At 38.0% G+C, this 68,000-nt stretch overlaps 2 protein-coding genes across 2 annotated transcripts; one reads left to right on the top strand and one right to left on the bottom strand.

Annotated features, from left to right (window-relative positions):
* Window positions 1-7,946: 7,946 nt before the first annotated feature.
* Window positions 7,947-19,307, bottom strand: LOC139729156 (centromere protein K-like). The gene is made up of 8 exons (XM_071640086.1): window positions 19,189-19,307; window positions 18,323-18,382; window positions 15,936-16,011; window positions 14,578-14,707; window positions 11,143-11,247; window positions 10,269-10,398; window positions 9,455-9,496; window positions 7,947-8,105 (listed from the first exon to the last, which is right to left on the bottom strand). Exons 1-8 carry the CDS (start codon window positions 19,267-19,269, stop codon window positions 7,947-7,949), a joined length of 783 nt encoding a protein of 260 aa, XP_071496187.1. The 5' UTR covers window positions 19,270-19,307.
* Window positions 19,308-26,049: 6,742 nt separating this feature from the next.
* Window positions 26,050-42,586, top strand: LOC139729162 (proton myo-inositol cotransporter-like). Its single transcript, XM_071640093.1, has 9 exons — window positions 26,050-26,563; window positions 27,089-27,245; window positions 27,955-28,169; window positions 32,035-32,146; window positions 32,739-32,902; window positions 37,241-37,343; window positions 40,408-40,652; window positions 41,286-41,438; window positions 42,393-42,586. Exons 1-9 carry the CDS (start codon window positions 26,050-26,052, stop codon window positions 42,584-42,586), a joined length of 1,857 nt encoding a protein of 618 aa, XP_071496194.1.
* Window positions 42,587-68,000: the final 25,414 nt, after the last annotated feature.

Raw genomic sequence — 68,000 nt, 5'->3', positions numbered from 1 at the left:
AAATAGCCACATTCAGATCAATCAGAGCGCTTGTTGCTGTAAATGTGCTTTGTATACCGTGCTGCGCTGTCTGCTGCTCATGAGCAACACAGTTATCACAGAGCAAACTAGCTATGATCGACATATTCCAACAAGTGTAAAAGTTTCAAAACAGTAAAAATTCCTTTTCTACTGTCCTTGAATCTCACTCAGATGCAAATATTCGAGGCTGTTTGATACTTAAGAGAGAGTTTGTGCGTTTTTGGAGATCATTTGACAAACAGATCTGTGCGAAAGTACACTAGCACCATATGTGTATAATATATCTATACCACGTGTCCCGAAAAAAGCGGAACAGTGGATTTTCAGTACCTTGTGTTCTTAAAGTGATATATTTTTTGACATCATTAGAAAGAGCATCTTCCGCAGAGGACAATGATACTAAAATCATTAAATTTGGTTCAAAACTTCTTTATCCTACACCCAATTCTGAAATTGCAGTCATTTTCAAATTTTGCTGGATTTTTGTGACGTATGAGAGAAGAATTTGGGTGCGAAACGCGTTCCATACGGTGTATTATGTAAGCCCGTTGATCCATGTCAACAAACAATGCAGCTTTCACATTAGGTGCGGGCCAGGAAAAAAACAGTGTGTGTATGTGTGAGTGCGTGTGTGTGTGTGTGTGTGTGTGTGTGTGTGTGTAGTAGTAGTTGTACATTGAAGAGATCATGTGCAGCTGAAGTTTCATGTTGGGGCCTATTATCATTAATATTGTTATCATGAACTATGAAATTCAAAGGAAGAGTTCCTTACACACGTATGTTTGCCACCACCCCCCCCCCCCCCCCCAAAAAAAAAAAAAAAAAAATTGTGTTTGGTTTAGTCTTGTTTTGTTTTTGTCTTTTGTTTTTGCTCTTTTCCAACATTCTACAAGAGTGTGACATTTTTAATGAAGGTTGAGTCAAAATAGGGTATGGTATTGTAGGGGGCAGCATTAATAAAGAAATATTAGATACAAATGCTTTAACCCAAACCCAACCCTAACACCCAGATCTTGGGATCCACATTTATTTGGCATACCCTAGCATGTATAAAGCTCCATAATCCAGCATAGAACCCATTTGTTCCAAGTTTCTCACTCTATTAGGGCCTGAGCATTGTACGCTGTTGGGATACTATTTCCAACTATGGTGTACTCTTATACTTTATTTTCATGTACAGATATTTTCGCGAATGAGGAGGTCGTGGACGTTTTCGTGAATTGATGCCGACACTAACATAAATGCACTGCATGCATTACTCTAGCCCATGGAGATGTTTTTACGTGTTGTTGAATTCACAATCCAACTGTGATTCATGAAATTCACAGAAATTAAACCCTCACGAAAATAACAGCTTACAGTATGTAAGATATTTGTAAGGGAATCAGTATGAAGACAAAGAGGATCACACTTAGAGTATTATAATTTCTTAAACCAATATAATTTCTTGGGATTTTAACCCCCCCCCCCCCCCATTTAAAAGATAAATATCTTTTAGATTACCAGTTTGATTTAATCATTCTTTCTGTAATGCAGATGACGTGTACAGAAGAAAGGAATCTGAGCGCCAGTATGCAAAGAAACTAGAGCAAGAGCTGGCAAACGAAAGTTAGCAACAAAACATCATCAAGTCTGTTGGACTAAAAGCAACTGAAGGCGTAGACTCTGATAGCCCGCCTTCTCTGCTGAGGAAGAGGAGCCGAGCATCTGTGAAGCACCGTGCAGAGACATCCATCTGATCATGCCTGCAGGAGTGGATTGGCTACCATACCTCAAGTTTATGACAGCCAGTATGCTGTCCATGTTCCTTGGAGCACAGCTGGTTCATTCCTACTACAAACCAGAGCTGGTGAGTCGTTTGTGTATTCTGTCAACATGCCTACTTTAGCAACTCTCACCTTTCTTCAAAAGTCTTTTCTTCTTCTCCCTCTATTCTTCCAGGTATGCTCTGAAATTCAAAGGCTAACCTAGATTTACTTTCAGTACGCCGTTAAGATGATAATGACTGTGATGATGGCACTGACAATGGTAATGATGATGACGTTAAAGATCAACAAGTCAACATTGCATGAAATGAAAACCAGTGGCGGATCCAGAGGGGGGCGCAACCGGCGCACGCCCCCCCTTTATTTTTTCGTATAAAACAAAAGAAATAAAAAGAACAAAATGAAATGAAACCCAGAAGTGGCACCAGAAATATTAGTTGTGCCCCCCCCCCCCCCCTTTACAGAATTCCTGGATCCACCCCTGAAAACTTTGTTAGCACCAAAGTTAAGTAGGATTCCCAGTAGTGCATTTTATTCAATATAGTGGACTCCCCCTAAAACAAAGCCCTCAGGACTGGTAGTTTTCTTTCGTTATCAAAATTTTGTTATAACCAAACAAATAAACAATGAAAATACATGTACATGTACCAGATAATGTTACAGCCTGAATTTTTGCTATGTTGTAACCAGAATTTCGTTATAACTATGTTTGTTATAACGGGAGTGCACTGTAGCAGGCATATGGGTATTTAGTGAGGGTGTCACACAACATGAAACTTTTTTTTCAAGTTCAACATGGCTCAACATGTGTAAGTGCTCTGGCTTTCATTGTTCTTCTAATCAGGATAACTTGCAATATTACTACACATGTACTCCTTCAACAGGGGATTCCGGAGGTACCACCAAAACTGGGCGAGCTTGGAAGGATGCGGGACGAGGCCAAGAGGAGAAGACGGGAGCAAGCAAAGAAAGAGTCTGAAAACTCATGACCAACACAGGGCATGAGTCATGTGCCTGTATTTCTTCTATTTAAGTTAGATTCAGTCCTGGAAGAGAGACACCAAGTGCTTGTTGCATCTAACATATATATCATATTTGGCCGTTATTAGAGATTAACTGTCAGGTTGGTATGTGTCGCGGTGACCACCTTCTGTAATGTTTAAGATGGAGTTCAACTCTATGCCAAGATTGCTAGACAGTATTATGAAGCTGTGCTCACTGCTTCTCACAATTGCAGCCTTGGTGTGTTGATCATTGTCACAATTTGCAGTTGTGAACTTTGTTCAAGGTACTGCTGTATTTCACTAAGTTTTGCTCTCTAACTTGTGGAGTGATGTGCAGGTAGAGAGAGGAACGAAGTGTACTGTGTATTCACTAAAGTACTTTGTTTTTTAATAATGATCACACGCCAATCGCAAACCAACATTAGACGCTCTTTTAACTCTACTACATGTACTTGTACACTAGTAAGAGTAAATCATTTCTTTAAAGAAAAAAACAAAACAAAACAAAACAAAGCACACACACACACACACACACACACGCACAAGTTCTTCAGTCTTTAAAACCATTGTTATTGACAAGGAATGTAGTGTTGTGTGTACATCCAAATGGGCACGTTTACACGATGTTTAAATTACAATGGGCAAGTTTTGTAATTTATTTCTAATCTTTTCTGTGTCAAAAAATCATTTGTTGCCTTTAAACATTGATAGAAGTCTCACATTTACCCTGGAAACCTCCAACGAATTATCATTGCCAGAGGAAAAAAGAAGTTTATACTGTATACAGGTTGTACCGGCATATGTATTTGTTAGTCTACAGTGCCAGGTACAGTATACGTATACAGTATACAGATGTCTTAAGTTTTACTTTAGTGCTGGATGGCTTTGAGCCCTTATGCTTTGAAAGACTACAAAGTAATAATATGTTCTATTAAAGGGATGGTACAGTATTGGCCGAGATGAGATTTGGGCTTCTAACTTTTTGCGAGATAACAAGAAACCACTTATGAAATAGTACAGACCATACCATTCTAAGAGGAATTCAAAGTTTATTTGATGACAATCGGTTTTGGAATGGCTGAGACATTCAAAAACAAAGTAAAAGAAAGCAATCATAATAAAAGGTGGGTCCCATCTTTTATTTGGATCGCTCTGTTCGGATATCTCAGCCATTTCAAAACCAGTTTTCATCAAATAAACGGATTCCTCTTGGAATTACATGCTCTTTCATATTTCTCAAGAAGTTTCTCATTATCTCACCAAAAAATGTTAGAAACCTGAAGTTAGGTATGAACCAAAACTATACTGTAGTAGTCACAATGAAGTCATCAAAAATTCATAAACCTTAGTACACTTCTGATTTAATAATTTTTAGTGTAACTTTAAATGCACACAGAAGGCTTTTGTTGTGTAGCGTAGTGGATGTGCTCTCTTAGCTTTATGCAGAGCATATTCCTATACAGATGCAATACATGTATGTGCTTTATTTTTTGCTTATAAGTTAGTGCAAGTATTTAATTATTATTGCCTGAAAGCAGTCTTGTAAGGATGGAGTGCGACAGAAGTTATATGTGTCTGCAACAGTTTGTGAAATATGTCATCTGCAAGAAATGTGCTTGTATGAATACATGCATCACATACTTGTATTATATCATGGCTTGTATTCCCGTGACACTACTTTAAAAAAAAAAAAAAAAGGTTGTGATAATCTTCCTCTGGAATTGCAGAGCATGAATTAAAATACTGAAAATTGCAAATTGATCACTGTATGTGCCAGTTTTGTGTGGATTTGCTTGTACATGTATAATTTCACCTATTAGAAGTCACACACATGCAGACATACTATTATGCAACTGTGTATCCATCTATCTATTTATACACATGTACATAGTCATATATGTATGTAAGTTAGAAGTTAACTAACAACTAAGAATTCAACTACAAGTGTATACACTTTTGTATATACAGGGTGGCCCAAAAAGAACGGAACACCTGAGATCTTTAATTTCAGCAATATTGTTGCAAATATGTCATTATTTTGCATACTACATCGTATTAAAAAGGTCATTCTTTTTCCAATACAATGACACCAAGTTCTTTAATTTTGGTTAATGTTTTATGATTTTAGGACAATTTTTGTCAACCCTTGCATTTTCCAAAATGTGATCATTTTGCACTCTCAGAGATACCGAAACCAGCGACAATTCGGCTTGCCATAGAACCAGTAGCGTTCGCAATGTGTGGAATGTGGGGCAGACGATGTGATTGTCATTGTCTACCCCACATTCCACACATTGCGAACGCTACTGGTTCTATGGGAAGCCGAATTGTCGCTGGTTTCGGTATCTCTGATAGTGCAAAATGATCACTTTTTGAAAATTGCAAGGGTTGACAAAAATGGTCCTAAAATCATAACGCATTAACTGAAATTAAAGAACTTGGTGTCAATCTATCGGACAAAGAATGGCCTTTCCAATAGTATGCAAAATAATGATATATTTGCAACAATATTGCTGAAATTAAAGATCTTAGGTGTTCCGTTCTTTTTGGGCCACCCTGTATAGTTAGCCTTCTAACTATGTGTATATATATATATATATATATATATATATATATACATACATATATGTCTGCATGTATATTCTAAATATCCATTACTCAACATGAAAATCAACAACTACGAAATCTAAGAAATCGTTAACTCCAAATTAGAATCTTTTATTTACACACCGGTACAGTATACTGCAATACACTGTACATACACCACATATGACATCTATATAACTACAATGTATTGAACTGTACGTACATACATTGTGTACAGGTCATTAACAGTTAAAGACAATTTCAGAAAAAAATTGAGACAATTTTCTAATCTTTTAAAGCCTTTTAATGCCAGATATGACCATGACTGCAAAACTCCACAATGCGACTTCAATTTATCACTCGCAGCAGAAATCTATAATGAATGCAGCCCTTTCAGAAAGCATTTACATCCTTGACCCTTCTTTTCTTTATGCCTGTATTGGTCTGACTAGCCTTCTAACTTTGCTCTTGTATACAATATTTTCTGTAACCCATATCTTCTTCCAGCTTTTTCACTTTGCTTTCTTCCAATGGAAAATCATGAAGACTGGAGATTCCTTCTGCTTTAATAGTGCAGACGCATGAAAGTGTGCTAATAGCAGGCATACTGTACACTGTACACGTATGATAATGCTCCAAATGCTGCAATTTTGTTGAAGGTCATTAGGTGTCAACTTGGTTTAGATCTACAGATCAGTGGGTGGGGCCATGTGAAGCAGAAATGCATTCCAAGTGATTTCATATCATAATACTAGAGTAATGCTTATGTCTTTTTCCATCTGAAGTACAATGCCTCAGACTAGCAGACAAGGCATTTTGAGGCAATTTCAGATTAAATACTGAGGCTTTGAATTGAGTCTGTCTACTTTTGGAAGTTTCTGCTCCCAGAAATCTAGTGAAACACCAAAGTGACAAAAGAAAATGTGTAGATGAAATATTTCAAACTTGTACTAGAAAAGTGTCTGTGATATTTACAACATACTTGGAATACTCACAAAATAAAAAGACATGCAGTACCTTCTGGAATCACATTCAGCTCTTTTCTGCATTATCCTTGCGTCCTTCTTAAAATTCTGACTCGCATTTTCACACATTGAATGTTTCAGTGCCACTAAAAGACCTTGAGTCCATGGTAATGTCTACAAATTCCTGAAAATGTTTGCCTATGCCCAGCATGTAGACAGACACCAAGTACTTTTAACTAGCATCGCTTCACTGTCTTGTGTTCATAAACTGACTGGAATTATTCCCCCGCCCCCCATGATAAATGAATCTGATCTCGTTTGCACAGAGTTGATGTCATTGAAAACTTGAGTTGACCTCAGCTGACTTTGCCAAAGTCAAAAAGCTGTTGACAATGACGTTTGATCCTAGTTCCCCTTGTCCACTTGGAAGTGCTGAAAATATGAAAACTTCACATAACCAGCTTACTCTGTTATTTCCAAACGGATCTGACTGACTGATTTCAGTATGGTGGACAGTTTTACTTCTCCTTTTTTTCCAGAAGTGGAGTGGGAACAGGGTAATCAAGTTTGCCTCATGACAAAGTTGACTGCAACCTATCCTTACACCGAATTCAGCACGCGACCAAAACCAGTCCACGTCCTTGCTTCGATCACAGAAGTCCCAAGCGCTTCTTTGCCCCAGAAGATGACAGAGAAAAAAAATTACGCGGTGCGTAATATATGTCCCCGCCGGAAGTGGCATTTTGTAGCAAAATGTGCAATACAGGTCAACAATCAAGGTCAAAGGTCAAAGAAGTCAAAGGTCAAAATTCTGTGTAGAAGTTTTGAAGCCCTCACCTAGTGCCATCACATGAAGCAAACAGAATCAAAATCGGGTTAGAAATGGCAAAGGAGTAGCATTTTGTAGCCAATGTACAATATAGGTAAAAATCAAGGTCAAAGGTCAAAGAAGTCAAAGGTCAAAATTCTGTGTAGAAGTTTTGAAGCCCTCACCTAGTGCCATCACATAAAGCAAACGGAATCGAAATCGGGTTAGAAATGGCGAAGGAGTAGCATTTTGTAGCAAAATGTACGCTATAGGTAAAAAATCAAGGTCAAAGGTCAAAGAAGTCAAAGGTCAAAACTCTGTGTAGAAGTTTTGAGGCCCTCACCTAGTGCCATCACATAAAACAAACAGAATCGAAATCGGGTTAGAAATGGCAAAGGAGTAGCATTTTGTAGCAAAATGTAAAATATAGGTTAAAGGTCAAGGTCAAAGGTCACAACTGAAATTCTGTGTAGAAGTTTCAAAGCTCCCATGTAGTGCTATCATATAAAGCAAACAGAATCAAAATTGGCTCATAAATGACAGAGAAGAAGCAAATTGAAGATTTTGATCACACACGGACGCACACACGGACGCACGGACGGACGGACGGACGGACGGACACACAGACACACACACGTACGGAGCCCGTTTCATAGTCCCCTGCTCGAACTCGTTCGGCGGGGACAATAATGTACCAGTAGACTACTGCAGCCCAAAATGTTGGTTCAACCTTGCACCAAGTTGACTGTTGTTGATCCATACAGTCATAACATTCCTCCCTTTTTTTTTTTGGCCATCAAAGATGGAGAGGAACCAATCGAATGCGGTTTGCATCTTGCGGATGTCGTGACGCAATTCCACACCGCAGTAAGAGTTCAACATATGGGGGCCAAAAGACCTCACTGACTGGTATATAGGGGTCCAAGTCTCCACCCATCCCTGTGTTCATCAGGAGCTGGAGAGAGAGAGAAAAAAAAAATTGAACCAAAGCATGATTCAGCAGGATGATAATAAATACATATACTGATAAATAATCAAATGCATTGAGAAATGATATGTTAAAGGACAAGTCCACCTTCATATACATAAGGATTGAGAGAATGCAGCAATATTAGTAAAACACATCAGTGAAAGTTTGAGGAAAATTGGACAATCCCTTCAAAAGTTATGAATTTTTAAAGTATCTGCGCAGTCACTGCTGGATGAGAAGACTACTACAGTATGATGTCACATGTGTACAACGATATAACGAAAATAAAAAGAGAATTTCACAAAACTTTACTTTTTGAATACAGTGCACATTTCTTCGACTTGTTACTGACGTATTATAAGGGTAATATTATTCCCCCTGCCTTCTGAAAGAGAGAGGTCGAGTGTTCTTTTGTCATGGGAGAAAAATGGAAATATGTTGAATTTTCTTTATTCTTTCTTTATATTGTTGTACACATGTGACATCACAAGCTGTAGTAGTCTTCTCATCCAGTCGTGACTGAGCACAAACTTTAAAAATTCATAACTTTTGAACGGATTGTCCGATTTTCCTCAAACTTTTACTGATGTGTTCTGCTGATATAGCTGCATACACTCAACCCAAATGTCTATGAAGGTGAACTTGTCCTTTAAAAGCAACGGTTGACATTTCTATTGTTCCTTTTGTTTTAGAAGGAAAATTTCATTCAGTTGAATTGAAAGGTTATGCATTTATTTATTCATTTATTTATTCATTTTTGTGAGAAACTGGCAAAAATCTAGTCTGAAGGGTGTCATATGAAAATCCCAGCAAGTTTTTTGTTTGTTTGTTTGAGACAATCATTAAAACAAATTTACATAAACTCAGTGATTATCATGCATTTATATCTATTAGTATTTATTGTTCCTCAGTAACAACAACAGGGAAGGGGTGCTTTTACAATATTTTGTCTAGTAGCTTCTCTTCCCACTACTGTACTGTGGCTCCATTCAAACCTTGTCAAACCGTGCTCACTGAGTTCTTTGGTGATGTTCATAGGCATGCAAAAACACTCCATCATACAAAGTCTTGAATATTATGCTGTTGAAACAAGAGATCTATGAAACAAAAATCACCTTGCTAATAAAATGTTTAGTGAGTGGTTTATTAAGACACAGTTATTGAACATTGCTAAAAATTCAATTTTACAATAGATTGTAGGCGTTTTGCTGCAGGTGACTGGAGATGGTCACAATATGTATTCAAACTGTGTGAGTTATCACGCACAATCTTCACGCATGCCATGTTGAATTTAGACTGGACAATTGAGAAGTAAATGCATGCACCTTACTTACCTCTATCATATCTAGGAGCGGTGTAAACTTGCAAAGTTCTCCCTGAAATATGGTAGAAAAAAATGGGAAGCTCGAACAGAAAGTGCGTACTTTTACATGCGTACATATATGACGACAGTGTGTGACAAACAGTAATTTCTTGCCTTTAAGCTGTAACATTTCAGCACAGAATTTATACATAATACAAACTGATCTTAGAGCCAACAGGGTAACAGTAAAAGGGCCAATGAATCTTGAGTTAGAAGAAACTGTCAACTACATGTCCAGAATGAATTACAGTAGTACGCTCAAATTGTACATTTCTACAGGGCATCACCTCAAATAGTTGTTCTACTCTAGAAGTACTGTAGTACAATTTTCTGGAATCTTGGTCAACATTATCCTTTCACATCACTTTTTCTGATGTGACATCTACTCACAGTTGTAGGCACTTTAAGGGAAAAAACTGCCCCACATCACCACACCTAATGTATGCAACATTCATTTCAAGTATTCAAACACAAATACTGTAAACGCACAAATTTTTGCGTATTTCACGCTATTTTTGGCTAGTGCGAATTCTAAAACCCGCAAAAATATCTTCACAGTTTTCTCTGCACATTTTGAATGGGTGCACAATTGCGAAGCACAAATTCAAGAACCTGCAAATATATTTTTGAGCCGCTCAGCACACACACAAAAAATTAATCGTGAGAAAATATTGATGTTTACAATAGTACATACAAGAGAAGAGAATGACTTGTAACTACATCCTCAGAGGAGAAATATCCATAGATTTGAATACATTATTGAGCCTGCCTAATTCAGAACTGACCTTTGAATTTCGTGTGGTATCCTGACTGGGAAGAGGGAAATGTTTGCCAATGAAATCAGCGATCTGCTTCAGCAGTCTGTTCTGGATCTCTCTGGCTTTTTTCTGCTTCCTCTGCAGCAACTTGACTTGACTGAAAAGTCCAAGATAAAAGACAGAACCTATTCAAACTTCCTCTGCAATGTCATCTCCTTCTGAATACACTTGCAGGGATGCCAGCCTTCAGAAAGGCATTGCAGTATTCTGAGGCCTGAAAGGACATATTTTTGGTGGAAAACAGTATTTTTACCTTTTTCCCGCACGAGACATTGTGTAGTCAAACACTCTGGCAAAAACAGTATTTTTCCATGAAGTCTGCAGTATTTTTGGCAAAAAGGAGTACTAAATACTGCAATCTCTGGCATACTGGCCTCTCTGCACTTGTCAACGGCAGACAATATTAGAAGACCCATACTCTCTGTAGCCTAGATAAAACCGTTCCAGGAAATGATTACAGTAGTTGGAGGTATACTTGGTTTCCTTAAGCAAGAAAGCACATTGCTCACCAGTACCCTCATACAGTGGACTCCCATTATGACAAAGTCCTCAGGACCGGCAGTTTTCTTTCGTTATATCAAAATTTTGTGATAACCGAACAAATAAACAATTAAAAACATACAGCCGAAAATGTGGCGGCCTGAACTTTTACTTCGTTGTAATCAGAATTTCGTTATAACCGTGTGCGTTATTCATAATGAGAGTGCACTGTATCACAATAAACCTGTTAGTTTACTCTCCCTGGAGGGTACAAAGAGAAACGATAAGACCCTTTACCCACAGTCAACAATATTGCTGGAGTACCTGGTGTTATAGGCATTTGTTCCAAGCTTAACCCTACCTGTCCTCGGTGGGTCTGCTTTTCTGGCCTCCTTGTTGTGCCTCCCCCAGTCTAATTTCCAGAGCTGAAGCCATCTCTCGATGCTGGGTGAGCAATTCTTCTTGCCTACAAGATACCAAGATAATGAAAAATACGAAAGAATTAGGCCTATCTTGCATACGGTAAAAGTGGATATTTTCACGCAACTAATTTTCGCGCTTTGCCGGGTAAGAAGTGTTTAGCATGTTTTGAATTCTGCGGAATGAAAACATCAACTGCTGGAACATATGGCAAGCAAAAATACTCCCATGCTTTTATTTTCACGCTAGTTTCTGGTTGCACAAAATTCATGAGAATTTCCATTTCTGCAGTAGATGTATGAAATAACTGATGAAAACCAAGTGCGTATCCCTGACATGCATAACAGGATGTTGGGTCCTTTCATAATTCAGTCCGCAAAAGTCATGTTGGCATAATTAATTTCCGGAAATTATCTGGCTTTGCAATTATTGTCATCTCTCTACCATTTTCATTGATGTTTCAAATTTGTTATTTTCATTGTCACTGCCTCTATTCAGTCTTGACTTCCTCACCAGTACAAAACCATCAGTACCATTAATAACTCCATTTAAGATACACATCTCGCTAGGTTTTGGAATAAGAATTCAGCCTACTGTTGTGTCTGGTTCCCCACGTAGCAGTTGAATGAAATAATATTCACTTATAAGAACAAGGAAAAGTAGAAATTACGCGGTGCGTAATATATGTCCCCGCCGGAAGTAGCATTTTGTAGCAAAATGTGCAATATAAGTCAAAAATCAAGGTCAAAGGTCAAAGAAGTCAAAGGTCAAAATTCTGTGTAGAAGTTTTGAAGCCCTCACCTAGTGCCATCACATAAAGCAAACGGAATCGAAATCGGGTTAGAAATGGCGAAGGAGTAGCATTTTGTAGCCAATGTACAATATAGGTCAAAAATCAAGGTCAAAGGTCAAAGAAAGCAAAGGTCAAAATTCTGTGTAGAAGTTTTGAAGCCCTCACCTAGTGCCATCACATAAAGCAAACGGAATCGAAATCGGGTTAGAAATGGCGAAGGAGTAGCATTTTGTAGCAAAATGTACAATAAAAGTCAAAAATCAAGGTCAAAGGTCAAAGAAGTCAAAGGTCAAAATTCTGTGTAAAAGTTTTGAAGCCCTCACCTAGTGCCATCACATAAAGCAAACGGAATCAAAATCGGGTAAGAAATGGCGAAGGAGTAGCATTTTGTAGCAAAATGTACAATATAGGTCAAAAATCAAGGTCAAAGGTCAAATTTCTGTGAAGAAGTTTTGAAGCCCTCACCTAGTGCAATCACATAAAGCAAACGGAATCGAAATCGGCTTAGAAATGGCAAAGGAGTAGCATTTTGTAGCAAAATGTACAATATAGGTCAAAGGTCACGACTGAAATTCTGTGTAGAAGTTTCAAAGCTCCCATGTAGTGCTATCATATAAAGCAAACAGAATCAGAATTGGCTCATAAATGAGAGAGAAGTAGCAAATTGAACATTTTGATGACGCACGGACGCACGGACGCACAGACACACACACGTACGGAGCCCGTTTCATAGTCCCCTGCTCGAACTCGTTCGGCGGGGACAAAAATGATGATAATGGTACTGATGTAATGCATTTGTTTTGTGCTATCAATTTCATAAGATTGTTTTAGAGGCACACAAAAATTCATACTTCAAATACTTAGCCTAACAGACAATATATATTACAAAATTCAATTTAATATGCTGGCTCTAAGAAGCACATATTAATAGTAGTAAATATGTACAATGTTTTGAAGGTTCAAGCCTTCTCTCTACTCAAAATAAACATAAAACAAGGAAAAGTAGAAATTACGCGGGGTGTAATATATGTCCCCGCCGGAAGTAGCATTTAGTAGCAAAATGTACAATATAGGTAAAAAGATCAAGGTCAAAGGTCAAAGAAGACAAAGGTCAAAATTCTGTGTAGAAGTTTTGAAGCCCTCACCTAGTGCCATCACATAAAGCAAACGGAATCGAAATCGGGTTAGAAATGGCGAAGGAGTAGCATTTTGTAGCCAATGTACAATATAGGTAAAAAATCAAGGTCAAAGGTCAAAGAAGTCAAAGGTCAAAATTCTGTGTCGAAGTTTTGAAGCCCTCACCTAGTGCCATCACATAAAGCAAACGGAATCGAAATCGGGTTAGAAATGGCGGAGTAGCATTTTGTAGGCAATGTACAATATAGGTAAAAAATCAAGGTCAAAGGTCAAAGAAGTCAAAGGTCAAAATTCTGTGTAGAAGTTTTGAAGCCCTCACCTAGTGCCCTCACATACAGCAAACGGAATCGAAATCGGGTTAGAAATGGCGCAGGAGTAGCATTTGGTAGCAAAATGTACAAAACAGGTCAAAAATCAAGGTCAGAGGTCAAAGAAGGCAAAGGTCAAAATTCTGTGTAGAAGTTTTGAAGCCCTTACCTAGTGCCATCACTTAAAGCAAACGGAATTGAAATCGGGTTACAAATGGCGAAGGAGTAGCATTTTGTAGCAAAATGTACAATATAGGTAAAAAATCAAGGTCAAAGGTCAAAGAAGTCAAAGGTCAAAATTCTGTGTAAAAGTTTTGAAGCCCTCACCTAGTGCCATCACATAAAGCAAACGGAATCGAAATCGGGTTAGAAATGGCAAAGGAGTAGCATATGTACAATATAGGTAAAAAATCAAGGTCAAAGGTCAAAGAAGTCAAAGGTCAAAATTCTGTGTAGAAGTTTTGAAGCCCTCACCTAGTGCCATCACATAAAGCAAACGGAATCGAAATCGGGTTAGAAATGGCGAAGGAGTAGCATTTTGAAGCAAAATGTACAATATAGGTCAAAGGTCAAGGTCAAAGGTCACAACTGAAATTCTGTGTAGAAGTTTCAAAGCTCCCATGTAGTGCTATCATATAAAGCAAACAGAATCAAAATCGGGTTAGAAATGGCAAAGGAGTAGCAAATTGAACATTTTGATCACACACGGACGGACAGACGGACAGACGGACACACAGACAAACACACGTACGGAGCTCGTTTCATAGTCCCCTGCTCGAACTCGTTCGGCGGGGACAATTACTGGAACATGACAAGTCATCCCTCCTTTTGTATACGTTTTGCTTTGGCCGCCTTCTGAATGGGTCTTACTGGTCTCTAAAAAACAAACTAAAGCAATCTCCCCACAAAAAACCCTAACGAATGAATGTATACAAACTTAAGAAGCAGGAATCTGATGATTGCAGTGGATAAACAGGAAAAATGATTTTGCCATAGCTGTAATTATCTCATTTGGCACCACCTCCATGGAAATTTTATTGAAAGTTTCAACAAGTATTGTCAGATTCCAAAAATGAAGGTTATTTGACATGCTTCCCTATCAGAACAGAGCGATGGTCCTTTGGACACTTTGCCTCACCTTTCTAGGTCATCCTCCAGCTCCTTACGTCTGCCCTCTACCACAGCCAGGCACTCCTCTAGCTGGGACACTGCCCTCTCTAGCTGACTCCTCAGCAGGGTTTCGAGGATTACCGGGTGGTTGGGAAGAGCTGGAATGTGAGGACAGCACTCTCAAATGATTCGGCACGCCGAAACTCAAGGTACCCTCATACGCCGGGTTAAGGCGTTATGCACTGCCATCTTGTACTTGTAAGATGCACAGTACCCTTACACACTGCCATTATAGCGGCCAGATTTTAGCGCACGGTGATAACGATCCCACTTCAAATCAGCATGCTTATGAGATGTTCACCATAATTAATTACAATAATGATTTTTTTAATAATCATTGAAGGAATAATAGGAAAAAAGTTAGGCCAGCTCATTTAATCTACTTTTCATAATGAACAGAATTTAATTTCCAGTTTAAATTTGGAGACCCAATATACATAATTTAAAAGAAATTCATACTGGTAGTTGTTGGTTTTTTTTTTTTAAGATTAGTGCCAAAAAATCTTACATAAAGTAGAAAATCTTGACAAAATGACAGATTTCTATTTGGTATCCTAAGATGCCAAATACTGCATCAAGTATATGAATTTATATTGAATTTTTATGCACACCTGTTTCACAAGGGTTCTTTAAACAACCAGAAAGCCTGCTCAGGGCTTGTTGTACACAGCAAGATCTCAAGCAAGCAAAGTAGTTTTAAGGAACTAAAATGTATTTGATAGCAACAGGTGAGTTGAAAAGTTCCTTCTTAGCTTGTCAGGGGAAAATATGTTTGTGTCAACATATCTGAATGAACTATTATGAAGACATAATAGCAGGGTAGCTTGTAATCAAGGCTAACCTTGATTAATCAAAAGCTGATTACAGGTAAACTAAAAACCAACCTTGTAGCCTCAGCTCACTAACTGCTATTAGTAAAGTAGGAGAGTTGCCAAACATTGTACATGGTTTAATGATATTAGTCACATAAAAGACAAGGACCCAAAGAAGGAGCAAGGCAGAGCCTATTGACAGCTTCTCTTCATCCGAGCAAAACATATATAACAGAAACTATTTCTTAATGCTTTCCTTTTCTGCTCTTTGTTTGTTTTGCAGTGATTCTGTCAATTTTGGTGGGGGTTGTACAGGCACACACAGCCAATTCATGATTCATACCACCTTATACAAGTTACTTCTCAAAGAGATTTTAAGATATCCTAAATGTACTATTTTACAGAAGGTGACCTGTATACGTATTTTTAGAATGTGCTTTACATCATCGATACAGAATAGATTAAGAAGAATATAACAAAGTAGGCTTTCTGGCAGGCCATGAGATAATCATACCTTGGATTTGTTTTTCTTTTACTGCATCTATTTCTCCTTGCAGGCACTTGACTCTGACTTCTGATATTGCTGCCATCTAAGAAAGAAAAAAAAAAAGGAAGGAAGTGTATCAATGATAATTAAACGTGAATATTTCCATTATGCAGCAAAAAAATAAAACAATAAAATTAATTACTAACCTAATATTCTGGCAATATTTAGAAGACGTGAATTATCGAACAAATAAATGCCTGAGAAGTTATCTTTTACACAGCTCATTGATATTGACTGCATTTGCGATGTAACTGTGATGATCATAGCATGTTATTATTCTTGGCTCCTAACCCGAATCAAAAGGCATTACAATCAAAATGCATTATTTCATCAATGAAGCTCCTCCTTCAAATCTTCTCAATATGAACGTAATGATTCTTGTTTTCACATGCCTCAATGTTACACCAATTGCATTGAGTGATATACAGTTAAAGAGCATCAACCAGGCAGAAAATTGCTCGATTGTTGTCCAACTGTGTAGTTGATAAGAATTTTTTTGATGAAGATAGTTGTGATAATAGCATATGTTTGAGTGGTATAACTGTCACATAGAAAAAAAAAATAAAGTCCTTGCCCCATGGTACTATTTAAAAACATTATTTGAAAGACTACCAGGTCAAAACCATCACCAGCACATGTCAACTCAATTTGCACGTTATAATTTGGATGTGCTATAATTCATCCTAAATTTTGCTCGCATAACAGTTTCAATTCGAAAGCACCCTCTAATACTCATCTTCTCATCTCCTAAAGGCCATACGTATATACCTGTATTCATAGTAACAAGTGTCTGTTAAAATGGCAGGAGTGTCATAGATGTAGGAAATACAAAATGTGCTCTTTAAAAAAAAAAAAAAGAAGTGTAATCAAATATAGCAAAATGACTGAATCAAATTAACCTTTTCCTCCACTCCAATTAAGAAAAATCTAGAAATGTCGCTATGGCGACTGGTATGCCTCCGCCATAATGCATGACTCTCCTAATAGGTCTATAGTACATGTAGACAATGTGTGATTACATTTTCACAAAATTGGCAAAATATTAAAATGACAAGTTTGTCACAAATGTGTTGAATGTTCACCTTCCTTGACCTAGGTTTAATTGGATGAATAGGAGAGCATGTATTTGGGGATTTAAGGACTTTAACTTGACTTTGACCCATTCATAAGTTTATGCATTGAGAAATTTTCAAGGTATGGAGAAAAAGTGCAATTTCTGTATTGAAAAGTTCATTGTTATCATTTTCATCTGGCCTTTGACCCTAAAATACATAGGATAATCACTGTCAGGCACAACATGCATAAATATGTAGTAAGTTTCAAGATAACTTGAGCCACTTCTGAGATATGGAGGAAAAAGTCAGTTCAGCACTTTCCCTTGATCTTTGACCTTTTGACCTTTGAGGCAAACAAAAAAAAAGAAGAAAAAAGAAAGCTTCCAGAGAATCTCTATTAGGTTATACACGCATACACCAAGTGTAAAAAAAAAAAAAAATAATCCTGCTGGCATTGCATAAATATGAGGGAAATAGTAAAATTTTGAAGTGTTGCCCTTGACCTTTGACCCCTGACCTTTGACTCATGAACCCTAAATTCTCTGGATAATCCCTGCCAGTCTGTACATGTATATATACTATGTTCCATGAAGATACCTTGAACAATTTCCAAGATACTGAGAAAAAAGTGAAGTTTTAATATTTGACCTTTTGACCTTTGACCTCATGACCCCAAACTTTCACCAGAGAATCTTAATTGGGTAATACATGTATACACTAAGTTTCAAGAAAATATCTTCAGGCATTGCATTGATATGGTGGAAAATGTGAAATTTTACGTATTTGACCTTGACCTTTTGACCTTTGACCTTGAGCATACGCACAAAAAGTTGATAGGCACAACTTCACCCCCTAATACACATACATGCCAAGTTTCATTAGGATACCTCAAAAGGTTTTTTAGTTACGCTGTCTACAAAATTCATTGTGGACGGAAGGACGGACGGACGGAAGGACGGAAGGACGGACGGACGGACAACCCGAAAACATAATGCCTCCGGCACCACTTCATGGCGGAGGCATAACAAGTGAAAAGTAAGTAAACATGTTTTCTTCATGGCTATGTCAAATTCATGAGTGTGTGAAAACATCTATTGTATTTTGTTCATTTATAGTAATATGCTTTGATTTGAAGAAAAAGACAAATTTCATCTGCCCAAACGGGTCACAAAGGACCAAAGTGATAAGATTTTGTTAGACTTCATTGTTCATGTCATTCTTGCATGGTAATGGACCTGTAAAATGGCAGCACCCTGTTGTAGTGCTACTGTAGAAGTGGAGCAAACTCCAGCAACTTACCACATTTTCAGTGTCTTCTCTCAAATCAGACACAGAATGTGACTTCAAGACAGCTTGATTCTGGAAGAAACAAAGACATTTATGAACTATGACAGTACCACATGTGGACTACTGGTAAAATTTATGCCATGGGAGAGTAAGATAGAATGAGTTGTCAGATACTGTATGCAGCAGTCACATACTCTGTGTTTTTAGAATTTATGAGGTTTGCTTTCTTTTCAAATCACTTCAAGATAAGCAGAAGTAAGTGGAGTTTCTATCTAAGAGGATCTGATTTCCAAATATTGTTGGGAATCTTAAAATGGAAATTGGTTTTGGCATCACCTAAAATGATTTCCTGGCAAGATTATATTCATTACAAATGTTGAATGACAGATTAAGTGCTGATAATGATGCAGGTTCTGAAACACAAACATAGCTAGGCATTCTTTTCGCTTATTTCAGCTCAAATCTTAATACCTTGGTACTGCAAAGTCGACAAACTTTGTAAAAGATCAGATTATCAGTTCTCACATCAGATCAAAAAGAGTTCAGACACCTTCCTAAGGTGAAAAATGACAAGCTGACCACATTGAGTTACAATCAGAAAATTGGCTGAGCACTGACTTCAGTCTACCCATTTGCATCTAGGAAAATGATGTTTTGTGATGAGATATTCAATTATCAATCATTAATTCAAAATTTCAACCATCCTGCCAGATATCTTCCTTGATACGTAAGACTGACATTCAAGAAGATCTGGCTTTCTCCATAATTTTCTACATCCACATTACAAATTTCCTGTCATTCTCTTTACAAAGAATTGTACCATACTGCTTTCAATTCATTAAACACTGGCCAGAAAATCACATATCTCCTGCCCCTACCTTGTTGACATCTTTCCACAGACTTTCACACTTTTCCTTCATCATTGCTTCCACATCCTGGCGGGCTCCTTGGGATGCCATGTTGGCAGCACCAAGTGCAGGGGGGAGAGAGAGAGAGGGAGGTGTTTTGTAGTTGCTACAGCTTTGCAGATCTAGGCCAGTAAACTGGGGATATTGATACAAAGAATAAAGTTGGTAAAGACACATTGTCAGTCTATGAATTACTTGTTTATCAAAATCAAATGGTGCAAGCTTGAGTGCAAGACAAAATTGTGACATTTCTATTGATGTACATAAATCTTGTTCTGAAAGCATAGGCCAACTAATGGTAAAAAAATATATACACTGTAAGCACAAACAAGAAACAGACACACATGTATGTTTTCACATCTAAGATTCTAATCTAGTTTCTATATGCAGTACATGTATGTAAATGAGAATAAATGCAGTAACTTGAAATGTTTACAATTGGAGAAAGTAGAAATAACATAATCTTAACTGAAGACCAAGCAGGCTGAAAACTACTGCAAAGATAGAGGCATGTGGGGTGGAACTATATAGTACGGTACCATGGTTGCTTGCAATTTCATTTTGGGTAGCATTTTCAGGAAGGCAAACAGTCTGGAAAAAGAATATCCATCATCAAAAAAAAAAAATCATAGTGAAACCATTTCTCTTCAATGTGATGACATTAAGACCAAAAAAAAAAAAAAAAAAAAAAAAAAAAAGCTCAGTTTTACTTTGGTGTTGTATCTAAGTGGGATTAGATTAACTGCGACCAGCCCCAACGCTACAAGGAGCGCCCCAGGGTTAGGATTAGATCTACTGTACATGTATACACATTATAATGCTCTGTACATAACGGTTTATAGTGACCTCGTTTACAGCCACTCTATTTTCCAATTGGTCTACTGGCAAATCGTCAATTACCGATTCTTCTAATACCCATTTGGTCTACATTTTGTTTTGTCTAGTACACATATTGTCTAATACTAGTAGTCACTTTGCCCACTACCCACTGTCTAATAACCAACTCGTCTAAGGAGCATCTCGTCTACTGAGCAATTGATCTAGTAATAGCCAAGTCGTCTATACACTGTACTCACAATGTCTACTTGCCATGTCGTCTAATATCCATTTCGCCTACTGCCACTTTGTCTACTCCCACCTCGTCTACAAGTCATCTCGTCTACATTCTTTGTCTACTTATCATATCGTCCAACCCTTAGTTCGTCTATACCCAACATGGTCTATACCCATCTGGTCTACACCCAACTGGTCTACTCCCATCTGGTCTACTCCCAACTCGTCTACTCCCAACTCGTCTATACCTAATATTGGTCTACTCCCAACTGGTATATATACTCTCAACAATTTACCAAAACTGATCATTCCCATCTGGTCATGCTAATAATGAATATACCACTTTGTCTAGTGTCCAAGTAATAAAATTGTCATAATTAGAACAAAAATTTAAACCACATGGGGTACCAAGAGTGTTCAACCTTTTTCAATGGGAAAGGAAACTGGATGAAGTAGACTTAAGTAACAAGTTTGGAGTAGACAAAAAAAAACAAAAAAAAACTATATAACAAGTAGACCAGTTGGGAGTAGATCAGTTGGGAGTAAACCAGTTGGGAGTAGACCAGTTGGGAGTAGACCAGTTGGGAGTAGACCAGTTGGGAGTAGACCAGTTGGGAGTAGACCAGTTGGGAGTAGACCAGTTGGGTGTAGACCAGTTGGGAGTAGACTAACTGGTATTTGACTAATTGAGTATAATAGACAAGGTGGATGTAGACCAATTGGCTTTTAGACAAAATGAGCTGTAGACTAAGTTCATAGACCTAATGATTAATAGACGAAACGGTCAATAGACATAATGGGTATTAGACGAAATGTGACTTAGACAAATTAGAGATTAGATTAAATGGTAAGTTAAGTAGACGAAATGGCAATTAAACTAATTGGCATTTAGACAAAATGGTTAGTAGACGAGTTGGTAGTAGACGAAGTGAGGTTAGACGAGATGGCAATAGACTAAGTGAACAATGGACAGTGTGGTTGTAGACGAGGTGCCAGTTACAGTTTACCTACATAACATACACACACACACACACACAAACACACACAAAATGTGTTTTTATTTTTGCGCTAGTTTAAAAATCATTTGCAAAAATGAGCAAAAATTTCCAATTTAACAACACTGTCGACAGTCTGGTAAGATTTCTAGTGGTATTTCATCGCGAGTAACAAGTACAAAAACACAATTCCAAGGGCTGCACGCACAGCTGCGCGTTCCCTCCCTTTTTTGACTCTTAAAAAACAGCAACAATAAATACTGTAATTACAAACTGAAAATGGCAACACCCATGCATGACTTCCAAAGTCCCAAGCCAAGGGTTCCGAGGGTTAGAAAATTGAGCCTTGCAATTTAATGACCCCCCCCCCCCCCCCGGGCTAACGTTAGGCGTTAAGAATTAACTGTTAGATAGATAGATTCAAAACCACTGACTCACTGTCTGTAACAACAGGTCCTGAATCTGCCTTCTTTAAATGTACCTGGTACGCGTGCGTGCCCATTGCATTTTTAGTAGTATTTGCTCACCTTGCAAGACCGTGAAGACGATACGGATTAGTTTTACTAAATATTGGGGCAAGCTCCCTGCCCAATCTAAAGAGAAAGCTGCCAAGAAAGCACACAGGTATATGAAATAAAATACGTACCAGGATATCACGGATACATCAGTTCGGTATCAGTTTGGTATATTACTACAGTAATGTCAGTATTGAATATTACCAACGTTCAAATAAGGCGCCACAACGTGCACGTATACGAGTGGGACTACCTTATACGCAGCTAGCTGAATGCTCCAGCCAAAAAGAGCCTAAACGTTGCGCAATCTCTCCCTTCCATGGACTCGCCCGTAAACATTGATCGAACTCGACCTGCCGCTAAATAACTCTTGCGGGATTTTGTGCCATCATAGAGAAAAACGTCACGGATAAATTCAATTTTACTAGGGCTTATTTCAATCTATTTTCAGTAAAATAATATCTTTTTCTTTAAAGAATACAATGCTCAAATGAATATGTACCACAATAGCTCAGAAATTCTAGTAAAATAAGATTTTCAAAGGCAGTATCGTTGCATTTTAAATGTTACAGGGCCGTCGACTAATTAACAAAAAAAAAAAAACAAAAAAAAAAAACCGTATGAGATGACAGCCCTCCCCTCTTGACAGAAAGACTAGATAACTATTCTCAAGGATTTTCTCACAAGGGGGGGGGGGGGGGCGAAAGGGAATCACGAATGGCCTGGTTTGATTTTACTTAAAAAATAGAAAAAGAAATATACTGTATATATAGGCCCTTTTTTTGTGATTATATCTAACGGTAACCTTCACTGAAATGGAAAGATTATACTCAGTTCTGCGTCTGTGTTGTAGTTGTCACAATGATTTCAATATATTCTTATAAATAATCATTCATTTAAAGAACACATCTATCATCATCAACTTTAATTTTCTTTTAAGTTTTAAGAAGGATGGGAATCAGTGCCTCAGCTGATGATTATAGGGATAGCATTTCGTATCAGATCCGATAGCGGATTTGTATGTGTCAGTATAGCAGTGGCCCATCCAGAGGGGCGCACGCCACCTCTTAATTTTTTTTTTTCAACGAAATAAATATTGAGGGAAAAAAAATAAATGAAAGCCGCCTTAAAGGGATGGTACAGTATTCGTGGAGATGCCGAGAATTGGGATTTTACCTTTTTGCAAGATACCAAGAAAACACTTATAATATAGTACAGAGCATATACCATATACCATATACCATATACCAGCCACCGGGCCACCGTTAGTGTCGAGCCTTGATATATATATATATATATATATATATATATATATATATATATAATTATATATATATATATATATATATATAATTATATATATATATATATATATATATAATTATATATATATATATATATATATATATATATATAATTATATATATATATATATATATATATAATTATATATATATATATATATATATATATGTGTGTGTGTGTGTGTGTGTGTGTGTGTATGTATATTATGTATAAATATTTAGTAGGCCCTATAACTCACTTTTCTTTATAGATTCCATGTTAGTGAGTGATAACTGTCCATTATACCACTGAGTCCACTCATCCATTTAGTTTTATAAAGGCGTTTGTCCCATCACCTCCAAAAAACAAGTTATTTTCTGCAACAATAACTTTGAAGTTATAGCTCAATCAAAATGTAATTTCAAGGCATCAGATTAGGATAATGCTTGGTAAGATTTTAACATTCCTATAACATACAAAGAGCAATCTTATTACTATAAAGAAATTATGAAGATATAGAATAATTATTTTATTATACAGAGGCCGCGGAACGTTTTTCCTTGTAGGGACCACCCCCCCCCCCCCTCATGAAATTATTCCCGGGTGTTGTGATTTTTTCCCCGATTTTTTTATTTTCATTTTTACCTTCTTATTCATGGACGAGCCAAAAGTGTCGGGGGAGGGGGTTGCAGACGGGAGACCTCCCGCCAAACGGAAAGCCCGTTTTCGCAAAATCTCCCGTTCTCTTGCTTGAGATTTGATTTCTCCCGCCCTGTGGATGGCTCTGTGTCTCCCGCTTAACCCGTTCTATACTGAATTCTGAAATCCCCATAGACTTAGGCCTAATACCTTATGGGTGGTCTTGTGAAAGTTTAAAAGTAAGGTCAGTTTGAGATGCTCTATGTTTGTGCCAAATTATGGCATGATGTTACATCAAATAAAAACCTTGATTCTAGCATATTTTCCTATGTATATTTATTCTTCATATTTTGCGGCGAATAGCACCTTCACCGAGTGATCTTGAGAAAGTGCAAGTGTAGGGTCACTGTCATGTCGAGTTTGAGTTGCTCTATACCTGAACAAATATGACGTTGACACTTTAATACTAGAAGTCTTATAAAAGAAAACCTTTATCTGCTAATACATTGTATACATTTAGTGTCAATAAAAATATCTTCAGGCATTGCATTAAAGATCTGGGGGAAATTGTGAACATTTGAAAACTAGTCCCTGACATTTGACCTTTGACCTTGAGCATGTGTGCATATATTCCAAGTTTTAGGATACCTCAATAGTTTCTTACACTGTTCACAAAATTGATAACGGATGGACAGACGGACGAAAGGAAGGACGGAAGGACAAGCCGAAAACACAATCCCTCATGTGACGCTTTTAGTAAGGCATAAAAAAGGCGTAACTACTCAGCGACATAATCACACATATAAGGAAGTGGCAATATTAAAAAGTAAATAAAAAAACCCACACACACTAAAACTGAAGAGTTTATATAGTGGATGATTAGATGGTTACAGTTCGTTATTCCGAAGGTTCTATAGTCCGAAGGTTCGTTATTCCGAAGATTCCTTATTCCGGAGGTTCGTTAATCCGAAAATGTGATAAGGTTTGTTATTCCAAAGGTTCATTAATCCAAAAATGAAATAAGGTTCGTTATTCCGAAGGTTCGATACGGACCCTATTTCATTTTGGATCAACGAACCTTCAGAATAGCAAACCCTTATTCGGATTAACGAACCCTCGGAATTAACGAACCCTAAACGAGCCTTCGGAATAGCGAACCCTATTTCATTTTCCGATTAATATAACGATCCTTCGGAATAACGCCACAAATGTTCGGATTAACGATTCCTTTTTCATTTTCGGATTAACGAACCTCTAGGTATAGGGAATTTGTGTGTTTCGGATTAATGAACCTTCGTAAAAACGAACCTTCGGAACAACGAACAGCACCCGATAAAATATATGTTGCCAGGGCTATTGTAAAGTATATATTTTCATGTGTAGGCATCGTGATACAAGCACAAGATGCTTTGAAGGCTGCCTGGCTCTCATTATAAACGTCACTATATTATGATTTTTGTTTTTTATTTTGCCGAATAAATGGCCTAAATTGGCGTCAATTAATCAATCAAAATAAAAACTTTGATCTTATGTCTCAGTCGAGAATGAAGGAATCCTCATAACTTATTAATGAATATTTTCATTTCTGAATTTTTTCGCAGAATGTATAAACATATTTGTATGAAAAATGCCTCACTTAATTTGTAATGACTACTGACAAATGTTATTCTTTGCTATCTATGATTCCCTCAAATGCATGTCGAATTTATACTTTTTGTACATTCTGTTGAAAGAAGTGAAAATAAAACCTTTGAATTGAATTTTGAATTGAATTAATCAAAAATTGGAAATGACGCACTGCTTCGTAGAATACACCTCCCTGGGCCCTGTTTCATAAAGCTGCTCTTAAAGTTACGAACAACTTACGAGCGACTGGTGATCAGTTCTGATGTGCTATACTTATCAGAATTTCCATAATTCAGCACAAGAACTGATCGCCAGTCGCTCGTAAGTCGTTCGTAACTTTACGAAGAGCTTTATGAAACACCCCCCTGGTACAACATGTTGCTTGATATCGCGCACATTATTGCGCCACGCCTCACTGGGGAAGCACCCCGCCCCCCTATTGATCATCTGAGCATAGGCTAGGCATGCATGCATGCAATAACCAAAGTGCATAGTGCGGTGTCATTTGCCGCCACATATATGCACAGTAATCAGTATAGTAGTGGGGTTATGGGATCAAAAGGTTTATGATCGCAACTCGCAACTGCCCACTTGTGCTACCGGAAGCCGACCCTCGGAAAGTTGTCGCTATCAGTATTTTGATCGATTACATGTTCTGTTTAGAGGTGAGCGCGTGATCAGAGCTGGTAATGTCATGGGAGCAAGCAATCGAATTAGAAATGGTTGAGGGTTCACAGCGGCCACTGATCAACGATAGCTTGAATCAGCCGACTCCACTCGGCAGCTACAACTCGGGCGACGTGGACGCCATGGCCTCCGGCTACAGTGGGGACAGTGGCGGCTGTTCTTCAAACACGGAGCCGCGCGATCTGGGCGATGTCATCACAACAACAAGCACTCAACCACTCTCCCCATTCGTGAAGGTCCTGGCCGGCTTCGCGGCCATCAGTGGCTTTCTGTTTGGCTACGACACCGGAGTAGTGTCTGGAGCCATGATTCTGCTGAAAGAAGAGTTCAACCTGAGCACTATATGGCAAGAAATGATCGTCAGTGTAACTATTGCAGCCGCCGCTCTGTCGGCGCTCTGCGGAGGATTCTTGAACGACATACTGGGAAGGCGCGGCGTGATTCTTGTTGCCAGTACAGTGTTCACAGCTGGTGCTCTCTGCATGGCTCTGGCAACTGGAAAAGAAATTTTACTTGTTGGCAGACTGATTGTAGGCATTGGAGTAGGTAATTAGCCACTCAAATGTTTGTTATATGAATAATGTAATTTGGATGCAGTGACCAAGTTTTGCTGGCCTTTGTAAGCATCATTGCCAAGTTCATAAAGAATGTTATTACAACTGTGTACTAGGTCTATCTCAGTATCTGTAGTGTAAATTAAATGTATATTCTAAGAACAAAAACTAATTCATTCTTCAGTCAACACTGGGTGATTTCAGGGAGGTGGGACAAGTTCAGTGCTAGCTAGCTCCCAAATAACTGCCTTAAATCGAGCTCCAACACTGGCGGTCAGATTAACGCACTAACGCCTACGGAGCGATAACGATCAAAATTATTGATCACAACACTAGGTGCTAGCGACACTATGGACATGACATTAAATGTACAATATTTTCTGGCCCAGGTGAGATAGCTACAGTCTATGTACATACTACATTGTCTACGATATGATTAGTGGGATGTTGATAAGAGAAGATATGATCCACCTCCCCGATACGATGTTTTGTATTTTTTCCAACATTGTTTTAACAGGCTTAGCATCAATGACAGTGCCCATGTACATAGCAGAGATAGCTCCAGCAAACATTAGGGGTCGCCTGGTTACAATCAACAACCTATTCATCACAGGAGGGCAGTTTACAGCTTCTGTTGTAGATGGTGCATTCTCCTATTGGCCCTGGGGATGGAGGTGATGTATCTCAGATTTGTGAGAAAATAAGTTCAAGAATCTAGATAATGCAAAGGCATGTTGACTTGTGTGCTGCCCTCAACATCACTTACAATGTATGTGGCCAAATGAATATCAGAATATGCGCTATAATTTTGTGATGATATTTCTATTATTTTTCTACAGATTACGGGATACACCCACACACACACACACACACACACATGCACACAAAATCTTTCAAACCAAGATTCTGCCAGTGACATCATCTGTCAATCATTGCTAGAGTATAATGTATGATTAACAAAAGACACTGGAATGCATCTTCCCTTAGACTGAGCTTAACTTGCATAGATTCCATGTTACTAATCTGATTAAAAAAAAAAAAAAAAGACAATGTAGGAAAATCACAAGTTGAAGAGGTAATTGGTCCGCATTACATTCTACAGGACTAGCAAATGTGAAAAAAAAAACTACAGATAAGGGAAAAAAACAAAACAATAGGCAAACAATTTGAGTTTTTATTTTTGCACTACACTGTAGTTTCATGTTGCAAGAAATATGCAGAAATTTCCACACAGTCAAAAATTTCAACTTTTCCAGTCCTGGATAATTGAGACTTTTTGTGAAAAACAAAAGTGAGCCCCTTCCCCCACCTCAACTCTCACATCCCGCACCCTATTGTCCAATGACTTGTCATGATAAATGTGTATCATTTTTTTCCTACCAGGCCGATGCTGGGGTTGGCTGGTGTGCCTTCCCTCATCCAGCTGATAGGCTTTCTCTTCCTCCCCGAGTCGCCGCGGTGGCTGATAGATCACAACCGCTTGGACAAGGCCAAGCAGGTTCTGCAGAGGACCTGCCAGGGGGAAAATTATGAGGAGCAGTTCAGAATCATTCACCAGGATGTCTTGAATTCAAAGAGACAGCAAGAGGAACAAGCTGGTGAGTTTTTCAGTAATACCCGCTTTCCAATTTCCAGTTAAAATAAAATGTGACCCCGCATCACAAAACCACCAAGAAGTCGCCAGGCATGGATTTTTAGTAAGGGCAGCTTGTGAAAGAGCAGACTCTAAGCTTTAAATTGTATATAACTCAATACAAATTGACTTTCAAAGCAGTGGCATTATCTTTTAAAAGTTATTAGAGTTGAAAGTGAAGAGTGTGTAAAAGGTTTTTAAGAAATGCAGAGGGGCCTCTCGAACATAGGCCTACCTACACTTGTAATCTTACTATTCTACAAGAGTGTTTTCTAAAAAACTGCCCCCCCCCCCCCCCCCCAAAAAAAAAAAAAAAATCCCTTTTGCTTTATGTTCCCAAACCATAGAGATACACTAAATAGAGCGCATTCTGCATATGTCACGCATGTACTTGTGCTGTGTGAAATTGAAGAGACCACACACCATCTTAATCTGGGCAAAAAGTCACGCTTTGCCAGGATTCACCACATGCAGTACACGTACCAGAGCACATCAAAAAGCTCATATAGGGTCTCTTCTGTATCAGTGTAGGCTATTTTTATATATCTCAAAGATGCACAATACATTTCAAGTGATAAAACAAAATACACCTCACACAAAAAAGAGAAAATGTTTAAATCTCACAAAAAGAAATATTAAGTAAATGTATCATCTTAACCTGTTGAGGATGGGCTGATTTGGCTACAACACGCATTTCCCGTAGACACTTTCCTGAGTATACTAGGGACTCGTCCTCAACGGGTTAATTGGCGGCAAACAGGTAAAAAGGCATCTTGGTGGTGTAGCAGAGTTGTCGAGAACATGCCATTGAACAATTTGGCAAGTTGGGTGCCTTCACCATCTCCTTGAGATAGTTCTTGCACTGTGAAGTATCGTCATTCAAGTCTGTGAATACATTAGATAAGCCTATATCTGACAGAGCTAAAGGCTTCAATGTGGATTTGTTTGATCGTGGATGCTGCATTGTATGGAGGTTTGCATCAGGCCTGTAGTTAAAAGCATTTGCTTGCAAAAGGGTTAAAGAAATCCATTTGATTTTCCTCTAAAAGTCATGACAATAGAGTATTGGGACACCCACAAGTTTTTCTGAATTCTTTATAGTGGAAATATAAGATGATAGGGCCTCGACATAACTATTATCATTTTTTTTATTTATTGTTGTTAATGTCATTATCATTGTGATCTTGCCTTTTGTTTTGTGCATTCAGCAAAATATATTAGAGCAATGGCAGATCCAGAGGGGGGCACCGGGCACGTGCCCTCTCTTTATTTATGGTTAAAACAAAAGAAATAAAAAGAAAAAAATGGGGGGTTGCGTGCGCTCCCCATTAATTTTGCAAAGGCACCTCCCCTTTACTGAATTCCTGGATCCGCCCCTGTAGAGAACGAAGAAAACAAGTTAAGTAGGCCTCTCTGTATCAATTCAAAATCACATGACTCATTAAATCAACATTAGTCAAGTACATTGTATGTTTTCATCACTGTCAATATGAAGTATTTCCCTCGATCAGTTTAGGCCCGTATGTTGACTTTTATTGAAAAGGTGCAGGTAAATCTGGCATTGAAGTTTTCATTATAACCTCTTCAGTAGTTCAAACACCACAGTCTCTCATACACATACAGTTTCTCTCTCTCTCTCTCTCTCATACACACAAACGCACACACACACACGCACACACAGTCACGCTTACACTGTACATACAATACAGACATAATGCCCTGGATACACTGTATGTGTATTATTATACGTGATCGATCTTGCGCAAGCACTTTTTGCCCTGATTAAGATGGCAGACGGCTCTTTCATAATTATCACAAAATTGGTTTTGTAATGCACAGTCACAAATGGAAAAATGAGAAATGAATGTCATTTAGGAAGTTATTCATCAAGCAGCTCTATAAATGGTCAGTACTTTGCCAAAATACAGTTGAGAATGACCTGACCTCCACATCCATAAAGATCAGGTGTCTGAAAAAAAAAAAAAAATTATGCTGCAAAAAACAACAACAACAAAACGATAACTACACACATTGTACAGAAAATATGATTCTAAAACACACTTTATGTATTGTGGCATACATTGTACGTGACATCTTCATACATGTGACAGTGACGAAAGTGAAATTAAGAGCATAATATTTTCTTGTAGTTTCCCAAAACTGCAGCCACTGTGGCAGGGCAATTTATAATCAAAGCAGTTTTTGTCACCAGAAATAATGTTGAGTGTAATATGAAAAGGAAAAGAAGTAAACTAAATTGCCTCACTAGTGTTAGTTATTATAGTAGATGACATTTTTCCATCTCTATGAATATCATACTCTTATGATATTGATTTATTAATAGTAAAGTATCAGTTTCAGTTAGCCCTGATTGATTGAAGGATTGAGAATTAGCAACCATTATTTTTGTTGCATCATTGACAGGAAATTCATTAGTGCCACTCCCATATTTTTGAAGAATGAAAAAAAAAATAATGCACATTTAAATGAATGAGTTGGCAAGGCCTCCCAGAAAGGAAAAAAAAAGATGTGTCAATTAAATAAATTACAATCATTGTAGTCCAAGGAACGTATCCAAATTTTATGCACCCCTTTTGTAAAGCACTATCTTTCTTGCAACCAGAAATCCTACCCAAGCCTCCACAACACAGCAACAACCAATTCAGAAAAAAGACGAGGATTTTATAAGCATTGATATGCAGTGAGTACCGTTACTGGTATGAACAGGTCAAATGGAATAGTGTGTAACTGATCCCCAGAGGAAAAATATTCACAAATTTGAATACAACCTTGTATTTTAATGAACGTTTGCCTTCACAAACAGCTTTTAATCAAGGATACACTTTTAATAGTGACACGACATTTGCTCCTGCAACAGTTGCTCTGGTCTTATTTTCTCCAAGGACTTAGGGTTAGGGTTGTGATAGGGTTTGGGGTTTACTTTGATGTGAGGATTAGGATTAGTGTTAGGGTTATATTTGTGGGTAGAATTTATTTTTTGCTCAGCTTGCTGATATTTCAGTGGAGCAGTTGTCACAGGAGCAAATGCCATGGCCCTTTTGATAGCTCCCCTTTTATCCTGATGATGCATCTTTGATTTCTTTAGTCCAGGATGTCATTTCGATACTGGAGAAAGTCAAAGTTTCTTGCTGGAAATAAGTCAGTTCAGAGTTAGCTCATATGCACATGAGTACAAATAACCTTTCTTTTGACTCAGTTGGTTAGGCACTCCACTTGTTTTTAAAGTGACAATTCGCATATCAGTTTGCCCCTCGTAACAATTTATGGAATTCATCAGTCATGTTCAAACAAAGGATAAACTTGCATAGACCAGGTGACCAGAATGATCCATCAATTAACATTTGGGAAAGCATGTATGACATTATTTTGCATTGATTGTATCAACAATCTTGTTCTTTTGATGTTGCCAAACACCACTTTTGATGTCAAGTGGATGTGCTTGCAAGCACCATTTATAAAGATTACTCGAGTAATCAGTCCATCACAGATGCTTATTTCTGATTTTAACAACAAACGTGCCCTGTTGGTACAAATGACCGTTTTCTGCTCATGCACAAAGTGGAATCCTGAACTAGCTTTAATGATAGGATCTGAATTTTTAAATGAAGCAAGTTTTGGATTTAAAAAGAAAAACAAAAACTTAAAAAAAAATGCCCTGATAGAAGGAAATATAAGGATTTTAATTCCTAACATAAAATCATATCAATGGATTCATTACAGAGCACCTTTAAATGCAAGATTTTGACAATCACCAACATGGCTGAGATTGATGACCGAGTTGCTGGTTGTAAACTTATTTTATTCTGCAGGTTCTGAGGTAGTGCTTGTGAGGATGTTCAAGTCACCACCTGTGTTAAGAGCTCTCATTGTTGGCTGTGGCATGCAGATGTTTCAACAGCTCGCGGGAATCAATACCATCATGTAGGTGTTTGTCCAAGCCAGTCTGGTTTTTGTTGTAACATTTTGTATTTTGCTTGTAGTTTTTGGTTTGCTTTTGTTTATCATTACCTCAGCCAAGGAGGTTATGTTTTGTCGGCGTTTGTTTGTTTGTTTTTTTTGTCTGTGTGCAAAATAACTCAAAATGTTGTCAACAGATTTTGATGAAACTTGCTCAATGCTGGAAAAGTTGCTCAATTTCTGACCTCTTTAAATCTTGGTCGTTGTTTATTTGGGACAAAGGGCTTACTCCCAAGTTGTCCTGATTAAATACAAAGTGATGAGAATGGCTGTATTCACATCAGTACCAACAGCTGTCAAGTATTCATATTGATATGTGCCATGCATGATTTGTACCAGGTAGATAGACCATTCGTGGGGATTTCTGTCGCGTTTTCCTTATGATGAGCTATTACCTGCACATGTTACTTGCGATGCCGTATAAATGTTGGGCAGGCCAGTGGCATACTGAAGATGGGTAGTTGGGTAATGTCAACAGTAACAGTTTAGATAGAAATTATGCTGAAAAGTCGGATGTATGTTAAAAGCAATTGTGCTGTTGCAATTAAATCTCCAGGTACTACAGCGCCACCATCATCAGGATGTCCGGTGTTCGGGACACGTCCACCGTCATCTGGCTGTCGGCCGCAGTGGCGAGCGTCAATTTTGTCTTCACCATAGTTGGGGTGTACCTGGTCGAGAGGGCTGGGAGAAGAATTCTGACGCTAGGGAGCTTTACGGGTAAGAACAGAGCATAGTACCAGATCACATGACCCAATGTCTCATAGACATCGCTAGGTGGTCGCAAGTACAGCAAGTACAAAAATGTTATTTTTATTTGCTCCTGTTTCATAATTAGCCTCGTGCAAGGCAGTGACTTCATTGTTTAGTTTGCATGTCTGTTTCCATGAGTTCTTATACTGACAATTGTGGATTGGCATTTATATTAAAGGGATGGTATAGTTTTGGTTGAGATGAGGATTCAGGTTTTAATTTTTTTTTAGATGATTTGAAACTTCCTGTATGAAATATTAAAGAGCACACAGTTCAGCCTCCAGTTGTAAGAAGAATTCAAAGTTTATTTGATGAAAATCGGTTTTGAAATGGCTGAGATATCAAAAAAAACAAAAAAAACAAAGAGGTTGTAATAAAAGATGGGTCCCACCTTGTATTTGGACATCTTTGTTTGAGGATATCTCAGCCATTTCAATACTGATTTTCATCAAATTAAGTTTGGATTCCTCTTAGAAGTTTGTGTGCTCTTTAATATTTCATGTAAGTGATTTCAAATTATCTTGCAAAAAGTTGAAAGCTGAATCCCCATCTCAACCAAAACTCTACCATCCCTGTAAGCAATAGTGCATGCATAGCTTACAATCATGGTGGCTGAAAATGACAGTTTGACAAACAAATTAAACTTGAGGATGCATACTATGATATTTTTCCAAAAGATGCATGACTGATCATATCTTTACATCCAAAAACTATTCATGCTTTTCGAAATCAGATGCAAAATGATAATATGAAAACATTATTACTACACATTTCAGAAACTTGTATCATTGTATTAGTCTTCAAAAATTTCCAATTTTTTGTAAAATATGAGCTAAAAAAAGAACTTAAATCTACCTGAGCGTTTCATCTCTAGTTGTACAGAATTGTGTACTAGTATGTCAAAATGAGCAGTGAAAGCAATGCACATATTTTATTTTGTTACATGAAGTGCCAGAATTGGTCGCTACAAACACATCAACCTTTTTTGCTCCTGAGGACGTTTTAAAACAGCCATATAATCAATGTGTGCAGTGAACAGTTTGAATACTGTATGCAATACTTTCTACCAGCAGAAATGTCCAAACACCAATTGTAGGACGGTGAATTGTCATACTTACATGGAGATCTTTGTTGATAAATGGTTGAAACTGTATCTCAGTATGCCATTTGTGTTTGTGTGTGTAGTAATTATGGCTTGCATGTGAGTGTGTTTTTATTATGCCTCCGCCATGAAGTGTCGTCGGAGGCGTATGTTTTCGGGTTGTCCATCCTTCCGTCTTTCCGTCCGTCCGTCCGTCCGTAATCAATTTTGTGGACAGCATAACTAAAGAACTGGGTGAGGGGAGGGTGTGGGAGGGGGATGTCCCCCCTCCCACGGCAAGAATTTTTTGCATTTTGATGTTGCAAATGGTGCAATTTGATGCATGTTTTTGCGTGTTTTAACGAGTTGAAACAGTCCCACTTGTTTAAGGTTGCAGTATATTTCAGTGTAGATTATTATTGAACAATTTGCCTATAAAATGGTATCATTTGAATAATCTTCTTGTATTCATTCTTACACTGAATATCATGAACGCTGTCTGTTCAGCAATCAAACAGAAAAAGCATGAAGACGAGGGTGTAGATAGGGGCATATCCCCTCCCACACGAAGGTGATTTTGCATTTTCAGACCTGAAATTCAGTGATCTGGTGCAAATTTTTGGTGCAATACTTTTTCACCGAAGTGTTAAAATCACGGAATTTAGCTCTTATTCCGAATGTGCATCATCTGTGTGTATGTACAAAGTCTAGTGAGGTAGAGCTTCGGGGAAGGGGGATTCCCCCTCCCGCTCGTGGAGCTTTTGCATTTTTAGAATTGAAATAAAGCGATCTGGAGCACACTTTTTGTGGAAAATTCAGAAATTGTGTCATTCCCAAAAATGTACTCAGTCTATAGTGGGTAACATGCAATTGAAGGGTGGCAAGATACCTCTCCCATTTTCAAGGGAGCCTTTTTTTTTCAGTTTTAAGCTTTTAGAACTGAAAATTCAACAATCTGGCACACACTTTTGTTGGAATATCTGGAAATTTGTCAATCAGAAGAGAAGTGTAGCAAGTCTATGGAAGGAGATTCTGTATAATTTTCTGATTGCAGTTAACGTTTTGGTGCACACATTTTGTGTCATATTTGGAAAACTGTTTATGTTCAAAGTGTAGCCACAGTCTACTTCTATGCATGGGGGGGGGGGGGGAGGGGCAGGCGAGCAGGGAGAAGGCGTGGGCGAGTGTTATCTCCACCCCTCCCTTACGATGGAGCTTTTGCCTTTTTAAGGTTGAAATTGAGATATCTCATATACGCATATTTGGAAATCATAAAATAAAAAATGATGGGGGGGGGGGACTGAGAGAGGAAAGGGTCGATTAAAAGGGGAAATTCCCCTTGTACATGAGGGAACTTTGAGTTTTCGGAATATAAGTGATAAGTCTTGTACACTCAGAATTATTCATAATTTTTTGTAAATCTAAAAAGTGTACTAAGCTAGGGAAAGAGGAACAGAGGGGGAGGGTTTGGGTGGGGGAAACCCCCTCCCAAGCACGAGAGATTTTGCATATTTTGAACTGAAATTCAACGATCTGGTATGCACTTTGAGTGAAATATTCAAAAAATATGATCTCATTTGATGAAAGGTTGCAAAGGAGACCAGCTTCATGTGCATGCATACAGTACACACGCATTTTTTTTTTCCCGCCTCCCAAATCCCCGGTCCAAATCTTGGGGGGGGGGGGGGGGCATTGCCCCCTTGCTACGCCAGTGGGGTGCAGATGCTCGAGGTCAAAGGTCAAAGGTCAAGGTCAAATGCTCAAAATTTCACAATTTCCCCCATATCTATTCAATGCCTAAAGGTATTTTCTTGAAACTTAGTGTATCCATGTATTACCCAATAAAGATTCTTGTGTGAGAGTTTTGTGTCATGAGGTCAAAGTTCAAAGGTCAGAGGTCAAGTGAAATGTTTAAATTTCACTTTTTTTCTCCATATCTCAGATATGGTTCAAGGTATCTTCATGGAATATAGTACATATGCATGTACTGACTGGCAGTGATTATCTAGGGACTGTGGGGTCAGGAGGTCAAAGATCAGGGTCAAAGGTCAAGGTCAACTCGATAAATTTTACTTTTTCCATCTTAGATATATGCAATGCCTGCAAGATTTTTCTGGAAACTTGGTGTGTACATGTGTTACTGTACCCAATAGAGATTCTCTACGAAGTTTTCGGCCAAAAAGGTCAAAGGTCAAGTGAAAGTGCTAAATTTCACTTTTTCCTCCATATCTCGGAAGTGGCCCAAGGCATCATCGTGAAATATTTGGAAAAAAAAATCATGAAACTGATGTTCTGCCCAACAGTGATTCTCATGGGAATTTTAAGGTCATAGGGTCAAAGGTCAAGGGTCAAAAGCCAAGTCAAAATGCTGACAATTTACTATTTAATACAGACATTCCACTTTTTCTCCACGCCTCGAATTTTGCCAGTTTTAGGGACAGGCAATTTTTGGTTTTAGGGGCACTCTCTCTCAAGATTTTTTAAGGGCAGCAAGGAAAAGTTGCAGTAAGCATGGTAATTTTGAGAGAGGCATTGCAGCAAGTAAATAGGGCATTGCGGCAAATTGCCTTTTGCCTTCCGGGTAATTCGAGGCCTGTTTCTCTATACCGTGAAAAGTACTAAATGCATAGAATTGTAAAAGGGTCAAAAGTCAAGCAAAAGTCCTCAAATCCCCAAATACATGCTCGCTTAGAAAATGTAGCCATTCATGAGATTAAACCTATTTCAAGGAAAGTGAACACTTAACACAATATAACATGTCATTTTGATAATTTGCCAATTAGATTAAATTGTCATCACACATTGTCAAGATGTACTAAATGATAGGTGCATACAAACATACACACATACATACACATACATACACATACTGGTATACATGAATGAATAGACAGTGCAGGTAGATGAATTGATAAATGAGTCAAGAAAGACAAAAGGGGTTCTCATTTGTCATGTGATTGGGATGTCTTTTTTTTTTAATTGATGCCCATTAGATGCTATATTAGCTGATATGATGCTGATATGTAAATGGCTGTTACTATTTATAATTTACCCACTTTCAAATCATTTTCCTTTTACCGTGTGTGATTCATTGTGCAGGTTTTACAAAAAGCAGTGTACTCCTTGAGAATAGTTACTTCTGAAGTGTGTTATACCACCTGTTTAACACTGGTGTGTTAGAGTCAATGGTTGTAATGTTTGTATTACGTGTTTCCTCCTAATAGGTGTGGCTGCATCCGTTTTGTTCCTTTCGGTGTCGTTTTACCTGATAGCAAAGACCTCTCCAGACTCGGACATTATCACCCAAGACCAGTGTGGAAGTGTCAGGTTAGATCTCTGCCATTTCATTGCCACTATTTACTGGAACTCGAAAGAAACATTTATGAAGGTGATGACTGGGGTGGGAGGAAACACAATACTGCAATGCATCTGCAATGCATCTTTAGGAATTGACAACCTCCCTGAAATAGCATTTTATTAAAACATTATGTATATTCTTGACAAGAAGAGTCATCATCTGCTATGTTTGGCTAGTCAAATTTCCCTGACAGTCATACATGTTACCTCAAACTTTGATTCACATGGTAACTGATTTTGCAGTGTCACCAACAAGTGCACAGTGAGCAAGTGTGTAGGAGAGCTGTACCCTATGCACCTAAAAGAACCCACATCACATCTCTAATGAAGAGCAGGGTAAAATCCTGATTAAAGGCATTATTTACCATTTGCAAATGAGATTTTAGTGCTTCAAAATATTTTTAACCCTAACCAGGCCGGGCTTTTTTGGGTGTTCTGTGACCGGGGAGGGGTTGATTCAAACCCCCCCCCCCCCCCCGAGATCTCGGCCGTCGATCGCGCAATCGCCATGAAATTTGGCACGTGCATTACCTGTGGCGTAATCTACCAAGCTATACAAAAAGAAATGGAAATTTTCGTCATAATAATTAATTATGCTAATATATGTATAAAATCATACATTTTGCTCTAAATCAGAAATTAAAGCTCCTAGAATCCTAATTCTTGGTGAAATCATTCTTTGTAGCATTCCTAACAATGTACTTGAAAAAAAAATTTGGTACCAAAATCAATTTCTTATGTATTTTATTGTTTTATGAATTTCTTATGTATTTCATTGTTTTTTTTACCTTTTGTTTTATCATTTTTTTTTCCGCAAAATTTATGACAGAACCTATATCAAGCATAATTATGCTAAAATTAATTAGTTTCAGCTTATAAAAGCGAAAATAATCATATCTTTATGAATAAGAAGAGAAAACTCAATTTGCATAGACTTTACACACAAAATCACATTTTTGAGCCATTATTGGTCTGATAGGCATGTATAAAATGTTATGCAGCGTCGTAACGGTATGCACGATTTTCGCGAAAATGGTGTCAAAGGATGCACGAGACTTGAAAGTAAAAAGTCAGCGAACGGCGCGGTCAAAAAATTTCGCGCGGCGGAGTAGTCGCAAAAAATGTCGAGGGGGGGTTGATTCAAACCCCCCCCCCCCCCCCCCCCGGCCTTTTTAGGGTTAAAATGTGAGTTATGGAAAGAAACAACCAATGTGAAAAATGTTGAATCAGTGTATTCAATGTATTGTTAAATACACAAACTGTGAACAATAGTTATAATGAAATTGTTTCTAGAATAAACCGTGTACAGTTATAGTTTCTTGAGAAAAATAGTGATGTATCCTTATATTTTAGGCTTTATTGCTAAATTTTTATATGGTAGGATGTTTTGTGATGCAACTGACCTACACATATGCATCAAATGTGATAACTCAAACATTTTTTTAAATCACTGCTCCCAATGGTAAACAGTACCTTTAAGTGGTCAAATGCACACTCACACACAAAAGAGATCAGCCAATATCTGCAATAATCTTAAGGACTGAATATGGCAGATCGTCCTGAAGAAAAAGAAGCTGTGCAATACTGCTGACATCTGCATGTCCTAGCACCTTTTGGAAACCCAAATTGCAAGTTCTAATTTTGTTGCTTCTTTAATATGCCATTCATTTTACCCAACATTGACAATGTTCTCCCACTGGGAATCAGTACAAATGGTCTGTTATCACTTGATTATGTTTGTCCAATGAGCTGGCTGGTGTTTGACTAACCCATATGATATAATCAATTCATTTGTACAGATGTCCTGTAGCTCAACTTGTCAACACATTCCAAATGTCATGGATTGACATATGTACATTCAGGTGTAATTTGCTGAATTCAGCCAAAGTATGATTTGAAACCACCATGCTCAGCAGTGTTCACGTAGTAATATATATATATATATATATATATATATATATATATAAAAGGAATTAAAAGGGGGACCCCACTCATGTCCAGCTTGACTGTAAATAACAGAGTAAACTCAACAAACAAAATAAGTGTCTTTAATATGATTGTAAAAAAAGCAAAGTTATGCAAAACAAAATAGTGATGACTGGTAGTGATATATTATGCAAATTAGATTGATGAAGCAATAATGCCATCTTTCGTCATTTCCTGTTAGCCAGCTTATAAAAATGTGTCTTTTTTTAATGAGCACATTCAAATTAATCAAATAGAAAGAAATTATATCCTCTCCACGTAGAACCATTAACCCGTTCCTTCCGCAATTCTCTGAGTGCCTTTAATGCCCCCAAATGAGATTCTTTTCGCCCGTCGACAGAGAGGCACACAAGTTGGTAATCCAGCTGTGTGAAGGCAGTCAAGCGGTATCATTGTGTCCCCATTTCTACGGTCAACTCTCATGTGCTCGTGAACAATGGAAATATCGATCGGGTGCGAGGTATGAATAGAGCGTGCGCTGATGAGCTCTCAAATTTTTTGTTCTACACAAAACCAGGTACCTGAATGAGGTGACTGGGGTCAGCGAACCCACATTTCTAACTAATCTCAGCCTTGATCATTATGTACATGTTCGTACGAGTTTACAGCAGAACAAGCAAAAAACTAAATCAGGAAAAGGTACATAATACTGTAAACCCCCCCCCCCTTCTTTTAAAACAGCAGAACAAGTCCTGATAGAATAAACTCTGATCTTTTTATCAAACCCACTTTTCTGAGCATTTTAACACAAAGAAACATGAATTTAGGCCACTGAAGCAGGCACCCTTGTCTTCATTTTGGGTTCCCGTATATCGGTTGCTCCCACGGGAACCTGGTAAACCAGGTTCCCGTAAGGAACGGGTTAAGAGTTGGAATGATTTAGGTTGATGACTTTTTTATAGGGGAGTTACTTATACAGTTTGTGCATTTTTAATGAAAAAAAAATAGTGCTTTTAATTATATCTGTGCATACAAAGCAATTGGAGAGTTCTGAGATAATGACAGCTTTATGTCATCAGTTTTTTGGGGGTTTTTTTTCACCATGCAGCACATGTGATGCCTGCGTGGGAGATGACGCCTGTGGATTCTGCTTCCAGACATACAACCATTCCATTCTCAACAGCTCCTGTTTGGCAGTGGATGGATACCTCACCAACCAGTCTGCTAATGGCCTCTGCACCAAGGCAGAGCTCTTGCATCATGAAAGCACCTGGGCCTACGACTACTGTCCTTCACCCTACGCTTTCATGGCATTCATGGGCCTCATCATGTATCTTGTCTTCTTTGCACCAGGTATGTGGATTTACATCAATGTTCACCCTATAATGACACCAATTTGAGCAGATGGATCGTAGAGTGATTTTGGAATATACATGTCTAATGGCCACTTATATTAGAGCAACTTTATTTGCAGTTTGGGCACTGTGAAGCTGGGGGCATTTGTTGAAATTTATGCCCCTGATTTTAACCAATCATAATTGTGGATTCATCCAATGAGCTATATAATCAAGGCTATTATTGACCCCCTGTATCTTAGACCCATGCCGTTTAAAGTTCATGTGTCCCTTTTGCAGCCCTGAAAATATGATTCCTTTCGTAAGCTGGTATATTGTAGAGATAGGTAAGTCAGACCTTTCTTCAGAAAAGCTGGAAACTTCTAGGATAGAGGAGGAAATAATACTACAGCATAGATTTCCAGTGAAATAGACCCTGAAAAAATTCCAGTTGTTACTCTAGGTACAAAAAGGGAGTTTATTCTTGAGTGACATGGGGTTTTTATTTCTCTATTTGAAACTCTTGAGGTGCATTTATCATATCATTTCATGCATGGATGTTAGGTGACCCTAGTCTTCAACCATGCAAAGTTTTGTGATATTTGCAAAAGGGATATACAACCTCGAATGGTTTGTGCTTGAATTCCTGCAGGCATGGGTCCCATGCCGTGGACGGTTAACTCCGAGATCTACCCACAGTGGGCCAGGAGTGCAGGGAATGCCATGGCAGCCACGGTCAACTGGTCATTCAATTTACTCATTGCGATGACCTTCCTCAGCCTTACAGAGGCCATCACACGTCAAGGTAGATCTATCTTTTTTTATTGTTGCACTGTGTCGAAAGCTTCCTTTTGCAGTCAAAAATCACTTAAAAACTGCCCCTGGCAATGACATCACATCGCACTTTATACCCATTGCCATTTAATTACATCATAGTTCTCCTTGAACAATAGCATTGCTTTTGTTTTTCTTCTGAAAATAATGACAGCAAGGAGGAATGCTTGTTGAAAACTTTGCCCTGTATCACAAGACTTTCACAATACTACGGATTTTGCATCAAGTATCAAGTTTCATGATCTTTATCATGCTTTTAAAAGCAGAAATTTGCGGATGGAAGGATAGTTACACACTGTTTATGTGTGTATTAAACTGATGAAGCAGTTTGAAAACAGTGACAGTCGGGTGATATGATATCTCTATCAGTGCCTTGTATGAGATTCTGCTTACCAAATTTTCATGTTCACATAAGGTTGCATGCATTTTTGCAATGTTTTTAAATTCAGATCTTGATATGGGTAAACTGTAAGAGCTTGCAGAATACCAGTCTTACTCAGTAACATATTGTGTATAAACTGATGATCATAATAAACTAAAGCTTGATTTGCAGCCATACCATTAAATATAAACTTTTAGAGATAATCAATACAAGTAAGATCCATGTAATGATTTATTCCCCCTTTATGATATCAGTATTCCTCTGATGTTATCATAGTGTATATTATGTCATGTGGTCTAACCTGAGGTTAAAATGCAGGATTGTGCATTCTTGGGGATTAAAGATGAGGTCTTTAAGAAAGAATATAGCATACAAAACCAAGATGTCCATTCATGATTTTATCAATGTTGCCCTGCTATTTGAGAGCATTTTGTGGTATATTAAGATGTTCTAATGTGTTGCCTAGAATTTTTTTTTTCAGTTTTTCTCATTGCCATTGTTGCCAACATGGCCTTCTATGTGCATCCTCTTGTTTTTCTCCAGGTACGTTCTTCCTTTACTTCTGCATCTGCATCGTGGGCATCATTTTTATATTCGTCCTCCTCCCTGAAACCAAGGGAACCAACCTAGAGAACGTCCAGGAGCTCTTTGAGCGGCCCATCTGCTCCTGTACCTCGCAGCCCAGCTACACACGGATAGGGGATGACAAGCAACAGACAAGTAAGAATACAGAGTAACCCATCAAGTGTGTCTATCTCTGCCATGTTACTGTAGAACCAGAAATTTTTGGATGCATGGAACTTTCGCAAATTTCATTAGGGGCCATGATTTGGGGAAAAAAAAAAAAATTGCATGCAATTTCTTTTTTCCCCTACAGAATCCAGTACATGGTTCTGGTAGTAAACTTATAAATCTTTAATGGTCAGCAATTTGCAAAAGTTTCATGTTGCAAATTTTTCTGGTTTTACAGTATATGATAATCAGAAAAAAAAGTATATCTGTGTGTACATATATATTTGTATATCTATATCTATACAACATATTTTTATGTTCATCTTGGAATTTTCCATGTGTTGAACTGCGAATGTTATTATAAGCAGAACAAGGAGTCTCAAGTACATCATTTGTAGTTCCAAGAAGGTTTTTATCAACAAAATTTTTGACCCATCTCTGGCCTTCGTCAGTGTGTACAATGATAAGCCTTTGCAAAGACTTATTGTATACACTGTCGGAGGCCAGAGACAAAGATTTTGTAAATAAGAACCTTGTTGGAACCACAAATGGTGTACTCCAGACTCCTTCTTCATTTTATATATATTATGTGACCCTGCATCACAAAACCAACAAAAAGTCGCCAGACATGGATTTTTAGTTAAGGGCAGATTCTAAAAGAGCAGACTCTAAGCTTTAAAATGATGTATAAGTCAATTCAGATGAACTCCCCAACCTATCTAAATACTTGAAAGAAAGCACACACTCTGGAAAAGTGTGAACCGAGAAAAGAGGCTCTAAAGTACAGAGTCTATTCAAGCACTTAAATTTTACCAAGCCGTGCTAGCTGTGCGATGAAAGGGACAACACACAGGATGTAAACCACTGGGGGAAACAACAATGAAGGGATTATCAGATTAAACTGAAAATGAGCATGTTCTATTATGCATTCTGTCCATGATTAATGCCAACTTTCAAAGCAGTAGCCTTATCTTTTCAAAAGTTATTAGACTTGAAGTTGAAGAGTGTGCTAGGGTTTTCAAGAAATGAAAAGGGGCCTCTAAAACATACCTGGTCGTTCTACTCTCCTCCCCCCCCCCCAAAAAAAAAAGGTTGTAGAAAAACTGCTGAAAGCACACTTTCTTATTCATGTTATGATCCCAAATTAAAGCATAATGTAGAAGAAGGATAGTTCTTTCAGAAAATATGAAATACTAAAGATTGACTCGCTAGACCCATTTCACCTTTTTTGAGCCCTAACGTAAAATCAAGTTGTGCGACTTTTTGTTTGTTTTGTGATGTACGGTCACATATATGTATATATATATATATATATATATATATATATATATATATATATATATATATTTATATATATATATTACCTTGCATTACAAAGCCAACTAACCAAAGAAGTGCTATATGTCAATATGTGTCAGTCAATATATGATGTTTACATGTGCAGAAAACAAGAAGAGCACAGTCACTTGAGTTGCATGTCATGGTCAGTGTGAAACCAGTTTGTGTTGTGACATAAAAAGGAAGACTCAACTACTTTGACTCGGGCAGTTGAATTCTTGTGTATCTCAAAAGAATGGGACTGGATTTTTCCTTCTACTGGAATATCTGGTACTCCACTCTGCAACTTCGGTTCTGCCACATTTATTTTGTACATGAATGCATGAGGAGATATCAGAGCTTTTATTGACTTCCACTTATGTGATTTTTGGCTCACGCAACTTTTAACCCCTGCAGATTTTACTTTGTTCTAGTGTCAGATTTTGAGTTAGCCATATGAAAATCATATATACAAGCTGTGTGATAAAAACAAGCTGTTGTGCATCATGCATATAAGACATATTTGTCCCATATTCACAAAGATGTTTTAAATTTAGTGCAGGGACTATAACATAAGCATGAAAATAGGAGTACCTTTCACATGCTTATTGATCAAGGTGCGGTTATTATTGGATGTCTGTCAGTGTACGCGATCTGTCACATGCGATATCCAGAAATTTGCATAATCCATTGACTAAATTTAAACCACTTTCGTGAATACGGGCTATAGTATCATTATATATCCAAGACATTTCTGCTGAAATGGAGAAATATGCTGCAATTTTACTAACTCAAAGTTTTCAACATCCTTATTTCTCTACTTGTGACTATGTGGATATATACAGTGCACTCCCGTTACAACGAACACGGTTATAACGAACACGGTTATAATATTTGGAAATGAAATAGGGTTTGTTATTACGAACATTTTGGCATTTTCCAAAAAGGTTCTTTTTCAATAAGGTTCGTTAATCTGACAATATAAAATATGGTTCTTATTATGATGGTTCGTTAATCCAAAAATGATAGAAATTCCAAACATTCGTTAATCAGAACACTAAAAAAAAAGTTTTGTTAATCCAAAAGAGAAAAAGGTGAGTCCACAAACAAAACTTAGGAATTACAAACCTAGTTATAATCATCTTAAGATATCCGAACCTTTGAAATAACTAACCTTTTTCATTTTTTTGATTAACAAACCTTCTTCGGAATAACAAGCCTTATTTCATTTTCGGATTAAACAACCTTCGGAACAAAGAACCCTTGGTATAGAGAACCTTTCTCAGTTCTTGATTTACAAACCATTGGAATGATGTCCCCAAACCTCATTTCATTTTCCGATCAACGAACCTTTGGAAAACTAACAATATATTTCTATGTGAATTATGAACTTTCGGAATAATGAATCTTCGGAAGATCTAAGCTTCAGGTGAACAAACCTTCGGAATCCTGTTAACGGCGAAACTTCGGAATAAGGATCCTTCAGAGTTACGAACTTTAGCACGAAACGAACCTAATTTGGAATAGCAAACTGTAACCGAATCCTAAACCATCATTTTCTATGCATGTGTGACAATACAAACAACTTTATGCTCTCTTTTAAATGTAATATTTAAACGAAATCAAAAAGGTACTATATCATTTCACATCGCTTCCCAGTTTATGATGAGTATTCAGCAAACAGAATATGATATACTAGTATGCGTGGCTTCCTTGTGTTGGTATATTGTATTTGTTTGCTTGATAACGGAAGAAAACTGCCGGTCCCGAGCATTTTGTTATATCGGGAGTGCACTGTAGCATGTTCATTTGCTGTATGCTTTTTGTCTTGTATAATCATCTACATGCTTTTTTGTTTTCACTCATCTAATGCTTTTGTTTTATAGTCATATGATACTTTTGTCTTATTCACTTGTCTAATTTTAGTTTGCTTGTATGTTCGTGTGTCTATTAACATGCTTCATCTGCCTCACGTGTGCTATTAAGGCAAAGACAGCATATCACTGCCATCAACCCAAATAACATCCACTAACACTGCCGATACAGCCTCCTATGGAGCATTGCGTTAGATGCCATAATGCTTGCTGCTTGCATGGACACGTATGTATCTCTGCTGCCCATTCTTTTTTCCAGTCTATGTGTGCATGATTTTGTCGTATTTAAGTGTCTGGCCTGTGTTGGACACATCAGATACACTTGATAAATTGATTCAAGAAAGCCAAAAGAAAAAAAAAGTACATTTGTCTTTCGTATTGCTTGTGTAAAAGTTCAATAATTTCCATGTCATGTTTCTGCACAGTACTGGCAGTTTTTCAAACAAGCAAATCCTGGTATGTACTCGTCAAAGAATTTTTCATTTGCAAAGTCTATGTTGTAACGTCGTATTCCTTTTCTTGAAAGAAATGCACATAGACCCTTCTGTTATTCAGTTAATATCACTCACAAAATACTCCTTAGCAATTCACTTTTTCATTTCAAGGTAAAAGAATATGTGGAAAGTTTGCATATTGTCAAACTTTCTTTTTTTTTTTCAATTATGAGCCCTCTGCAAAAAGGAAGGGTCTACCACTGCGAAGGTTGGGTCGGGAGTACTGAAGGCTCCCGTGACATTTGAATTGATCTCCTCATACAGCTTTATAACAACAATGTTGATGATACAGACACGTGACAAACATACAAATGTTAGTGGAGGATTCACAAAAAGCGCATAAAAGACACTTGTTAATAGTGATCCCATTGATACGAGTAACAAAGGTTTGCTTTACAAAGTAGCATCATCATTCAATCGATTCTGGTTTTTGCTGTCCTTTTTTTCCCCAGGCAATATTATGATATAATCAGCATTATATGCACATCAAGTCATGTGCCCAGTTTTGTCAGGATTTTAAGCATATCTAACATGAATTTACTTTTAATGGAATTACAAATTCTTGCTCAGCAGAACAAAAAGCTGTTGAACTACATGAATGCTCATTCCCCCCCCCCCCCCTCCCTTCCCAAAATTTGATGTAATACAGTCTGTTCATCATCCAGAATCTGTAGTCTTGTATGAGCATGCAAGGCTGCACGAAACTGTTCAAATTTTATAAACTCGTTATCATTTCATCATTCAGGTGCAACAGAGCCACTGCTACATGCAGAACAAGATTGACACACCCGGGTCTGCCAGAGCTACAAAGTGTACACATTTAGCCGCGTTGTCATGGGAACATAATGCACAACCTGCGGGTGTGCACACGCCCTCTCTCAGCAAGAATGCTTTCAGCAGTACTTCTCCAACAAGGAAGCGTCACTCTGACCGGGGGCATCCCACGAGATCGACACCCACGAGTCATACGGTCCACGAGACCGACATCAATATTAGGTCCATGAGTCATACAGTCCACGAGTTATACGGCTCAGGAGTCATACAGCCCATGAGTTCGACACTACGCAAAAAAGGCTCATGAGACCGACACTAAGCAAACATAGCCCACGACACCGACACTAAGCAATTAAGGCTTATGAGACCGACACTAAGCAAAGAAAGCCCACGAGACCGACAGTAGGCAAAAAAGGCCCACGAGACCGACACTAAGCTAAAAAGGCTCACGAGACCGACACTAAGCAAAGAAAGCCCACGAGACCGACAGTAGGCAAAGAAGGCCCACGAGACCGACAGGATAAACAGCGCCATCTACACGTCAATCACCTGTACAGGGTGTTCCATGACCGGAAAAATAACGTACTGGCGGGTGTAATTTCGTAACGCTATCAATTGAAAGATGGTGACCATCTACATAATTATGAACGTCATCAAATATGTATTTCTACATACTTCTGGGGGGGGGGGCAAATGTGTCAGGGAGCGACATTGTTATCAGTTTAGTAGAAAAATTGAATAGTATTGATTCTTCATGCCCCCGCCCCCCCCCCCCCCAAAAAAAAAAAAAAAATAGAAGAATTAGTATTCTTCATCCCCCAAAAAAGAGACAAAAACACAAATGAATTTAAAAGAGGACAATAACGATGTATGGATCAATTTTAGAGCTTTGATAATGCCATCGTGCTATTCTTAATAGGCTTTCCCAGTTTTTAGCTAGAAGACGGACAAGATATAAACTTCACCTCTTCTCTTTCCCGATTCACTAGTTGCTTATTCTATTTTAGATATTCTACCCTCCTGCTTTGACGTTTTGCAGTAAGATCTATTTGTAATTTTCTCTGTAACTATAATGTAATTCTACTGATTAAAACGTTTCATATCGCAGGGATTCACCTCAATTTTGTGGCTTGTGTTATTCTCCTCCGAACAGTACACTCACCGTGAAATACAATAGCTGTTTTCATGGATGCATCTGTTTGGTTTTTTTTCGAATCCCTAACGCTACCTTAATAGAAGATTACTTAATTTTTTATTTTTAATTAATACTAAATCAACACCCTCGAAGGTTTATTGTGGAAAGATCTGTTACACACTTTTACTGTAATTTGTTCATTTTTTTTTTCACAAACACACACCCATGCAAACACAATTAAAGATCCTGATCATTTTAGGGGGGCAACTGATGGGGTAACACCCTGCCGGAGATGGCAACTCTTCTTTTCCATCTCTCATTCTATCTTCCTTTGCTATTATCAGGACACCCTATACAATTTATTGGTCTATAGGTGGCGCTGTTCATCCTGTCGGTCTCGTGGGCCTTCTTTGCTTAGTGTCGGTCTGGTGAATCTCTTTTGCGTCATGTCGGTCTCGTGAGCCTTGTATGCGTAGCGTTGGTCTCGTGGACCTTTTAAGTGTAGTGTCGGTCTCGTGGGCTTTGTTTGCTTACTGTCGGTCTCATGAGCCTTTTGTGCGTAGTGTCGGTCTCGTGAGTCGTATAACTCCTGGGCTTATTTTACTTGATGTCGAACTCGTGGGCTTTATTTACTCAGTGTCAAACTCGTCGGGTGTATAACTGGTGGGCTGTATGACTTGTGAGCTGTATGACTCATGGGCTGTATGACTTGTGAGCTGTATAACTTGTGGGCTGTATGACTTGTGGGTGTCGGTCTCGCGACGTGCACCCCTCTGACCAGCGTAGTCTTCGTGCGATCTTTGTTGTGCTAGGAAGATGGTGAAAAGTGAGATATACATCGCACTCCTGTTATCTCTTAATGTGCCAGGCCCAAAACCCCTAACGTGCCAGAGGTTTTTACCTAACGCCAGAACGTTTCGAAACTGGACTGACAATGAAATTTAAAACCGCCATATTTCTGAAACTATTGACTGTTTTGAATTGAGTTCTACACAACATATATCAAGAAATGTTTGCTCTTTCGTGTCATGCAGTCAGTTTGCCACAATATCTATCTGAATATGAAATATTGCAAAAATATTTGATACATCAAAAAAATTATTAGAAATTTGTGTGTAGTATGGAAAAAAAGAGTCAGTCTTGTTTTTTCTTCAATGGAACGCTCCCTTGACTCTGTGAGAAAGTTTTAGAGCAACATTTCCTCTTTCAAATGATAACAAAATTGCCTTCTAGAATTGTATGATTCCAAAGATACTAGCAGTTTATTTTGTCTTAGCAATTTCTCTTTCTGCCTCAGTAATTCATTCCCAAATCTGAGTCCTTTAGTCCCAGATCCTGTATTTGAAACTAAAGTAATTGTCCCGGGCCCTGGAATAGTGTCTTTTGTCCACCTGAGAAGGAAGAACCTGCTAATCCTCCTTTTGTCTACGCGGACTGCGGGCGGGCGTACTCTATTGAAATCGGCAGGCCTTTGTCCACGCGCAATTCCTATGCTAGCGTGGGGACGATTAGTGACGTTCACCAAAACAAAAGGATGAAAGACTTGACCGACGAACGAAAGCTGACCCTCTTTGAGGGACAAAATCAAAGCAGCTTCCCGCAGGACAGCGTCCAAGCGGAACAATGCGAGTGGAACCGCATAGACAATACACGCAGAGTCAGTAGCATACACACGCGTGGTTTACCTATGAGACATTTGATCCATACACATCTCGCAGAGGGTGCGCCCGCTGCGGATTTTCCCGATGTGAAAAAAATACATCTAGCTGAAAAATCGTGTATTTACTCAAAATTTTCCTATGTAAGCATGCTCATATTTTTAGTGGAAACGATGGCTATGCTAATCAGCTACCAGTACATATCAGTGGCAGTTGCTTGGTGTAACACATTACGGTACCACAAGAACTTAAATGATCAATGCTTTTCACGCTGTTTTTAGTCGCCGATCGGCGACCATGGCACGTCAGGACTAAGGTCGCCGTTTGGCGACCATGGCACGTTAAGAGTTATAACACACCCTGTTATAGCGAAATTCTTGTTACAAAGAAATAAACATTCTGGTCCCAAAATCATTATCTATATATCTTTCTACATTCTACTCTTCAGTTAAAACGAAATTTCAACATAGCGAAAGAAAAACCGCCGGCCTTGATGACTTTGTCATAACGGGAGTGTACTGTATAAATGAAAGCCTCTTGTTGGAGTCAGCCATGACATGATTTTGCACTCTTATGTAGAGTTCTAGTTACCAAATGACACTGAAATATTGTGAAAAGCAGGCAGATGATGATGAGTCATGACAACAATTTCAATCGTGTCTGATATTCAAATGACATAACATTTCGGTCAAGTGTGTAATTGCAAACGACCATGTTTATCACACTCAGGTTATACTTTTAGTTTGTAGTTGTCACAAGCAAAAGAGAAAATTGTCACATCTTGCTTGCAAATGTTGTATTTCTAGCATGTAAAGTTATTTTGTGTCTATCTATGTAAGTGGTGAATAAAAATCCAAGCAGCTGTTGTGAAAAAGACAGGTTGTTTGTTTGGTTACAGTTTGTTAGTATGAAGGTTCGTTAATCTGAAAATGGAGTAGGGTTTATTATTCTGATGGTTTGTTTAAAATCAGAAAATGAAATATGGTAGAGTATTCCGAAGATTCATTAGTATGAATTCACCTGTCATTTTCATATTGAATCCACTGTTTACCATTGGAAGCAGTGATTTCAAAACTGTTCGAGTAACATTTCATGCATATGTGTAGGTCAGTTGTACCACAAAACATCCTACCATAATAGATTTTGCAATAAAACATAAAATATAAGGAAATATAACTTTTTTCTCAACAAACCATAACTGTAGATGTTAATTCTATGAACAATTTTGATAAAACTGTAATTCTAAACATTTTGTAGATTTTTATTATTATTATTATTATTATTATTTCGTTTTATTTATACAGGGTGGCCCCGTCAGTAATTAACAATACTTAACATTGTTTAAAGCTGATTAGCATTTTTCATTCGTCGTTTCTATCCCTAACTCACTATTTTGAAGCACTAGAGCTGGTTTTGTTTCATATGCAAATGGTAAACAGTGCCTTTTAATAACAAACCTGCAGGATAACTTGAAACACCATCCATTTATTCACATATACATTTATTTGCCTTGTACCATCTGGTTCTGAATAGGTCATGAGAACATCATCAGAGGCAAAGTAGGACACCAATTGAACAGTTGTCTTCAAGATTTGTGCAGGAATCCCCCCCCCCCCCAATTTCACTCAATACTGTGTTTAGAAATGATTTTTTTTTTGATAAATCAAGGAGCAAATACATTAATTTGTTAAATGGATTAAGAATGAATAAGTAAATGCACAATTTGATAAATGAATGAGTAGATCAAAACATAGGTAGATGGACCATAGCCTCTTCTGTGCTTTCCCACTGGGGAGGGTGAACTCAAGACCATGTTTGATAGACCTGTGATATGATACAGATTGGAGAGGCCAAAGTGCAATGTGGGCTCAGCTGTTCTTGGTTTTCAGATCATGGCAGCAAACATTGCCAGCAATTTCTTAAGAAAATTCCAGGCCTCATGTGCAACGTCTTTCAGCATTCATGCAAATTGTATATTTTACTGTTGACATTCTGTGTCTGTCAAAAGCATGGAAGCAGAAATGCCATGTGAATCTTACAAGTTTTCCAGCACCGCGATGAAGCTGGGTAATATAATGTGCATTAATAGGTTTGTGTTATGTTATGTTAATGAAATGAAAATGGATCATGCCTAGGGAAACCATTAGTAGCAGGGGGTAAGTCGAGTATTTAACATTTCCTTCAATTAAATGCATTCGGTAAACAACTTGGTGCAATGTTACAAGAAGAAACAAGAGCAAAAGGAAACATAGCATGATTTATGAACAGGAGGAATGATGTAAAGCTACTTGTGCTTATTGTGTTGAATATCAGTAAGAAATTATTAGCTGATTATGGCTGTTACTACATTCATTATATCATTACTGTAAAGCAAGATATTTTTGCGGCAGTGCGAATTGGAGCCGACTGCATTTTTGGCAACATGAAACTGTCACGAATTGATTGTGGCATCCAATGCACATTATGTAGACAATAACTTCTATGTGCATTTGAATTTCACGAATATGGCTCTCACGAATGCATGCAGACATTTCTGGTATTACAGTACTTTTACTTACAAGTTTTACCGTACCTGTTCATTGCTTCTCCTCCCCCTTTCTTTCCTTAAAGGAATGGGGTTTGAGAAGGGTGTAGGAAGGTAACTAAAATCCATAGAAAGTAGAAACAATTCATGATCTATTTGCAGTATGAGAGCTATTAATTTCTGTAAGTAGAAAGAAGGAAAAAGAAAGATAGCAAATTTTCTAAATCTCAACTCATCTTTGCCACTGCTGGTCATCTAAAAAATACCCTATGTGAAAGTAAATACAAAGTGATTGATGTGTGTGTCTTTCCAAGTTGGAATACCATGTTCTTGTGAAATATTCTGTACTGTGACACATGTGCAATGTTTTATTTACCATACAGTAGGAAGTGTTTGTTTGTTTCTTCAAATCTTTCATGGAATAGATTAGAATATTGCAAGATATCTATAGAATTGATAAATATTCTCCTAATTGAATTAGGCATTATGATGTAATGATAAGTGTCTTTTCTGTTTTCAGTGATCAATGATGTAGATCAGAGAATTAAGGGTTTCATGTGCCTTATGTGTGTATACTCAATGCAGTCTTGTGAAATCATGTTCTGTGCATCAATTCCTCTGCACGGTATAAATGTCAATGGATTCACGTGTTCTATCAGGGAAGTGATCTGGTTAATGTTCTCAATGGAGCAATAACTTTGGCAGGCCTGTGCTATAACCTGTGCTAGAATATAAGACAGTTTGACTGGTACTCCTAATGACTTGTGTAGTGTTGTTAACTCTTTATGTGCCACATTCGCACGCCCAACTCAGTTGATGGTGTGCCAACTTCGCATAATCTGCTCAAACGTACCAACCCACCCAAACCCATCGATAAATCGCCAAATGCCGCAGTACAATGAACGCATTTCTCGCGATTCCATTCCTTTCAAATGTAGCTTGTATTTTATGTGGCGATTGACTATCAGTGGGTGTTCCTGACTGGATTTGCAAGTAATTCTAAGTTTCTGTTACTATTTTGTGCGCAAAAAAAAAATATGTCTTTACAATAATGTAGCTACTAGTGAAAGCAATCACAGATTTATCGTACAATTTACATCAAAAACAAAGCGTGGCATTTCCTCTGCAACGTTACGCTTTATAATGTCCAGGGTAACAAAAATCTCAGGTTCATAGATTTGAAAAGCAGAACCTTTCCCAAAGCATGACTGTGCTGCGGACTCAGAATAATGTGTCACACAGGGGGGTTGTACCATGGCACATAACGAGTTAATACCAAAAGCTTTCTTTTGTTTTATTTTCTTTAACATACCTTTCAACAAACACACACACAAAAAAAAAAAATACCTGCAAATATCAATTGTATTACATTTAAACATTTTCAAAAACCTACATTTTCACAAATGTGACGTCTTCGGTGTAGTAGGGTGCCTAATAAATGTGTGAATAAGTCATATTCATAATGCAACTATAAAGTTTTATCTGAATGAAGCAAGTACATGTATATGTATACAAGTATAATGAATCCAGAGTGTTTGTACTTTACTGCTCCAATTTCTGTTAGTGTTTTGTCAACCTATTACAATGTCAACGACTTTTCTTCTACATGGGCATAAAAGGTACTACACAGGTGTATACCTTTTTTTCATCTTTCCTTGTACACCATATTTGTATGTCTATCCAGGGAATGCTGAACTTTTGATTGCTCAGAGTGTGCATTACATTTCTTACAAATCTGTTTATTTTTTATACATATGCACTACTGTGTTACTATATTAATGTGATTCTAAGAATACTTTCTAGATGCAATTTTGTGTCTTTATATGTACTTAATATCATAAGGTTTTGGTCGAAAAAAGAAAAATAAAGGTCAAGAAATATCTTGTATTTATGCAGTTGTGTGTTTCTGAATTTATTAATTCTTCAAGAAATAAAGTAAATGCACATGGAATTGGAGAATGAATACAATAACACAAAATGTATCAGTTATTTAGGTGGGCACTACATACCAGTGACGTCAAAAGCTGTGTGCTTCAGGTGGGCACTACATACCAGTGATGTCAAAAGCTGTGTGCTTCCATACTTTCAGACTTAAATGCTACGACATAACTACCCAATGTTCTCTGTGCAAGGTACATCAGACTCGTGTAGCTACATGTATCTGGTTTACAGAGTACAGTGCACTCCCATTATAACAAAATTCCAGTAACATCAAAGTAAAAATTCAGGCTGCAACATTATCCACTCTGTTTTTTATTGTTTATTTGTTCAGTTATATCAACATTTCGATATAACGAAAGAAAACTGCCGGTCCCAAGGACTTTGTTATAAAAGCAGTCCATTGTACTGTGGTGTGATGTCATAGCCATTCATCACCACGGAAACTGGTTCTGAAGTCACATAACCAACAAATCTCAGGGGTGTGAGAGTACTTGCACAAAAAGTCTTTTAAAAAATTGACACTTGTGGGGATATCGTCTGAAGTGCTGTAACTCATTACATTTTTATGCATTTGAAATGCCAAAAGTCTGAAAAAGTGGGTATTGGGCAGAGTAAATAAATCTGAAATCAGATTAAATACTAAACTCTCAGATGTCTTATATTTTTCTCTTCTTAAAAAATTACTTGATCAATTTGGTCTGAAATGTTCATTGTCTCAACATTCATTTTAATGTGTAGTTTGGATGGATTGCAACCAGTAAACAACATGTGCATTGCAAACAGTAAACAACATGTGCATGGCAATCTCTTATAGGTTGTCAGAACAGTCAGTGTGTTGAGCCAAAACATAATGACTCAATTTGAAAGTACGTTTCCATTGTTCATCAAAAAGACAGACAGCAATGACTAGCACTATTCCAATGTTTGTTTTTTAGCTATGTACAACACCCCCACTGCCCTTCATTCTTACACTAGGAATGACACACACCACACTAGCAGACATGCATCACTACCGGTATATTTTCACTGTTGACTGCACAACATTAATTCAATCTTTTGTTAGAGTCACACTACATGAATGCCTCAAAAGACAGTGTTCAAAGATTTTGTCATTATTTTCCATTCTGAACCATAACACAATGAGGAGAAAACACTTGTAAATACTGAACAACTGAAGTGCTAAGCAACTGTCTTGTTTGTATCCTATGGTAAAAGACAACTGTGAGTTACCTATTTAGTACATTTGATGATTCTTTTGTCTTGTGGTTTAATATCTCTCACAGACATAAAGAATTCTTCTGCTCCAACATCATATGAGATGGTACTTATCGTAAGCAGTCATTTTCTATGTTTTTAATACACAATTATAATTTAATGCATTGTACATTTCACATGAAACATCACTATTAAGTGTGCCTGCGATATGGCGACATTGTTACAGTATGCATAGTGGACAAATCCATTATGATTTGCATTTTGCACACCATCCTTAGCTCATATTATCTCTAGTCATTATGTATTGTATTATACACTACACATTTTTATGTACATTCTGACTAGTTATGAAGGTAACACAATTTTCCAAGGCGTTTTGAACGGGTACGGTTGCCTTGTAACATGACATAAATAGCGGCATTATGTGCCAATACATCTAAACGTGCCTGAAAGAAACACTAGAAATATTTTTTATATCCTGCTTCACACAAGAGCTATTTATTACACATACACATGAGTTTCAGGCACTTACATGACCATTAACAATCATACTATTTTGCTCATTAGAAGTGCAGGTGTACCTGCGATATAGGACAAAAGACACAAATACGAATATAAAATACAAGTAGAAAACAACCAGCTGCCTATCAAGACAATTTTGAGGAAAATTCATTTCCTTATTACTCATGGTGTATTAAGTGTAAACAGTTATTTTGTGCAAATGCAAGCATTACAGATGATAAAAAAGATTTTTTTGTGTGCAAGTGTGTGTTAGCACATTATGTATAGCTATGGATGTCAAGGAGCTATATGGTTTTACAGGTGGTGTCCCATTCATGTACTCGATATCATCTCATAGAAGTCCCATGAATGCCCTTGCAGAGAAATACTGTAATGCATGACCCAAACAATTGGCTATGGCAATGTTGGTCTCTTACGCTTTATTGAGTTGATTGGCAGGAATTGTATTCTTCAGTATCCTGAGACGATGCCATATCCTGTACTGATGAACTCGGTGGGTCAGTCACTGCACAGGAGGTCGAGAAGACACTGGTTTTGCATCCTTCCCTGATGATAGGAGAACCTATCAGTGTGCAATGAACGGCAACATCATAAACAAACTTTCCATCAGCTCTGCGGACGGGATCATCAGATGTAGAAGTGGATGTTGGTACGGATGGTGAGAGGAAGCTCTCCTCTTGCCTTCCAGCCACAGGACTACCACTGGACGAAGTAGCAGCCTCCGTTTGTGCGCCGCCCTCCTTTAGTTTGTCATTGTCAGTCTGTGTGCAGGCATTGTGACATTTGTCTTCATTCGATTGGAGGGTACAACTCTCCCAAAGGCCGTCACCTGTCTGGGTGCAGCTCTGTTTGCAGCTGTAGTTGCAGCTGCCAGTCTCGGTCTGAGTACCACTCTCTGCTCGTCTGTGAGTCTGTGTAGCCACGCTGTCACTAGTCTGGGCAGAATTCTCTTGGAATGATATGCTTCTGTCAGCTTGGATGTGGCAGACTTTGCCTGCATCCCACGGCTCTGTTTGAGTGCAGCAAGATGCCCTCAGGCTAATTTCTTCCCGCCCAATGTCGCTCACACTGCAGGCCTTTCCACCACTGACCGCATCCTTGTCGGGAGTGGAAGCTGTGAACACACAACCTTTATCTTGCAAACCAGGTTGAATAGGTTTTGCTTGTTCTGTGCCAGAGCCAACCACAGGTTCCCTGGTCGTGTAATCATCAATGTGATGCTCCTTGCTTCTTATGTCCTTCGATGTGGCTTCATCACTACCATCATGAGAGATGTCACCTCTCACAGAATATCTGTTAGATCCACATTTGTCCTTCTCTGTGTCACACTCCGTCTGCCCTTTACCCGACATCCTTTCAACCCCGATGTCGGTACTGTCCGCAATTTGAAGAGATGCTGTACTGTCTCTTTCTGTGCAAAAAAAAAAGAAGTTTCAATTCATGATTACAGAACACATACTTGAAATTGTTTCTTTTATGAATGCCTTTCACACAAGTCAAACTGAGAATGCATCAAGTCACTGACTATCTTGATATAGGACATGGTTAAGACAAAGATGTTGTTAATATCTATTGTTGTTTTATCTACTCCAATGATCATGCTTGGCTGTGCCTCAAACATATGTATTGATCACTGCACTAATTCTCCCATATATATATAAATGAGATGACATAAAAGCGTGTGAATTTAACATCCAGTAAATGATGTGTGCAGAGCACGTAGGAGGGTGTGGTAGATGATGATGTGTTAGAAGACTTTACATTATGAATGAGCACTGGTACAAAAACATGTCAGATTCACATGTTAAAATCAGCATTTGAGCCTACCTTTGCTCTTCTGAAGTTCTCTGTCAAGAGCCAGTATCTGACGGATTGCAAAAAGTCAACAAGATATGAAACTAAGTGACAGTAAGCATGTGACAGAGAGTATTACAACTTCACTAATCTTTGATATTGATGTACCACACGCATTGGTCCGGATTATGATACATGCCACAAAGTTTATGAATATAATTATAGTCAACCTAACTTAATTCAAGTCAGCCTTGTACAAGTCAAAAAATGGATGTAGTCGGAGAAAAATTCTTCCTCCGGATGATATAAACATGTTAGATCTATCAATAATTATGTAAGTCAAAATTCATGCAAGTCAAAGGAATTCCTCTGGTCTCTTTGGATTCAACTTAAGCAAGGTTAACTGTACAGACATTTTGGGCCATTGACTTTAAATGAAGCAGGGTGAATCATAGGTAGGAAAAAGAATCTGCATTTATGATGATACAAACAATCTGCCATAGCTGGTTATCCGCATCACTCTTCATAAAATGGAACATAGCAGTCATTCTAATTTCATACATGAAAGTGTTGAATCCACATACTGTCATCTATTACCCTAGATGTCTGTATTGACCATATCGGTGGGAATTATAAGGTTAAGATATTTGCCTTCTACTTGACATCGGCAGAATGCTTTTTCACACACGTACATAATGAAGGTCACCAAACAAAATATTTTAGTCACAGGGAAATTCCTGTGTATACACACATCTCTTGTTGAAGACGTGACACCTCTTCTTAAAACTGATCAGCGTCAAACGCCATTAGCAATTACTAAGTAAAATCTAGAGGTGATTTTTATGCACATTTAACATACTGAAAGAAATTCATACTGAGAACTTGTTACCTCGCCCAACATTTGCTTAGCAGATGAAGCAGCAACCCGTGCACTCTGCCTGCCAGGCTGCAATCTGCAGGAAATTAAAAACAATTGCACCATAAATCTAGCATCCACCTTCAAGCAGTATAGCTATTAAGGATATAAAAATCACTTGTTACAGACTGATTCAAAGACTCGATTGAATGCTTGCAGGCTGAGGCTAGGTTCTACTGATTTTCTCTTGAATCAAGAACAACTGAAAGGGAAAGTTTCCTCAAATATCCATTTGGATTGAGTGAATGCAGCAATGTTAGTAGAACATCTCATTGAAGTTCATTGAGGAAAATCGGGCAATCCATTCAAAAGTTACAAGTCTTTAATATTTCGGTAATGCTGTTGCTGGATGAGAAGACTACACCGTTTATGACTTGATGGTGGCAAATAGTATAAAGAAACTATGAATAGATTTCTGCTAAGTTTTATATTGTATTTTCTAGCCTAATGAAAGAGCCATTGGCTAACCTCTTTTAGAAATCAGAGGGAATGAAGTCAAAGGAAAGTGTACTTTTCATTAAGAAATTACATTTTGTGGATTTGTCTTTACATTTTCTCTACATAATTCTGCAGCCACATCAGGAACTGTTGTTGTCTTCTCACCCAGCAATGGGATTAAAAAATTCCTAACTTTTGAATGGATTTTAGGATTTTCCTCACACTTCACTGATGCACATTCTCTACTGTCAGTAATATTGCTGCATTCTCTCGATTTGGGGGAAACTTCACCTTTAACTCCCTTGTAATACTTCTGTCAACATTCATCACCTAATACCATGAATATGGCTCAGTGGATGTGTCTGAGAGTGTTCGCACAGGTATTTTTCACAATTTTGCTACTGTTTAAAATGAATGTTATGACCATTGATTCTGGGGATCCCCGAAAGAATAGACTTTGCGGGTCATCATTTTTATGATCTGCAGGATTTAGTAATACATTAGAAGTGGTCAGGAAATTATCAGTTACAGTGAAACCCCGTTATAACGAGTTCGGCTATAACGAGGAACCGCTTTTAACGAGGTGATCGCGTCGGTCCCGTTTTCATTTGCATGCAAACCTATGGCAGAACGAATCGGTTATAACGAGTTCGGTTATAACGAGGACAATTTCGGTGCATCATGATAAAGAAAAACATAAGCAATTTGATAGGATATAACAAGGTTCCATTTCTTGACTAAGTTGTCGCTTTCAAACACGCGACAAACGAAACATTGAAAACCGAATTCACGCTCTCCACGTCTTTTTCCCGTTTTGCAGAGAACCGTTCCTACCATTTTTTCTTCTAAACCACGCAATAAGACACAAGAATGCCTTCCGATGTTCCTACTGAATTATGAAACATAATCATTCGATTTCCTTTTTTGCGAGATACGCGTATGTGACGAGGCGAAAAAAAAAGATAACGCAGTCAAAAACTTTTCATGTAGCGACACTTGTGGCAAAAAATGGACAATTAGAATGCGTGTGCAACTCATCATTATATCCTTTCCGTTTTTAGTTCCGAATTCCAGTTCTTTTGCTGGTTAGCAAATATGAGTGTGTATGATTAAAGCCGAAATAATTAATGAAATCATCGCGATCCCGCTGAGTGACAGTAGCGTAAAATTACTAAAGAATTTTGAATAACGCATGTTAACCTACTTAATCAGTGTTCAGAAAAAGAAACAAACGCATTTATTTAGTATTTAGTATTTATCTGATAATTTTAGTATGAGTGTGTATGATTGAAGCCGAAATAACTGGTGAAATCATCGCAATCTCGCCGGGTGACCGTAGCGTAAAAGATAGTTGAATAACTTTTAATCGGTGTTCGGAAATAGAAACAAACGCATTTAACAGTTCAAGAACGGAATCGATGTACAAATCGCGAAGATATTTTCGGAAGAAAATAAAGAACGCATTTTTAATCCCTTCGGACGCAACGATCATACATTATATAAAATTACAGCCGAAATGATTCGTGAAATTATCGCATTCCCGCTGGGCACTTACAGCGTAAAATACCTCGCAAGTTAACGGTATACAACGCATGTATGTTACCCTAAAATCATCGCGATCTCGCCAGGTGAAAGTAGCGTAAAAAAGTTGAATGACGCATGCTAACCTAAATCAGAAAAAGAAACCAACGCATTTATTAGTTTGAATAGATCTGGGTTTGTTCATTATTACAATTTTAACACTGCACTTCACAGAGAAGATCTTTCTTTCTTTCAGAAAGGTCTACCAGGTAAAGATTTGCGTAAAAAGGATCACAACCTTCCACATTCAATCCTGTTGCATATTTTTCAAGAACGGAGGCTTGTATGTTAACAAGGCCTGTATGTTACTCTATCTGCGCTGGTGTTTAGAAAAACTTCACAAACAAGAATTATTACAATTAAGATTTAACTCATTTCAGCCCCTACTTTTTCGTCTAATTCACAAATAATTTCCCTTTGTTCTCTCAATAATAATGATCCATAATTGTGTAATAACAACGCAAAGGATGTCTTTTTGTTTCATTTATGGGTATATGATGTCGTGCTTATGTTTTTCTTTGTTTTTGATGCGTACGGATATAACGAGGTACCAGTTATAACGAGGTAATATCGCCGGTCCCACGGACCTCGTTATATCGGGGTTTCACTGTATAGGGTTTTGGAATTCCATTCAATGCATTAATTGAATTGTGGCTAAGATAAAGGAGCAGATTTCTTTGTGATTACATTGTACATTCCTTGCCTTATATAGGGCCTACTTTGCCAAGCTAGTATCTCCATAGTTTGTCTAGGATACTCACTCCATGGCTGACCGACTGCACAAAGTTGTTGTGGTAAGCTGTCCTTGTTTAGGAGTATGTGAACCTGCATTGTGATAAGGATATTAAAGAGAACACTGTATGATCCACTAGATCAAAGGGCCTTGCACCAGCAGACTATGATATTGATGCGAATTTCTACAACTTCACTTTTACTCACACACAAAATTGATTTCAAATTTTGGATCTGTTCTGCTAGGTCTGATTTCCATCACTGTGGATATCTTATGCAAGAATAAAACGAAGTGCTCACAAATTCGCCATTAATCCTTTTCCTGTACACATTTAAATCTCTCTGTGAGGAAAAAAAAACAATCCAACAATATAGATGTGTCACATGTGTAGCTTCTTAAGTGCATTCTAATATCAATGTCCTATGTAACTGGCTGAGGTGTCACCCACAAGACTTTTCTAGGTTACCATTGTGTGCAATAATCAAAACTTTGACATATCAGCCCCACTACATGACAGATTATTCATCATTTGAAGATGCACTTGTCTACAAGGGCAAAAAATTAATGTCATGACAAGTCGACTGCAGCATTGGCTAATATTTGCAGTTTCAAGAGCATTTCTGTGAATATGACATGAAGGTGATATTACATGCATTGACACACCTCGCACAAACGCAAGCCAATTTTTTCCACTGCCATCATCGGAAAGATGTGTATCTGTGTCTTCATCAGATGACATCGCCTCTGAGCTTGTGCAATCGGAACTCTGACAAGAGTCCACATCAATTCAATTCAATTCAATTCAATCATAGTTTATTTCCAATCAACGAAAATCAAAAAACATAGTACAATGTATACATGTCATTAAATGATATTGTTCAAACGCTTGCAAAAAATTCATGTAATATACGAGACAAATTATAGAACAACATATATGTACAATAATAAAGAGGAACACTGTACAAATACTACGTGGGCGAGCGGAAAATAAATTCGATCATGGAAAATAGTGATCCACTAAAAAGCAAAGCTTGTCGGACGTGGATCGCTAGATAAATAATGAGTGAATGATATACTATTCTATAACAATATACATGTAGTTATTTTGAGATACACAGGTCGGGAAAAAAATATAGAATACCAATGCTATAGTGCCCGGACACTGTTCATTGAACCACGTGTACCGGGGAAATATGACAAGGACAATACATTCGTACACACATTCAATTACCCACACGCATATACACTGTTGGACGCGAGACAGTACCGAGAGGAGAGAAGACGGTAACAATATACAAGTCTACGAAGAACAATAGACGGGAAAGGAAAAGGAGAGAAGAAAGAAGAGAGGTCTGCACACAGAACACGCCAAGTGCTGCGACATCAGGACAGGTGAAAGCTCAAACATAAATTATAGCAATTTAAATTATCTAAGATTATAAGTAGAAAGTAAATGTTTTCTGAGTTTATATTTAAATGTGACAAATTTGGGGGAATCTTTTAAACTATTATCTAAATTATTCCAAAGTCTGGGTCCGGTATAAAGAAATGTATTTTGGGCATGTGCGGTTCTCATTAACGGAAGATGGAATTCGTCGGATCGTCGCGTGGGATAGTTATGAACATGACTGTTTCGATGAAATAAATCGTGGAATATTTTAGGTAAAAAGGTACTATTGTAATTAAACATAAACTGACCACATCTTCTTCGGACGCAAGATTTTCACAGCAGCCAGCTCTTTCCAGCTCAATTATGTCTCTTCTGCTGAGGCCTTGAAGTTTCCCCATCTCTTTGGACGTTCCTTGAGGGCAGGAAGGTGAGGCTGAGCTGGTTTGACCAGCACACAGCTCCAAGACTTTCACAGGCTTTGGTGGGTTCCGTTGACAGTCCATCTGCTGATGACATGGAGGCATGGGGTGTTCCGGGGGATGTTGTGTCTGAACGACATCTTCAACCTGAGGTTGCTGCCAAGAGCATGGCCAGGAGTGTGTCCCCTTGTACAACAACTTGTCCTTGTCATCACTTTGACACTGCTGTTGCTCTGGTCCGAAAGTCTGCATGACATATTTCTTTGAAAAGACAGATACTTATGAGTGCATGGATAATCACTTCTCTTTAATCTCGTAGAACCTTAATGTAGAAGATTTGGTGCCTACTAAGCTTCAAATATGAAAGGGAAACTCAGCTGTGATATTAACCTGTTGAAGACGAGTCCCAAGTATACTCGAACAGGTGTCTATGGGAAATGCGTGTTGTAGCAAAATCTGCCCGCCCTCAACAGGTTAAAAGCAAAATAAAACCAAGAACAAACTACACTATTGTGGTATCATGGCATCTATCAATCTTTTTAGAGAACATATTTTATTGTGAATTTCAGGGTACCAGAATGAACCAAGTGAATAGCCCCAACAAAACAAGTGATTTTAATCGTATAGACCAAATTCAAACTGCTGATCCTACAATCATGACTATCTCTGTTTACATTTTCTCAACAATTAAGCATACACGAAGTGCTTGTGCCCTGAATATTTATCAAACAATTAATGTTTTTCACTTGCAATGCCATCAGGTTAAAAAAAAAAGTAAATTGCCTGAAGGGTGCATTCATTTAAATGATCTGTTCATTAATACAAGAGCATGTACCTCGGAGAGTCTGTCATCCACTGCTACAGGATAGGGGTGTCTCCTGGGGCTATCTTCTGGAGATGTGAACCTGGCGCTCTCGCTGCAGGTGAGGTCCACTGGTTGCTGGCCTGCTGTCGCACCGGACTGCTGATGAAGAAGTCCACCGGCGGGTCTGCGAGCTGGCTCTTGATCACCGGCAAGGCTGATCCTGTGGTAGTCCTTGAAAGAGCTGAAGCTGGAATCGGCTGGGGGCGACATGCCTTTGCAGCCCAATTCTGCTGGCCAGAGGCTAGACTGTACCTTCGCACTAAGAGAGTGGGCTGGGGATGGGCTCTGGTTGAGGCGACAAGGGAAAGTACAGGATTTACACATAGAACTCCTCAAAAGTTAATTGAAGCCCCCTCTTTGACGAAGCCTTCAAAGTTCAAGTTAGTTAAATGTAATTTGGAAGAGGTGGATAGCACGAGTAAAAATAGTATGCACCAATTTTTCTTCTTTTTTTTTAAATCGTTGTAGTTGTTTAATAAGAGTTTGATAGATCATGAATACCAATTCATTCACTTAAGTTACAACTAAGATATCTCTGGGGTTCTCATAATGTGCAGAAAAAGGGGACGGAAATGAAAAGAGCAAAGAAAGAAAGGCATTAAGACATAGTCTAAGCATTCTTTATACATACCCACACCTCAGCAACCTTATCCCATCAAGAGACAGGTGTGGTCAAAGTTTGATGGACTCAGTTGGTTTAACTCTTTTGAAATGATTATACTCATAATGTGCAAACTATGTATCGTTGCCTGCCTGACAGAAGGGCCCTAAAGCTTGCTATAGGGCCCTTCTGCCGGGCAGGCGACAACATTTTGTTGACAGTATGTACCTTTTCCGTCCATGTACATTCAGAGACAGAATCCCAGGCAAAGCTGTTAACAGATGGCACAGTAGCCTCATCTGCAGTGACTTCATTTGTGTATGACACATGGCTGATGGACGAGCTGCAGAAGGTGACAACACAGTAAAACAACATTAAAATATACATTAAAAAATCTTAACAAGAGACATATGGCCTCATTAACATTTTGTATCTTAAACTTAAACCTAAAAAGCAAATTTAAGTCTTATAGGTCTCAAGACTGGTAGGATGATGATGTTCAGCTAAGTTTAAGCATATGAAAAAACAAACTATTCTCTAATTTTCACACGCATGTCCCATAGATACACATTCTACTTTTTGATAACATGCATACTAGTAACACAATCTCTTACATAAGATTGTTCTATTAGAATACTGTGAAACTAGAAATATTTGCATGCATGAAACTTGGCAAAGATTCGCAAAATTTAGATGACACTTAGAATGCCAGTGGCAATTCACAAAAGTTTTATGCAGTGGAAGAGACCGTCGACACCAAATCACAAAAGTTTCATGCTGCGAATGCTTCTGGTTTTACAGTACTCTATGGAGACACAGAGCAGTGGAAAGCATTAACCAAGGCTTAACTCACAATTCACTGGTTCCACTCCCTGGGGTCATTGGAGAGGTATGTGGTAAAAAGTCCTCTTTTGTTGTTGTTTTCATCCCTTTGGCACAGTTGTAGGACGGGACGTCCTCTGATGTACAATGCAATGAACATGGTGGCTCTCCATCACTGGCAGTGATTTGTCTGCTTGAAGTCATCTGATGCCTATGGAACTCCCTGCTGGGGACACTTCCATGAACACCAAGTGTGCCAGTGTGCCATGGTGTGATAGGACTCTGTGTCCAGTTTCTGAGGCTGTGCAGAGACCTTGACTGCACATAAAAGTGGCAAACAACAACAGCAAAAAGAGACCCCAAAATCATACAATCAATAAATCTATTGTTGGTAGTTACTTCCTGTCCCTGATTTTTGAATCCTTTTTCATCAACACCGGTATTGATTTTCCCACATGCAGAGCAAAATCTCTGCTTTATAGTTTATGAATTGCCTCTTCGTACATAACTAAATTCCTACCGAGGCTTACAGAACAATTTTGTGGGTTTTTTTTTTCCCCTTTTTTTTGTTTCCATTCTGGTGAAGTTATCAAACTATTAAGACATGGAAACAAGGACATACTTCTCTGCAACATTAGGGCATGGCAAGTCTTTGATAAGAATTCCTAATTGCCACTATGACAGAAACCCTTTCATGTCTTCAAGAACAAGATATTGCATGAAAGTGACATAATGGAATAACTTTGACTACATCATAACCATGCACAGGCATGCATGTGCATACAAATTATCCATTACTCAGTTTTGATCAGGCATGTACATCATCTACGATGTTCTCCAGTCCCCATTATTGATACATATACCTAATACATGTACTCATAAAATGTCTATGATATGAAAGCTAAGTTTGTAGATGTAAGAAGTAATAAACTTTGAATATGACAGTTAAAGGCACAATTTACCATTTGCAGATGAAACCAAAACCCAGCTTTAGTGCTTCAAAATAGTTCTCATGTTCTAAAATGTGAGTTAGGGATAGAAACAACCAATGTAAAAATTTGAATCAGTATAATTGATGTTCAGTATTGTTAAATGTACAAAATGTGAAGACCTATGATAACAATGTTTCTATAGACTAAACCGTCTACAGTTATGGTTTATTGAGAAAAATAGTGATATCTCCTTAAATTTTAGGCTTTATTGCAAAATTTTTACATGGTAGGATGTTTGTGACACAACTGACCTACACATATGCATCAAATGTGATATCTCAAACATTTTTAAATCACTGCTCCCAATGGTAAACAGTACCTTTAATATATGAATGTTGCAGAAATCATAGTCCTTGATGTAGATCAAATACATTTCTGTCTTCACACAGTGAACATGCATTTATCATGTGCATCCTCATATGATGAAAATTACAAACTCTACTGTGTGGCACAGCTTGATAGATGTGACTTTTTTTTGAGCGCTCTTTAAGAATACTTGAATGCCAAGTAGCCAGCAGTCTTAATGGTTTGATGACAATCAACTTACACTTCCTATTGATGTTTTGAAGTCATTCACAACACTGCAGCTTGCATTCTCTTGGGATTCTGGTATTGCAGACAGCGGATGCCTGCCATGGGGTGGTGAGGGTATTGCTTGCACACTCACACCAGCTGTTGGACTGCTTACAAGTTAGCAGATCAGAGCAAATGAGAACCATTTGATGTTTAATGCACAACTATGAAGAAGTTATACCTCTAGAATGAAAAGTATTACTGTGACTGACAGATGGCAGTATCTTCCTACAAAACAATATATGTTTTTCCTCATCTTTCTTTGTCCCTAAAGGTTTATGATGCCCTCTAGAACTATGACTGATGGACCATAAATGCACACAATAAGATTAATAATCCAATGCAATTTGGAGATCAAGCATTACACATTATGGCCTTTCATTTTACATAAATTTGTGTGAGCAACATATCTCACACAAGGAATTCTTTAATCTCTGTAACAAAGAGAAGCATAGTGGAACAGAATGGCTATTTACTCATCAAAAGTAACACAACCAACAACTCTATGGTTATCACCTTTCATTCCACTTTTGTTGTTTTTTATCAAAACAGTTCATTCAATATGTTTTATATGGCGAAAAGTAACCACATTACTGTTTTTCTATCAATGCCTTGCACAATCAGCGGCTTTCATTCCCACGTTGTAACTTGTTGTATTTCTGTAGTTCAACAAAACTACCTGAGAAATATCTTAGTACATCTCAGTTACTTACAATCTCATGATGATCTGAGAATAGACATAACACGCAAACTTACGAAGAATTAATTATGCACTTTGGAATCGGACTGTCGTCACTAGTTCTAGGAGTGTACGTCATTCATACTGCAGATCACATGATAG

This window comes from Diadema antillarum, unplaced genomic scaffold, assembly GCF_040938485.1.
Source record: "Diadema antillarum isolate AM-2024a unplaced genomic scaffold, OU_Dant_1.0 seq00000221_RagTag, whole genome shotgun sequence".
In the NCBI taxonomy this organism is placed as follows: Eukaryota; Metazoa; Echinodermata; class Echinoidea; order Diadematoida; family Diadematidae; genus Diadema; species Diadema antillarum.
The sequence above is the reverse complement of the archived record's forward strand: the minus strand, read 5'-3'. Positions and strand labels throughout refer to the sequence as shown.

What these genes read in the sequence shown, in the direction of transcription:
- LOC139729156 (XM_071640086.1), bottom strand. Translation starts at nt 19,269, where the DNA reads ATGGCATCCCAAGGAGCCCGCCAGGATGTGGAAGCAATGATGAAGGAA. An exon ending in AAAAGAAAAACAAATCCAAG is followed by an intron (nt 14,708 to 15,935) that starts GTATGATTATCT and finishes CTCACATTCCAG; the next exon opens with CTCTTCCCAACCACCCGGTA. An exon ending in CTGGAGGATGACCTAGAAAG is followed by an intron (nt 11,248 to 14,577) that starts GTGAGGCAAAGT and finishes GGTATCTTGTAG; the next exon opens with GCAAGAAGAATTGCTCACCC.
- LOC139729162 (XM_071640093.1), top strand. Translation starts at nt 26,050, where the DNA reads ATGGTTGAGGGTTCACAGCGGCCACTGATCAACGATAGCTTGAATCAG. An exon ending in GCGGGAATCAATACCATCAT is followed by an intron (nt 32,147 to 32,738) that starts GTAGGTGTTTGT and finishes TTAAATCTCCAG; the next exon opens with GTACTACAGCGCCACCATCA. An exon ending in GACCAGTGTGGAAGTGTCAG is followed by an intron (nt 37,344 to 40,407) that starts GTTAGATCTCTG and finishes TTCACCATGCAG; the next exon opens with CACATGTGATGCCTGCGTGG.